Source organism: Salmo salar, chromosome ssa18 (assembly GCF_905237065.1).
Source record: "Salmo salar chromosome ssa18, Ssal_v3.1, whole genome shotgun sequence".
Lineage (NCBI taxonomy): Eukaryota > Metazoa > Chordata > Actinopteri > Salmoniformes > Salmonidae > Salmo > Salmo salar.
In genome coordinates this window covers 5785017-5843514 of record NC_059459.1, presented here as the reverse complement: position 1 = coordinate 5843514, position 58498 = coordinate 5785017, and the positions used below count along the sequence as shown (strand labels likewise).

The 58498-nt window shown below is 41.8% G+C and overlaps 2 protein-coding genes across 5 annotated transcripts; one reads left to right on the top strand and one right to left on the bottom strand.

The window, feature by feature from the left end:
* The first annotated feature begins 6075 nt into the window (after nt 1-6075).
* Nucleotides 6076-56739, top strand: LOC106576854 (suppressor of fused homolog). 4 transcript variants are annotated; one of them, XM_045700677.1, is made up of 13 exons: nt 6076-6355; nt 28589-28772; nt 29217-29351; nt 37893-38029; nt 45658-45800; nt 45916-46001; nt 46114-46186; nt 46343-46499; nt 49299-49401; nt 49847-49981; nt 50226-50364; nt 50433-50501; nt 54732-56739. In XM_045700677.1, the coding sequence occupies exons 2-13, from the start codon at nt 28621-28623 to the stop codon at nt 54819-54821; spliced, it is 1419 nt and encodes a 472-aa protein (XP_045556633.1). In that variant the 5' UTR covers nt 6076-6355; nt 28589-28620; the 3' UTR covers nt 54822-56739. The 4 variants fall into 4 exon arrangements, with proteins under 4 accessions (XP_045556633.1, XP_045556634.1, XP_014009807.1 ...); XM_045700678.1 differs by lacking the exon at nt 6076-6355 and adding an exon at nt 6357-6375; XM_014154332.2 differs by lacking the exon at nt 6076-6355 and having other exon boundaries at nt 28388-28772; nt 46346-46499.
* On the bottom strand, nt 13620-15342 carry LOC123728691 (uncharacterized). Its single transcript, XM_045700680.1, has one exon. The coding sequence runs from the start codon at nt 14866-14868 to the stop codon at nt 14197-14199; it is 672 nt and encodes a 223-aa protein (XP_045556636.1). The 5' UTR covers nt 14869-15342; the 3' UTR covers nt 13620-14196.
* Nucleotides 56740-58498: the final 1759 nt, after the last annotated feature.

Sequence of the window (58498 nt, the reverse complement as noted above, 5' to 3'; positions counted from 1 at the left end):
CTGACATAATCTAATGTTTTGCTTTCGCTGTAAAGCCTTTTTGAAATCGGACAATGTGGTTAGATTAATGAGAGTCTTGTCTTTAAAATGGTGTAAAATAGTCATATGTTTGAGAAATTGAAGTTATAGCATTTTTGAGGTATTTGTATTTCGCGCCACGCGATTCCACTGGCTGTTGACTAGGTGGGCTTGCCCAGGGAGGTTAAATAAAGGTTAAATAAAACATTTAAAAAAGCTAATATGGTGACAATGATGTAGGCTGTGTGTAGCAGCTTGGCTTGGACAGGTTTTTTCACCTGGTCACATACAGCATTGAAGTCCACAAGCGAAGGGAAGAGTTGAGAGGAGGAGAGCGCATAGATGTGAGAAGGAATACAACGTGGCAGCTATGAAAGTGAACTGTGTTTACGGGTGATCAGGGGTGTATTCATTCCACTGATTCTGTAGAAAAACATTTATTGAACGGAGATAAACATACCTGAAATTGTCCAATAGTTACTCTCGTTTGCAACTGTTGGATTACACCCTATATCAGCTAGATGCAGGCAAGTGTGTGCAAGGCAAAATTGTTTGGCCATGTTTTTTATTTAATCTTTATTTAACTATGCCAGTCAGTTAAGAACAAATTGTAATTTACAATGACGGTCTAGAAACAGTGGGTTAATTGCCTTGTTCAGGGGCAGAACGACAGATTCTTACCTTGTCAGTTTGGGGATTTGATTTAGCAACCTCTCGGTTACTCAGCTCGTTACCTGTATAAAAGACACCTGGGAGCCAGAAATCTTTCTGATTGAGAGGGGGTCAAATACTTATTTCCCTTATTAAAATGCAAATCAATTTATAACATTTTTGGCATGCGTTTTTCTGGATGTTTTTGTTGTTATTCTGTCTCTCACTGTTCAAATAAACCTACCATTAAAATTATAGACTGATCATTTCTTTGTCAGTGGGCAAACAAAATCAGCAGCGGATCAAATACTTTTTTCCCTCCCTGTAGCTAAATATGAGGCTAATAACTGCATTGAATCTGAAATTATTACCTGAACGTGGTAGGCTATACATTTGAAGTCGGAAGTTAACATACACTTAGGTTGGAGTCATTAAAACTCGTTTTTCAACCACTCCACAAATTTCTTGTGAACAAACTATAGTTTTGGCAAGTTGGCTAGGACATCTACTTTGTGCAAGACACAAGTAATTTTTCCAACAATTGTTTACAGGCAGATTATTTCACTTATAACTCACTGTATCACAATTCCAGTGGGTCAGAAGTTTACATACACTAAGTTGAGTGTGCCTTTAAACAGCTTCGAAAATTCCAGAAAATTATGTCATGGCTTTAGAAGCTTCTGATAGGCTAATTGACATAATATGAGTCAATTGGAGGTGTACCTGTGGACGTATTTCAAGGCCTACCTTCAAACTCAGTGCCTCTTTGCTTGACATCATGGGAAAATCAAAAGAAATCAGCCAAGACCTCAGAAAAACAATTGTAGACCTCCACAAGTCTGGTTCATCCTTGGGAGCAATTTCCAAATTCCTGAAGGTACCACGTTCATCTGTACAAACAATAGTATGCAAGCATAAACACCATGGGACCACGCAGCCGTCATACCGCTCAGAAAGGAGACGCGTTCTGTCTCCTAGAGATGAACGCACTTTGGTGGGAAAAGTGCAAATCAATCCCAGAACAACAGCAAAGGACCTTGTGAAGATGCTGGAGGAAACAGTTCCAAAATATCTATATCCACAGTAAAACAAGTCCTATATCAACATAACCTGAAAGGCCACTCAGCAAGGAAGAAGCCACTGCTCTAAAACGCAATAAAAAAGCCAGACTACGGTTTGCAACTGCACATGGGGACAAGGATCGTACTTTTTGGAGAAATGTCCCACAATGACCCCAAGCATACTTCTAAAGTTGTGGCAAAGAAGTCAGAAGTTTACATACACCTTAGCCAAATACATTTAAACTCAGTTTGTCACAATTCCTGACATTTAGTCCTAGTAAAAATTACCTGTGTTAGGCCAGTTAGGATTACCACTTTATTTTAAGAATGTGAAATGTCAGAATAATAGTAGAGAGAATGATTTATTTCAGCTTTTATTTCTTTCATCACATTCCCAGTGGGTCAGAAGTTTACATACACTCAATTAGTATTTGGTAGCATAGCCTTTAAATTGTTTAACTTGGGTCAAACGTTTCGGGTAGCCTTCCACAAGCTTCCCACAATAAGTAGAATGAATTTTGGCCCATTCCTCCTGACAGAGCTGTTGTAACTGAGTCAGGTTTGTAGGCCTCCTTGCTCGCACACGCTTTTTCAGTTCTGCCCACAAATTTTCTATAGGATTGAGGTCAGGGCTTTGTGATGGCCACTCCAATACCTTGACCTTGTTGTCCTTAAGCCATTTTGCCACAACTTTGGAAGTATGCTTGGGGTCATTGTCCATTTGGAAGACCCATTTGCAACCAAGCTTTAACTTCCTGACTGATGTCTTGAGATTTTGCTTCAATAAATCCACATAATTTTCCTCACTCATGATGCCATCTATTTTGTGAAGTGCACCAGTCCCTCCTGCAACAAAGCACCCCCACAACATGATGCTGCCACCCCCGTGCTTCACAATTGGGCTGGTGTTCTTTGTCTTGCAAGCCTCCCCCTTTTTCCTCCAAACTTAACGATGGTCATTATGGCCAAACAGTTCTATTTTGTTTCATCAGACCAGATCATATTTCTCCAAAAAGTACGATCTTTGTCCCCATGTGCAGTTGCAAACTGTAGTCTGGCTTTTTTATAGCGGTTTTGGAGCAATGGATTCTTCCTTGCTGAGTGGCCTTTCAGGTTATGTCGATATAGGACTCGTTTACTGTGGATATAGATATTTTTGTACCTGTTTCCTCCAGCATCTTCACAAGGTCCTTTGATGTTGTTCTGGGATTGATTTGCACTTTTCGCACCAAAGTATGTTCATCTCTAGGAGACAGTCTCCTTCCTGAGCGGTATGATGGCTGCGTGGTCCCATGGTGTTTATGCTTGCATATTATTGTTTGTACAGATGTAAGTTGTACATTCAGGCATTTGAAAATTGCTCCCAAGGATGAACCAGATTTGTGGAGGTCTACAATTGTTTTTCTGAGGTCTTGGCTGATTTCTTTTGATTTTCCCATGATGTCAAGTAAAGAGGCACTGAGTTTGAAGGTAGGCTTTGAAATACATCCACAGGTACACATCCAAATGACTCAAATTATGTCCCTTGGCCTATCAGAAGCTTCTAAAGCCATGACATCATTTTCCGGAATTTTCCAAGCAGTTTAAAGGAACAGTCAACTTAGTGTTTGTAAACTTCTGACCCACTGGAATTGTGATACAGTGAATTGTATGTGAAATAATCTGTCTGTTAACAATTGTTTGAAAAATGACAAAGTAGATGTCCTAATCGACTTGCCAAAACTATAGTTTGTTAACAAGACATTTGTGGAGTGGTTGAAAAACGAGTTTTAATGACTCCAACCTAAGTGTATGTAAACTTCCGCCTTCAACTGTATAATGAGATCATGTGACAGATCATGTGACACTTAGATTGCACACAGGTGGACTTTATTTAACTAATTATGTGACTTCTGAAGGTAATTGGTTGCACCAGATCTTATTTAGGGGCTTCATAGCAAAAGGGGTGAATACATATGCACGCTCCACTTTTCCTTTTTTTTTTTTAAACAAGTTATTTTTTCCATTTCACTTCACTAAGTTGGACTATTTTGTGTATGTCCTTTACATGAAATCCAAATAAAAATCTTTTTAAATTACAGGTTGTTATGCAACAAAATAGGAAAAACGCCACTTGGGATGAATACTTTTGCAAGGCACTGTATTCTATTTATTGTGGTGTTGAAGTCGGTATGTTTTGTTTATTGGTTGTGTGGTGCAAAAACCTGTTGGTGAAAAATGTTTTTTATTTTTATTATTATTATTATTTTACACCACACAACCAATAAACAAAACATGCCGACTTCAACACCACATCATATTTACAATGACGGCCTACCCCGGCCAAACCCAGATGACACTGGGCCAATTGTGCGCCACCCAATCACTGCCGGATGTGATTCAGCTGAGATTCAAACCAAAGACTGTAGGGACACCTCTTGCACTGAAATGCAGTGCCTTAGACCGCTGCACCACCCGGGAGCCCTAAGAGCAGTTCCGCGACAGGAAATCGAACCCGGGCCGCGGCGGTAGGAGCGTCGAATCCTAACCACTAGACTAGTGTTGCATATATTTAATATAATTATAAATATGGCATAAAAAAATTTGAAAATATGATTTACCCTTGCTGATCATTGTCTGCAACAGGCTCTGATCATGAAGTAATGAAACAGGCAGTGAGAGTGAGCTCGTCTGTGGTGGTTGGTGAACCCTCAATCTTCTTGCTACAGGCATCGACTGTGCCACAAACGCATGCAGAAGTAGCAAAGTCGATATCCAATTTTATAAACACAGGGTCGCCAGTAATTTTAGATCTGTCCCTAAGGAAGTTGTTAAAAAACCTCCAAATAACTTAGAATTTCCATTAATAAATCCTTCCAGGAAAACTTTCTGTGAACCATAGTAAAACGTTCAGAGAACATCCCGACAACCAAAACAGTTACATTCCCAGAACAGGCCAAATTTTCACTTCCATTCTCAGAATGTTTAAAAAACGTTCAATTTTACTATTCAGGAAACTTCTGGCTTCATTGCCAGAACTAATGGGAAACCAAAAAAATGTACATTCCCACAACTTCCAAGGAACCAAATGTGCTGACTGGGTTATTACAGTAACCCTATGAGTGGGGACCAACCAGGGTAGATTATGTAGATTAAGAGAAGTCAAGCATGCTGACATACCGGTATAGCTAGAGTGGAATCCCCTTTTTAGCTTCATCACGGAAATACTGTAACAAAGACGTTGAGAAGGGAGGGAAATACAGTAAAACCAGGGGAGAGAAAGGGGGATTTCCTAGGAAGAATAACAAACAAGGCAGAACCACCTAGCTGCTTACACCAGAGTAGCTGTCAATATAACATGATGAGGAAGAAGGATTCATGTGGGTTTTCCGGTTATCATATGTGTCATGTTTCACTTACCGATAGTTTGTGTACACATTCATCTATATACTGTCTGTCACATTCATCTTTATATGACTGATCTGTTCCACTCGTTGACACTTGTACACACTACCCCTCGAGTGCCCTGTTTCATGGGTTTCGACATGCACATAGTGGAGACAATGTTCTTTTTTAGGCTTCAGGCTTGTCTAGATTGGTCTAGATCACTGGTTCTCAAACCTGGTCCTGGGGACCCAAAGGGCTGCACATTTTTGTTTTTGCCCAAGCACTACACAGGTGATTCAAATTATCAACTCATCATGAGGCTTTGATGATTTGAATCAGGTTTGTAGTGCTAGAGCAATAATAAAAATGTGCACCCCTGTAGAATACCTTTGCGGTCTAATGGGAACCTTATTGTATGCCACCTACTTTTGAAGCATGACTGTTGTTCATTTAAAAAAGGTAAAGAAGTGCACTTCAAAACGTCACCTAATTTTCACTCAATTGCACCCACACACACAGATACCAGAGCAAGAAGTGTTTCCCTGTGCCTCATCACCTACTCTCAGCAGCTGTTCTGGGGCTGAGGGGGAATTCCTGTTTTCTTCACCATTCCAAGGCTGCACATCAATACTCTAACACTGGTTCCTCCTCTCCTACCCTTGTCTCCCCTCCTTTATTTGACAGAAGAGTTGACTACACAGTCCCTCATAGGCATCCAACATACATTTTTTTAACCTTGTCAAAGATCAGTAAAGGGAAAGAAGTGAGAGGTAAAGGTGAGAGAAAAGAGGAGACAAACAGAGGAAGCCACTGTAGACTATTAAGCCACCCACTAGCCTCTCCCCAGGGGGGGGGGCTGGTCTAATGGAGTTCCTCAGAAGCAGCTCTGTTTAATCACTGTGTGTGGGTGAGAGCCTCACTCCCACTATTTCCTCCTTACTGGGAAGTGACTGCCTGGCTTATCATTCAGAGAAAGAGAGAAAAGCAGAAGGAGGGGAGAGAGAGCGGGAGGCTTGTGTGGAGGGGAGTGTATTTAAGCGAGTCTCAACTCTGAATGTCAGGCAGTGAGTGGTGTGACTGGGATAGGGAAGACAGTGAGGACCTGTCTGGACAGTACAGGTAGATGTCGGTGGAGGCTGGTGGAGAGAGAAATGCAGATGGATTTCCAGCAGGATTTCAGACCGAAACAGAATATCCTCAATGGTGTTTTAACTGGAGATATCAGATGCCAAAATGGGAGCTATACCACTATTTGTTGGGTGAGGGCCATATCACTATTGTGAGTTTCATTTCATTATTAGCAAGAACATTGTTTCTAGGAAAGCCACAATGCAGAATTTCTGAGATGTACCTAATTAATGGGACAGTGTTTATGTAAGTATTTGAGTAGCAAACGTCTTCATCTGTGTAAGTATAATTTCTTTATTGGAATAAGAGATTACGTGGGGCTGTTTCAATGCAATATTAGGAAGCTGCCCTTAATGTTTTTGCTGAAGTACTGACATTTCCACAGAAGAATGTTGTTGGTTGTGAGGTAGCCTAGCAGTTAGAGTGTTGGGTCACTAAACAAAGGTTGCTCGTTTTAATCCCCAAGGTGAAAAATCTGTCAACGTGCCCTTGAGCAAGACCCTTAACCCTAATTTGCTCCAGGGGTGCCGTACTACTATGGTTGACCCTGTAAAACTGCACCTATCCGTGTATGTGACAATAGAACTTTTGTTTTTTGTTATCACTCTCTGAACATTCTGAGAACATGACTTTAAATAGAACCATGAAGAAAACTGCAGAAATGTTTATGCTGAAGTACTGACATTCCCACAGAAGAACGTTGTTTCATAACGTTCTTGGAACAATTTGATAACATTACTTTAAATAGAACCATGAGGAAACTGAAGTTCCCACCCAAGAAACATATGGTTCTCAGAACGTTATGTGCTAGCTGGGTATCCTGCACCATTCCCAGAAAGTTGTGGGAAGGTTGTACACAAAATTACCCTAGGACAACCACACTCTCACCAAACATATGGTTCTCAGAACATTATGTGCTAGCTAGTCTGTCTGGGTTATAGATGCTAGAGGTTGATCAGAGATTAGAGACTGTGTTGGACTTTGCCTGGTAGCCAGATCTGTCTATGCTTTAGTTAACCCCATATGTGTGTGATTCCTATCTTTACATTTACTTTTTTTAATAACAAAATTCCCTAGTAAGTGACCGAATGGGTTTAACTGTGTTTGCCCAAAGAGCTAAAGCCTAGGCATTAGCTCTGGGAGCTAACACAAGTCTCAAGGCCTCAGACAAGGTTAATCATAATGTGAACATGGTTCACTGAACCATCTCCACTACACTGGGACTCTCTAGCCAGTTCCTCTGTAAATCGTCTATTTCTTTATTCCAGTTAAATACCAGCCAGTTCAACCGGTTGTTGCTCAGTTCAACTGACTGGCAGGAAGACTGGAGTTTCCTGAGCATATATTACCTAGCTAGCACATAACATTCTGAGAACCATATAAATTCTTAGAGCTTGGTGAGAGCATGGTTGTCCATGGTTGACCAGCATGGTTGTCCATGGTTGTCCTGGTTTTGGAACATTCTAAGCACAAACATGTTTTTTCTTGGTATTTATTACTTTAACAGAAAGTTTCCTAAAAGTTCCAAGATGGTTACATTTCATTTCAATTTTGGTAATGTTCTAAGAATGTTCTCCCAACTGATTTTACATTGGGAATGTTATAAAATAGTTTAGAGAACATTAAAAAAAGTTTTCTGTGGGTACTTTAGCGTAATGTTTCCTACAGGTTTCCTCATGGTTCTATTTAAAGTCATGTTCTGAAATTGTTCCAAGAACGTTAAGAAACGACGTTCTTCTGTGTGAAATTGTGTACTTTAGCAAAACAATTCCTACAGGTTTTTTGTAATGGTTCTATTTAGCTAATTTTCCCCCAACATAGGACACCCCTAACTTCGGACACTCACTAGCGATTGGAGGATTAAATCACCTCGAGCTCAACATTTAAAGGGCCTAGAAAATAACGGTATGTTTTGCGACTAAAGACACCCCTCTAGCTAGCTGACCACCGATTTTCTTTGCAGTTTATGTAAGTTAGGTTTTGAAAGTTTTCAAAAAAGTTATACATATACACATTTTTGAGACGTGTTGTATATTTAAACATTTGACTGCGTGACAGACCACACACACACCATTTAATATCCAACTTTTGACCTAAATTATTCATACTCATTTATATTAGTTAGTATTAAACTGTTATCTACTTTAATCAGTAAAACAAATAATGAGACATTATTTGGTTACAACAGTGAATTTAAGAGTCTACAGGAGGGTGCACCGGGCTACGCAATGAAAAGTTGACAGGCAAGTTTTTTGTTTTTTTACCGGAAGGCTAGCCAACTTGTCAACTAGTAAACACTTCGGATATGAGGTTGCTGTCTCTTTTTTTTAAACAAAATTTAACGGATTTATGTTGTAATTGAACAAAATAGTAAGGTGGTCAACAACTGGGGACCGTATGCCGATAATACAGGACATATTTTTTTTGCTAAACTGCTTATCAAAAAGCTGATAGTAGTAGTATTTCCACTGAAATGTCAAACATGCTAATTGCTAACCCATTAGCTAACATTTTTACAACACCAATAATCACAAAACAATGATGGCTTGATCACAAGATAACACTGTTGAAGGTAATATATTTCTTAAACCCTGTTGAATATGACGACAATACGGGGTGCTACGCTAAAGTAATGTTCTCAAATTATCCCGAGAAAGTTAAAAAAACCACTGTAAAACTTAAGTAACGTTCAGAGAACATTCAAAGAATGTTATTTAAAAACATACATTCCGTTCACAGAGCTTTAAGAAAACTTTCCATCAAAACCACAAGAAAATGTTTGTAACGTTCAAAGAACGTTCTAAGAGTGTTATTTTAAACACATATACATTTCGTTCTCAGCGTCAACAAAACTCTCTCTCTCTCTCTCTCTCTATCTTGTTAAGTATGTTCAGGTGTGGTAGCCACACCTGTTTTTAATGAGTGCTTGTTTCCTTTGAAATGGGGTCTGTTTCAATAGACTAAAATGAACAGCTTTGTATGCGTAAAAAAAAACATGGTATGATCGCTCCATCCTGGTGGCGCAGTGAACTAATTCCATGGATAGAGGACAGATGATCATAGATTTGAATCTCACTGCTACCGTGTCATAATGAAAAAATACATGTATTTGCTTGATTAATGCCTAAGGAAATGCATTTCTATGTGTCCTATCTGTGCTTGGAGATCCAAAACAAACTAGCAGTGTTACTAAACATCTTATTGAAACACACACAAGTTTTAAGGAAGTTATTAAAAAAACTCAAAATAACAAACTTTTTTCCCACAGCCAATTGATACCAAAAACATATGTTCCCACAACTTCCAAGGAACCAAATGTGCTAGCTGGTTGAGTTGTGTTCTTCCTCACAATGTTCTCTGTGTGTGTGTGTGTGTGTGTGTGTGCCCACTCAGGAATACACTATAAACCACCAGGAGATAATGCTGAAGGTTCCTCAAACCGTACTCACACTGGCAATATTGACTCTAGTTATTTGAATGGGTTATATTCCTGCAATTTAAATTGTTCAGATTACAATGAGTGGCAAACCATGTATTTCTATTATTGAGGATTTAAATATATACTAAGCGACTTAGAACAGATATGATTTCCTTTCTTTATCTGAACGTTTCACCTTCCTGAATACTCCCTGGTTTGTGTGAAACTGTTGTATGTGACGGGTCATCTCTCGGCTTGACCAGTGCCGTGTTTGTGCGTGCGTGCGTCCGTGTGTGCGTGCAACTGACCAGTACCTCTCAGTGCGATCTGAATCAGGCCCTGCATCACCCCACCACAAAATATTTCCTTTCCTCCCCGCCAACTGCCATCAGAGAAGTTGTGAAACACTTCCAGGAATCTTGTATGCTGCAGATGGATCCTTTAAACATTCTTTAGCAAGGTTAAGCGTAGGCGTAACTCTTAGGCACAGATCTAGAATCATGAACTTCATACCCCTCTAATAAACAGGCTCATGGTTCAGTCTTAAATGAAGATGGAACATGCTCAACCATATAGCGTTGTACTCTTAGGAGGAAGAGGTGCTGGTATCTACTATCACCATCTTCTCGTCGCCATCTTAGTGACTTTTTCTAGAAATAGGGAAGGTCACCGCAGGGCAAAGCTGGGGGTGATAAGAGGTTGAGCAATGTCTCCACTGGTCTACTGCTTGTCGTTCCCCTGGCTTTTATCAGTCTGTCTCATTCTGAATAGGAGCCTGGGCAGTTCTGTTTACTGAGGTTTTAAAAGACGTGTCAACATGGTAGAGAGGTAGACACAGAAGTGTCTATGCTATTGAGACTAGGAAACTATGGTATTGATACAATTTTCACTACACTATTGTTCAATACCTGGGTCAAAATAGTTTTTGATAATATTAGTTGTCTTTAAAATACTTAAGGTATGCTTGATTGAAATTGCCTGATGGGACCAATTGAACAAGAGTACCTAATTTCTTTGAAAAAAAAACCAAATACTATTTTGAGCCAGGAATTACAGAAAGCAATTTGAATGGATTGGAAAGGTGCTAAAGCCTAAATGGAGAGAGAAGACACAGTATGGGAGGAGAGTGAGAGGTGTTGTGCCCTGAGAACTGAATTCCATAGATGGTGGCTACAGGAGATGTCATCTATGGGCTCAGTTCTTCTGGCAAGGCACTGCTTATCAGCATAATAAGACATCATCTATACTTTCATATGAGGAATATGGATTATCTGGATTTCTACAGCAAACTTGTGGTTTCAAATAAAATCATTATTGTGTCCTTCTGTAGATTACATTTATCCAGCATGTTACAGTTCAGCATTGTGTGTTGTAATAAACTGTTAAAGTCTGTAATTGGGGTATGTATTTTGTATGTATACATATCATGTAAATGAATAAACTTTTCCTATTCAGAAAATACACTTTATGTAAATATTAATGAGACAATCTCATCAAAATTAATGTTTATTTACACTGTGATGAAGATTATAAATGACAGTCAGATATCCATGTTTTGTAAAATCATATGTGACACTTATTTATAGAGAAACAGGATGTGTGCTCAAGCACATAGATATTACTGGAAATTGTGCAGTACAAGGAACATTCTAAAGTGAAGTAATAGAATGCAGCATACCCAACCCACACACCCTGGCCACAGCTATGTCTTATCACTCTATACTGCGAGAGGTGACTCAGACCCAAAGCCTGTTCCATAGAACCTGGAGTCATGGAGATGACAGAGAGAAGAGCAGGGTCCATAAACGTCAATGACTGGTAGGACAGACAGAAACAGAATGACTAGTCATACTAGTCAGAGTTACTAGTTATTGACCTGAATGAGAATGTCCATTCTAGTAATTATATTTCTATGCTGATGGACAAAGTCTACTGTGACAAGAGTGATGAGATACAAGAGATTGGACCGGGTTTAATACAATATGACACAGGGTTATAGTATAAGAGATGAGAAATTACTAATATGATAGACAATGGATAGAACATCAGCATGTTATGAGAGAAGTTTTAACTGCATGACATGGGTTTTTCAGTAAGAGATAAGAGGCAAATGACAGGAGTTTATAACAAGAGTGGGAAAGCACTTTCCTTAAGCAAACTTGCTAATGTTAATGCTAATGTTACAGGAACCTTGATACTGAAAATCATAGTAGTTGTAACGGTTGTCGTCTGGAATGGAGGACCAAGGCGCAGCGGGTTGAGTGCTCATAATTAACTTTAATGAGAAAAACACTAAACAAAACGATGGACGACGAATACAGACTTGAAGGCACAGACAGCAATTCAAGAAACAACCTCCCACAATTTACAAACACACCCTAATATATCCTGTTGGGGCTACAGGTTAGCAATGAACCCCGAGCCGGGATTGCTAACAAGGCTGGAAATTCAAAACATCAAAAATCTAATAATTTCAATTTCTCAAACAATCAACTATTTTACACAATTTAAATGATAAACATCTCCTTAATCTAACCACATTGTTCGATTTTCAAAGAGGCTTTACGGCAAAAGCATAAAGTTAGATTATGTTAGGACAGTACATAGCCACAAAAGTACAAACATCCATTTTCAATTCAAGGTCAGGCATCACCAAAAGCAGAAACCAGCTTGAATTATGCACTAACTTTTGTCAATCTCCATCAGATGACACTCCTAGGACATTATGTTATACAATACATGCATTTTTTGTTCCATCAAGTTCATATTTATATCCAAAAACAGCATTTTACAGTAGCGTGAAATTCAGATTTTTTTCTTCTCTGAAATGCTTCCGGTGAACATAACAAAATTACTATTCGAAAACATTGGTAAATTATAATATTGTCATTCAAAGAATAATATATCATCATCTCGTAATTGCTACCGAATGGCCAGATCTCAAAATAACTTTACTGGGAAATCACATTTTGCAATAAACGGGGTGCTATGCTAAGAACAACAGGCTATGCTATACAGTTAGCATCATCTAAAATCGATAATAACATTGTAAATACCCCCTTACCTTTGATTATCTCCATCAGAAGGCAGGATCCCAGGTCCGGAAGGCATTCCAGGTCCGGAACAAATGTGGTTTCTTTTGACAAAGTTCATAATTTATGTCCAAATAACACCAAGTACTTAGCGTTCATTATGCTCCCACAAAACGTGGTGTGGGGCTGGTAAAATCACGCCGAAAAGCTAAAAAAAAACCTAGTAAATAATCTATTTATGTTCGTTCAAACATGTCAAATGTTGTTTAGCATTAATCTTTTGGTCCATTTTTAACGTTAAACATCAGTAATATTTTCACACAACCTATCCTATGTCTAGATAAAAAATGATGACAAACTCACGTCTCTCAGATTTATGCGCAGGCGCAAAAAAATGAAGTGATGACATGTCAACTTCCTTGGATTCTAATTTGCTCTCTGTTTATCATAGACGCTTCAAACAACTTTATAACGATCGTTGACATCTAGTGGAAGCCGTAGGTGTTGCGAAATGAATCCTTTCTCACTATGGTATCTATAAAACAATGACACTAAATAGTACAGTCACAAAATCCAAATTTTTTTTGATCTATTTTTCACAGGTTTTTGCCTGCAATATGAGTTTTGTTATACTTACAGACACCATTCAAACTGTTTTAGAAAATTCAGAGTGTTTTCTATCCGAATGTGTTAATAATATGCATATCCTAGCTTCTGAGTTGGTGTAGGAGGCAGTTAAAAATGGGCACATATTTTTTTCAAAATGTCTCAATACTGCCCCCGAGCCCCAACAGGATATAGGACTCTCAATCAAAGGCAACTAGACAACACCTGCCTTCAATTGAGAGTCCACACCCCAATTAACTAAACATAGAAACAGACTAACTAGAAAAAACATAGAAATAGACTAACATATAGCAGTGACCAAAAACCCTGGGAAATAATCAATCAAACACCCCACTACATAAACCATCACCCCGACACACATAAACAAAATACCCTCTGCCACGTCCTGACCAAAATACAATAGCAAATAATCTTATTACTGGTCAGGACGTGACAGTAGTACACGGTAGCACACCACCTAATGAAAATACTAGACCAGAATGACTCCAGCATTGTAGTTGCCTGAGGTAGCTCCATATAATGAGATGGAGAATATTAACAAATACGTTTAATACAAAGCAGTCAAATGCTACTTATCTGGAGTTTGCGCTTTAATTATGTGTTTCTTATCTCTTACTTTTTGTTGTTGTTGTATTTTCTTAAAACTGCATTGTTGGTTAAGGGCTTGTAAGTAAGCATTTCACTGTAAGGTCTACACCTGTTGTATTCAGCATGTGACAAATCAAATTTGATGTAGAATATTTATCAATAGCATTTCTACTATTAACATTTACTAATATACAGCGACTACTATATAACAGTTATACTTTTGTTCAATGCTTATGGGAAAAATTATCACATTATGTAAATACATTTTCATATGTCAACTAAGTTATTAGCCATACCTCCATTACAATCATCTCATCTTTCTCCTCCTCTTCTCTACTACCTCACTCATGCTATCCCCCTCAGGACTCTCCTGCTGCCTCACTATCCTCCTCTCCACTCTGTACTCTTGTTCCCCAACATGGGTGTCCCCTCGCACCATGTACTCCCCTCCCTGGTAGGTGATACTAACATCCGTCCGGGGATAGGTACCGTACACTCTCCGCAGGTCCTCCCTCACAAACTCAGGCAGCTCCCTGCGGGGGCCATACACCCTCTCCAGCCTGCCCCAGCGAAGCTCTCCTCTCAGGGTGAAGCCCTCGGGCCAGGTCCCTCCCTGGTTCTGGAACCTCTGGGGCCTGGTTAGAGTAGGGGCCACAGGAGCCACTGGAGCAGAAAGATTGGCATACAGGTGCTGGTGGTAGTTCCAGTAAGGGTTAGACATAAGTCTATAGTTACACCAGGGCAGAGGAGAAGGTTGATGATAGTGGTGGAACGCACTGGGATCAGATCCCTGGAATCCCCTAGTGCTCCTGGAGAGCAAGTTTAAGGGGAATTGATACTGGATGGGGATAAATGGAGGGTAGAGACTGTAGATGTTGGGCCACTGCATCGGTGGGGTGATGACGGTGGGATACATAGATCTGTAAAAGTGGTGTGTAGGTGCAGGTCGAGGTGATGTGTAAAAGTAGTGAGAGTTCATGTTCTAAGAGACAGATGGTGTGGAGAGAATGGTAGATGGTCCCCTGGCCTCAGAGGCAGGTTGGGGTTGTCTTCATCCACACAGGGATCTCACTCTGCTGAAATTAACAGCAAATACAAAACAAAGAGGTGAAAGTACTCACATTAAAGGTATATGAAAGCACTTTCACAATTCAACAATGTAGCTACCTCCCATTTCCAGTAAAGCTAAACTCTGAAAAAAGAAACACAGAAAGGCTGAGTTTGTCAGAAAATCTAGAAAGTTGTGAAAAGACTGTGGACAACTTGCACAAGAAGACAAAAGTAAATCAACAATGTGTTCCTCACCTGATTGAATATGAAGTGATAAACTCGCAATGCCATTGTTGTTTGGTGTTCGTTTGTCAGAAAATGAAATGCACTTCAATTAAGTACCTGGTTAAATAAAGGTGAAATAAAAAATAAATAAATACAAGTATAGAAAGTGTCTGCCATACCTCCCCTACATTCAGACATAACTTGTGGCAGAGAAGCCTGTCACCTGACTCTTTGTTACAGTATCTAGGCTGCAGTTAACAACAGTTATGTAAATAGATCCTGATAAGATGGTGACTATATCTTATCTCAATGAACTACGTTATACTCAATGGGTAAATAATAAGTCAGTGTCGTTGTCAGGTCATAAAATCTAAACACCAAATTGTTTTTTAGGACAGCCTACCATTGACTGTGGCACCTTTGAGTTCCCTTGCTGTTCCTCCTATACTACTTGGAGCTCAAACAGTAGTGAGCACCATAGGCCTAGTAAAATGTGTGTTTGCATAGAGCCCCACAGTGGATGTGTCATAATACCCATAAAATCTAGCGGTCAATCTCAGAAATTGTTCCAATCATCTTTCCATCATTCATTTTTCACATAGTGAATTTTACAAACACTTCAAATTAAGTATATGTTTGGTGTAGGCTTACCTTGGCGTGATGTTTTGTTAACCATGTAACAAGGTGAGTTTTATAAGGGCACAAGGCGAGACCCAAATGCGGACACAGGAGGCAGATGGTTGAGTACCGATATTTATTGTACCAAAAAGGGTAGGCAAAAGGCAGGTCGGGGACAGGCGAGTTCATAAACCAGGTCAGAGTCCAAACAGTACCAGGGGATAGTCAGGCTCGAGGTCAGGACAGGCAGGGGTTCAGTGAACAGGTCCGACTCCAAACAGTACAAGGGGATAGGCAGGCTCGAGGTCAGAACAGGCAGAGTGGTCAGGCAGGCGGATTCGGCGTCAGGACAGGCAAGGATCAAAACCAGTAGGGCTAGGAAAAAACTGAGACTGGGAAAAAAATAGGAGCTAGGAGAAATGTTGGTTGACTTTGCAAAACTTGACGAACTGGCACAGAGAGACAGGAAACACAGGGATAAATCCACCAGGGACTAATGAGGAAAACAGGAGACACCTGGAGGTGGGTGGAGACAATCACAAAGACAGTTGAAACAGATAAGGGCTTGACACCACCTGGCATCCTTCCTGGGTGCATACCTGGCTGACCTGGATGTCGGCAGTGAAAGTTGACGATGAGGGCCGGGTCCAGGATGGGAACCCAGGGAACCCAGCACTTCTTCTCCGGGCCGTAACCCTCCCAGTCAACCAGGTACTGGAAACCACTGCCCCGTGGTCGAACACCCAGGAGTCGTTTCACCGTGTATGCCGGATGGCCATCGATGATAACACGGGGGGGGGGCTGGAGACAGAAGACAAAGGGCTGTGAGACACAGGCTTAATCCTAGACACGTGGAAATTCGGGTGAATATGACGGGTACGGGGTAACACAAGAGGGACAGCAGTGGAACTAAGGACCCTAGAGATGGGGAAAGAACCAATAAAATGGGGGGACAGTTTGCGGGACTCCACCCGAAGGGGCAGGTCCTGAGTGGAAAGCCATACCCTCTGCCCAATGCGGTAGCGGGGAGCTGGAGTCAGGAGGCGGTCCGCTTGTCAACGATACCTGGCGTTGGTCTTGAGAAGTGCCGCCCGAGCTCTTCTCCAGGTATGTTGACAGTGGCGTACAAACATCTGGGCCGAGGGTACGTTGACCTCCTGCTCTTGTTCTGGGAAGAGCGGAGGTTGATACCCCATAGAGCACTCAAAAGGGGAGAGTCCTGTGGCTGAACAGGGAAGGGTGTTCCGGGCATACCTCACCCAGACTAGTTGTCAGTTCCAAGTAGTGGGGTTGGTTGAGACCAGGCATCTTAGGGTGGTTTCTAGGTCCTGGTTAGCTCGCTCCGACTGGCTGTTGGATTGGGGATGGAATCCGGAGGACAGGCTGGCCGACGATCCAATAAGGGTGCAGAACGCCTTCCAGAACTGAGACGAGAACTGAGGACCCCAGTCGGAGACCATGTCCACCGGGAGTCCATGGATCCGGAAAACGTTTTGCACCATAAGCTGGGCCGTCTCCTTTAGAGGTCGACCGATTAATCGGAATGGCTGATTAATTAGGGCCGATTTCAAGTTTTCATAACAATCGGAAATCTGTATTTTTGGACGCCGATTTTTATTTTTTTATTTTTGTTTTACACCTTTATTTTACTAGGCAAGTCAGTTAAGAACACATTCTTCTTTTCAATGACGGCCTAGGAACGGTGGGTTAACTGCCTTGTTCAGGGGCAGAACGACAGATTTTTACCTTGTCAGCTCGGGGATTCAATCTTACAACCTTACGGTCAACTAGTCCAATGCTCTAACCACCTGCTTTACATTGCACTCCACGAGGAGCCAGCCTGTTAGGCGAATGCAGTAAGAAGCCAAGGTTGCTAGCTAGCATTAAACTTATCTTATAAAAAACAATCAATCAATCATAATCACTAGTTAACTACACATGGTTGATGATATTACTAGTTTATCTAGCCTGTCCTGCGTTGCATATAATCGCTTAGGTACACGTTGCTCCAATGTGTACCTAACCATAAACATCAATGCCTTTCTTAAAATCAATACACAAGTATATATTTTTAAACCTGCATATTTAGTTAATATTGCCTGCTAACATGAATTTCTTTTAACTAGGGAAAATGTGTCACTTCTCTTGCAACAGAGTCAGGGTATATGCAGCAGTTTGGGCCGCCTGGCTCGTTGCGAACTGTGAAGACTATTTCTTCAAAGACAGCCGACTTCGCCAAACGAGGGATGATTTAACAAAAGCGCATTTGCGAAAAAAGCACAATCGTTGCACGACTGTACCTAACCATAAACATCAATGCCTTTCTTAAAATCATTACAGAGAAGTATATATTTTTAAACCTGCATATTTAGCTAAAAGAAATCCAGGTTAGCAGACAATATTAACCAGGTGAAATTGTGTCACTTCTCTTGCGTTCATTGCACGCAGAGTCAGTGTATATGCAACAGTTTGGGCCGCCTGGCTCGTTGCGAACTAATTTGCCAGAATTTTACGTAATTATGATATAACATTGAAGGTTGTGCAATGTAACAGGAATATTTAAACGATGCCACCCGTTAGATAAAATATGGAATGGTTCCGTATTTCACTGAAAGGAAAAACGTTTTGTTTTCGAGATGATAGTTTCCGGATTAGACCATATTAATGACCTACGGCTCGTATTTCTGTGTGTTATTATGTTATAATTAAGTCTATGATTTGATAGAGCAGTCTGACTGAGCGGTGGTAGGCAGCAGCAGGCTCGTAAGCATTCATTCAAACAGCACTTTCGTGCGTTTTGCCAGCAGCTCTTCGCTGTGCTTCAAGCATTGCGCTGTTTATGACTTCAAGCCTATCAACTCCCAAGATTAGGCTGGTGTAACCAATGTGAAATGGCTAGCTAGTTAGCAGGGTGCGCGCTAATAGCGTTTCAAATGTCACTCGCGCTGAGACTTGGAGTAGTTGTTCCCCTTGCTCTGCATGGGTAACGCTGGTTCGAGGGTGGCTGTTGTCGATGTGTTCCTGGTTCGAGCCGAGGTAGGAGCGAGGAGAGGGATGGAAGTTATACTGTTACACTGGCAATACTAAAGTGCCTATAAGAACATCCAATAGTCAAAGGTATATGAAATACAAATGGTATAGAGAGAAATAGTCCTATAATTCCTATAATAACTACAACCTAAAACTTCTTACCTGTGAATATTGAAGACTCATGTTAAAAGGAACCACCAGCTTTCATATGTTCTCATGTTCTGAGCAAGGAACTTAAACGTTAGCTTTCTTACATGGCACATATTGCACTTTTACTTTCTTTTCCAACACTTTGTTTTTGCATTATTTAAACCAAATCGAACATGTTTCATTATTTATTTGAGGCTAAATTGATTTTATTGATGTATTATATTAAGTTAAAATAAGTGTTCATTCAGTACTGTTGTAATTGTCATTATTACAATTAAATGGGGGGGAAAAAATTCGGCTGATTAATCGGTATCGGCTTTTTTGGTCCTCCAATAATCGGTATCGGTATCGGCGTTGAAAAATCATAATCGATCGACCTCTAGTCTCCTTGGCAGAGGGTAGTTTGATGAGAGGGATGCAATGGGCGGCCTTGAAGAACCGGTCCACTACCATCAGAATGACAGTGTTGCCATCAGACGGAGGGAGCCAAGTGACAAAGTCCAGAGATATATGGGACCAGGGACAATGAGGGACAGGTAGTGGCTGAAGGAGGCCAGAAGGAGCTTGCGGTGGAGTCTTGTTCTGAGCACACACTGTGCACGTGGCGACAAAGACAGAGATATCAGGAACCATTGTGGGCCACCAGAAACGTTGTCGGAGGAAGGCTACGGTATGACGTGAACCTGGATGATAGGTCAGCCTGGAGGCATGAGCCCATTCCGGGACCCAGGACCGGACTGAGTTAAGGACAAACAACCGATTAACTGGGCCCCCTTCAGGTTCAGGCTGGGAACGTATTGCCTTGCGGACCATAGTTTCAATACCCCAATCCACTGAAGCCGCAAGGCATAAGGAAGGGAGAATGATTTTGGAGACAGAGGGTGTGGCAGAGGACCTGTATAGGTGGGAGAGGGCGTAAGGCTTCACATTTTTGGACCCTGGGCGGTAGGAAATGGTGAAATTGAATCTTGTAAACAATAAAGCCCACTAGGCCTGCCTGGAATTAAGGCACTTGGCTGTACGGAGATATTAAAAAAATGCATGGTCGGTCCAAACCAAGAATGGCTTTTCTGCTCCTTCCAGCCAGTGCCTCCACTCTTCCAGTGCCATCTTGACCGCCAGGAGTTCTTGGTTGCCTACGCGTAGTTCCTCTCTGTTGGATTGAGACGATGGGACATGAAGGCACAGGGATGGAGCCTCTGGTCCTGGGCAGATCGCTGGGACAGGATAGCCCCCACTCCAACATCAGAAGCATCAACCTCTACCACAAATTGACGGGACGGATCCGGATGGACGAGGATCGGTGCTGTGGTGAACTGATGCGTCAGGTCCACGAAGGCTCTGTCGACCGCTGGAGACCATGTTAACGGTACCTTGGGAGAGGTGAGTGCAGAGAGGGGGGGCCACCAGGGTGCTGTAGCCCCGAATGAAACGGTGGTAGAAGTTAGCGAACCCCAGGAAACGTTGTAACTGCACCCTGGACGTAGGTTGAGGCCACTCTACCAATGCTTTCACTTTTTCAGGATCCATTTGGACATTTCCATCAGCGATGACATATCCCAGAAAGGAGATTGTAGAGCGGTGGAACTCACACTTCTCGGCTTTCATGAACAATTGGTTCTCCAAGAGGCACTGAAGGACATGTCTGACATGAAGAATGTGTTCTTGGGCAGACCGGGAAAAAAACTGGATGTCGTCGAGGTAGATGAACACGAAACGGTTTAGCATGTCCCAAAGCACAGCGTTTACCAGAGCCTGGAAGACAGCAGGGACAGCAGAGTCCGAACGGCATAACCTGGTACTCATAATGTCCACTGGCTGTGTTAAAGGCTGTCTTCCATTCATCTCCTTCGCGTATCCGATCCAGGTGGTAGGCAGGGAACGAAGGGAACGAAGCCCTTCCAAAAGGTCCAGCAGTAGCTCCTCATGCCTCTCAATGGTGGCTCCCTGCAGGGAGACAGAGTGATGGAGCTGGTCCCAGTCTGCTGGGTCTGTCATGGCCAGTTCGTACTATAAGGGCACAAGGTGAGACACAAATGCAGACACAGGAGGCAGATGGTTGAGCTCCTATATTTATTATACCAAAATGGGTAGGCCGGGGCAGGCGAGAGTTCATAAACCAGGTCAGAGTCCAAACAGTACCAGGGAATAGGCAGGTTCAATGTCAAGACAGGCAGGGGTTCAGTGAACAGGTCCGACTCCAAACAGTACAAGGGGATAGGCAGGCTCGAGGTCAGAACAGGCAGAGTGGTCAGGCAGGCGAATTCGGCGTCAGGACAGGCAAGCGTCAAAACCAGTAGGGCTAGGAAAAAACTGATACTGGGAAAAATAGGAGCTAGGAGAAACGCTAGTTGACTTTGCAAAACAAGACAAACTGGCACAGAGAGACAGGAAACACAGGTATAAATACACCAGGGACTAATGGGGAAAACAGGAGACACCTGGAGGTGGGTGGAGACAATCACAAAGACGTGAAACAGATCAGGGCGTGACAAGTTTAATCAATCTATTCACCTCAATTTACTCTTGTTGTGGAAATTCTTACACAGGGACACTCGAAGTCAATCTTAAATGAATCATTGTTCATTTTCAGCTTGCTGGAGAGGTTCCAACAAACTTGATGCACCATAGTGAACGTCTGTCAGGAGCGCTAACTGAGAAGTCCCATTTAGTTCCCTTATATACTGGTTACAGACACATTACATAGGCATAGTTCATAGCGTTGTTTCCGGCATGTGTCTGGCACCGTCTCCTATCTTAATTTAAAGAACATATTCTGGGCATTCTGCCATAGTCTAAAGGAGGAGAACATGCACCCCCCCCCCCCCAATTTCTATTGAAGTAAGGGAAATCAACACATAAAACCAGACACTTCATAATTTCAAACCCATTCTGGGTTGTACAATCCAATTAGTATGGTAATACTATCATTATAGGTTATACTTCTATTCATGGGAGTGAATTTATCAAAGACTGGAGACATGTTATCCTCTACCTGTAGATCCATCGGCGGTGTTGGACAGACAGAACTGGTTGGGGCATTCATTCACCTCTTTCACACGTGAGCTAGTCCCCTGACAGCTCTCATTCACTCAATACTTTATAGCTCAATTTCAATCCTCTTATTATCCACATTTCAATCAACTTATTATCCATATTTCAATCTTGTTTTCCACATTTCAATCAGCTTAATATCCACATTTCACTCAATCTTAATATCCAATCAGCCTACTATTCAAATTTCGATCTTATTTTCCAAATTTCAATCTCAATAGTAATAATTTCAATCCATTTATTATTCAAATTTCAATCAGCCAAATTTCAATCAGCTTCATATGTCATATCTCACAATCACACAGCTTTCACATCCACATGCACTTAGTACTATTCCCAAACACACTCAGTAATCTCCCTCATTACCCCATGTGCATCTTCAAAGATTCTTGTCATTATTTGCTATGCACCATATGTATCTTGCTATAAATATAAATAACACACCGTATTCAAATACACCTTGTGTTATTTGTAGTGGCTGCAGGCCACGATGATGTTTTTTATAAATGCCACCAGACAGCTGTCAGCGGGGCTTCCCATGGTACCGTTACGTCCTCGCTCAAGTCTTCATAAAACTTGTGAATAGCCTTCTCTCTATAAGACTATGAGTACCTTTTTATACATTACTCGCCTTGATTTTAGTTTTTATCTTATTTTACATTTTTTATACAGATTCATTTAAATTGACTTACTGAAATCAGTTGCCATCCCTCAATTGTTTGCGGATGATGTGTCTCCTCCTGGGCAGATCACAGAAAGGGTCTGGTCTGGGCAGGTCTCGTCGTCTTTTAGTCAGACGGGAATTTCCCTCACGCTTGAATAAAATGCACCACCGGTTTTCCTTGCAGACGCTCACTTGAAAGCTCCGCAGGCAGAATCAATGATCCTGTTCGTTGATGCCAAATTGTTGTGGAAATTCTTACACAGCGACATTCCAAGTCAATCTTAAATGAATTATTGTTTATTGTCAGCGCGCTGGAGAGGTTCCAACAAACTTGAAACACCATACTGAATGTTTGTCAGAATCTTTAACCGGGCAGTCCTGTTTAGTTCCCTTATATACTGGTTGCAGACACATTACATAGGCATAGTTCATAGCGTTAGCAGAGCAGTAGATCAAAGAATTGGCCTAGATACTTGGCCTTGATAGTTGCCTCATTTTGTATCACATTCTAATGCTAAAACTGGAGGGGGACAAAAATGTCATTTTAGAATGTGGAGTGGGGGGGACATGTCACCCCCGTCCCCAGTGAAAGTTGCGCCCCTGTCTATTTCAAACATGGCATTTTTCAAGGATGAGCATAAGAGCATTAAAATGGGAGAAGACCTCTACAGTAAGTCTGGCCTTGTGGAGAAGTGCAGCTATAGTGAGGGGCAACTTACTGGTTTGAGGGCCAGCATGAGGGATAATGTTTATCCTGTGTCAGTAAGTGTCGCTATTAAGTTCATTTGAACATCTTCACAATACAATGTGTTCTATACAGCTTCTACTAGGAAAGAGCCACTTACTCAATTATATAATCATTAATCAGAATACTCCGGATACCAGACTTAAATGAGTGATAACTCAGTTCTATAATGTTGTTATTGATGAGAATGAATCTAAATCTAATCTAATGACATTATGAATCTAATCTATTGACATTCAGAATTGACTTTGTTTAGACATCCAGCCTGTATTGTAGTTTCATGACCAGAGACAAATCTTCAAAGGCAAAGAACTGATTTACTCAGAGTGGTACATGCATTTAACACAGTCTTGATTTATAGGATCCTTCCCACTACAGTATATGATTGATATGTCAAGTGATACAATCCCAAGTAATCAATGAGAAGTTTATGGAAAAACTGCACTCATCCTCATGTCAAAATGACAGTTTATTAAATATTCTACAACACGTAATGTCATCGATCTAATCAAACCTTATTTATATAGCACATTTCTTACAACAAATTAATTTCAAGGTGTTCAAAGTCATGCATTGAAGGCATGTGGCACTTAACATCCTTCCACTTGGCAGGTCTCTATAGGTGACCAGTGGATTCTCTCTACCACTTGCAAATGCATCTGTGGAGCTCATAAGTGTGGCCATGCAGCCTATTTTGACGGCTCACAATATCGGCCGTACCAAAGTGGAATGTGAATGGAGGAAGCCAGCCGTGGCCAACCAGGGGCCGTCTGTGGAGGACCTGTACCCGGGAGAAGACTACAACCCTCTGTCCCAAGAGCCCACAGAGGAGCATCTTCAGTGGCTAAGGAACCGTCTCCAGGCCAGGTTCAGTGGAATGGCATGTCTCTTTGAACCTGAGGCAGAACAATCACTACCCTCCCTGTCATCCCTGTCTGTACTGGACATTATTTTAAAAAACAAGGGCACCTGGGGCTTGCAGGGATCCTGGCTGGCATGGAGCTGTCGGTGGAGCGACAGGAAGCGATATGGCAGGCAACCCCAACTGGCACACCATGAGGAGAGAGAGGTTGACAGTCGGGCAATTATGGAGCAGTGGTTAGGGCCAAGTGCGTTACTCTGTCGCTGCTAAAAGAGGGTCCTCAGATCACAGTTCTTAGATGGGGTGTTGTCTGTAAAGTTGGGCACATATAACAAAGAGGATGGCATGAAGGAAGGTATCCTGCACCTTGAGCGATGACGTCAAAGCTTGTGATAGGATGTGTAGTTCTGTATGATAGCCACATTGTGGCTAATTAGCTTTTCATTTTGGGAGGGTAATTACAGGCGAATATATTGATAAAAGTTACCTAGTCCGAGAGAGATTTACGCAATTATCGAAACGTCACACCAGGGTAAGCCTACACGAAACACTGACCTTACATTAAGTAGTTCTAAAATCCCCTGTGGAAAAAATGTATGGTGGAAAATCTATTGGAAACATTTCCGGGTTTTACCGCTAGACTTTATGGGTATTATGACTCATACTGTGGTACTCAATTGCACACTAGGCAGACTTTTGCAACCCTGCCCAAACATACTACTGTGACAAATTTGATATTTCATTTTGCTTGTGACAAGCATTGATTGCAGTGAGAGGTCAGATGGGTTGCTTGCAAGTTTCCAGCATCATACCACACTGCATCCCACTGCTGACATGCCTGTGAAGCTACAGGGTCGGTCCTGGTCAGTCCCTGGCTGGGAGACCAAATGCTGTTGGAAGTGGTGTTGAAGGGGAAGTACGGGCCACGCTTCCCTCTGGTCTAAGGAAATCATAATGCCACAGGGCAGTGAAGGGCATATTAGCCTGCGTAGGGTGCTGTCTTTTAGATGGGGCGTTAAAACGGCTGTCGTGACTCTCTGTAGTCACTAAAGGAAATCCCAGATGGCATCCCTAGCCATGTCCTCAGAGCATGCGCAGACCAGCTAGCTGGTGTGTTTACAGATTTATTCAATCTCTCCCTATCCCAGTCTACTGTCCCCACATGTTTCAAGATGGCCACCATTGTTCCTGTACCCAGGAAAGCAAAGGAAACTGAACTAAATGACTATCGCTTCGTAGCACTCACTTCTGTCATCATGAAGTGCTTTCAGAGACTAGTCAAGGACCATATCACCTCTACCCTAAACCCACTTAAATTTGCTTTACGCCCCAATAGATCCACAGATGATGCAATAGCCATGGCACTGCACACTGCCCTCTCCAGAGGGTGACAAGTAATGACACTAGTAATTTTTCCAACAATTGTTTACAGACAGATTATTTCACTTATAATGCACTGTACCACAATTCCAGTGGGTCAGAAGTTTACATACACTAAGTTGACTGTGCCTTTGAACAGCTTGGACAATTGCAGAAAATTATGTCATAGATTTAGAAGCTTCTGAAATGATGTCAATTAGCCTTTGAGTCAATTGGAAGTGTACCTGTGGATGTATTTCAAGGCCTACCTTCAAACTCCCTGCCTCTTTGCTTGAAATCATGGGAAAATCTAAAGAAATCAGCCAAGACCTCAGAAAAACAATTGTAGATCTCCACAAGTCTGGTTCATCCTTGGGAGCAATTTCCAAATGCCTGAAGGTACCACGTTCATCTGTACAAACAATAGTACGCAAGTATAAACACCATGGGACCACGCAGCCGTCATACCGCTCAGGAAGGAGACGCGTTCTGTTTCCTAGAGAAGAACGTACTTTGGTGCGTAAAGTGCAAATCAATCACAGAACAACAGCAAAGGACCTTGTGAAGATGCTGGAGGAAACAGGTACAAAAGTATCTATATCCACAGTAAAACGAGTCCTATATCAACATAACCTGAAAGACTGCTCAGCAAGGAAGAAGCCACTGCTCCAAAACCTCCTTAAAAATGGCAGACTACGGTTTGCAACTGCACATGGGGACAAAGATCATACTTTTTGGAGAAATGTCCTCTGGTCTGATGAAACAAAAATAGAACTGTTTAGCCATAATGACCATCTTTATGTTTGGACGAAAAAGGGGGAGGCTTGCAAGCCGAAGAACACCATCCCAACTGTGAAGCACGGGGGTGGCAGCATCATGTTGTGGGGGTGCTTTGCTGCAGGAGGGACTGGTGCACTTCACAAAATAGATGGCATCATGAGATAGGAAAAGTATGTGGATATATTGAAGCAACATTTCAAGACATCAGTGTCACGAACCGGCTCGAAGTTCGTAACAAAATGGATACAACGTGGAAACAAGGAATAACAAAATATATTTATTAGACAAACTAGTAGTAAACTAAATACAATTAAAAATGGTGTGTGTAATCAGTAATCAGTAGTGTAAGTGAGTTTGCATGCATAAATGTGATAACGCGGGGTGTTGAAAGGTGCCAAAGCAACCAAACAAACAAACAAACAAACAAACAAACAAACAAACAAACAAACCACAACAAAATCTATGAAGGTGTCTGCATGGAGAGAATCTCCTCCATGAATGGGGAAGTGGTGTATTTATCCTGGGACACACCCGGGCCTGGTGTGTCCCATGTCGCTGACGACCTCCCGGCTCCGCCCACCGGCATCCTAATAAGGAAAACGAGAGCAAAGAGAAAGAATTCAGCAGACAGAGTGGGAGGGTCGTCACATCAGTCAGGAAGTTAAAGCTAGGTCGCGAATGGGTCTTCCACAAGGACAATGACCCCCAAGCGTACTTCCAAAGTTGTGGCAAAATGGCAATAAAGGACAACAAAGTCAAGGTATTGGAGTGGCCATCACAAAGCCATGACCTCAATCCCATAGAATATTTGTGGGCATAACTGAAAAAGCATGTGCAAGCAAGGAGGCCTACAAACCTGACTCAGTTACACCAGCTCTGTCAGGAGGAATGGGCCAAAATTCACCCAACTTACTGTGGGAAGCTTGTGGAAGGCTACCCAAAACATTTGACCCAAGTTAAACAATTTAAAGGCAATGCTACCAAATACTAATTGAGTGTATGTAAACTTCTGACCCACTGGGAATGTGATGAAAGAAATAAAAGCTGAAATTAATTATTCTCTCTTACTATTCTCCTGACATTTCACTTCCTTAAAATAAAGTGGGGATCCTAACTGACCTAAGACAAGTAATTTTTACTAGGATTAAATGTCAGGAATTGTGAAAAACTGAGTTTAAATGTATTTGGCTAAGGTGTATGTAAACTTCCGACTTCAACTGTATACACTGTATTCTATACTATTCTACTGTATCTTAGTCTATGCCGCTCTGACATTGCTCGTCCATATATTTATATATTCTTAATTACATTCCTTTACTTAGATTTGTGTGTATTGGGGATATGTTGTGAAATTGTTAGATATTACTGTGCTGTCGGAGCTAGAAACACAAGCATTTCGCTACACCCGCAATAACATATGTGACCAATAAAATTTGATTGGATTTGAATATCCTATGACACTTATCCTAAAAAGAGTAGAGGTGTTAACCCTGGGGTCCTGGCTAAATTACCAATCTGGCACTCATGCCATCATGGCCACCTATTCAACTCCAGTTTCCAATTGGCTTATTCATCACTTCTCCTCCCACCTGTAACTCTTCCACAAGTCTTTGCTTTCAAAGATAATACTTATTTTTTCAGTCAATTTACCTGGTAAAATAAGGGTACATTGTAAATAACTCTGTATTGGAAACAAATATCATATGTGGCATAGGTGAGAAAATAACTGCAACTGAATACACACACACACAATATGATGAATTTCAATACGATCAAAAACTGGGGAAAGTTTTTCAATCCATATCTTGCTCTTGTACATGTTCTAACATAATGATTGACAATTAATTAGCCAAACACAACTCTGTATTTGGAACCGCCTACGAAAAACTGGCGCTTTGATTGGATTGAGCAAATGTCACTCAAGCCGTTCCTCCATTTCTTTCCACAGCTCCAACCAATGAGGAAAAGTTTTCGTAGGTGGAACGAGCAACAAGTCAGGCAGTTGAGTAGGGCAAGGAATAGGGGGCCCGATAGTAAAAAAATATATATTGGAAGCAATTTCAACAAAAACAAAAAATACAGGGACTGTTTCATCAACCAACAGTTAACCAAGGGATCCTTCCTTATCTTCGCGAAGAAAGTAATTTCTGTCGCACTTTCAGGTATTACCACATTTTTGAAGAAGCAGTGAGGGATGGACGAGGTGCGGCCTAACAACGGACCAGCAGTAGCCCCTGGGCTGGCGTCAATCTTCCCCCCGGGTCTGCAGGCAATCTACGGGGAATGCAGGCGCCTCTACCCCGACCAGGCCAACCCCTTACAAGTTACAGCCATTGTCAAATACTGGTGAGGAGATGGCTAACGACGTCTTATTATGGATACATTTCTTTGCAAACAAAGTCGGATTCCTCGAAAGCTAGCTAGGCTAACTTGGATTGCAATGTTGTTAGTTTAGTTAGCTAACATAATATATGTTGAAAACGCTATGGTTAGTTACCTAGCTTGCTAGCCATAGAAAACATATGATTTGATGTGATTGCTCTTTATTGTTGACTAAATTACCAGTGAGGAGTTGGGCTGGAGAAATGTAACATTAACCACTAAACGCCTACAGAGTTTGTAAACAAACAATGGTGTGTAAATCGCCTCATATTTTGGGTTGTGAGTGCAACTATTAGATAGTTGGCCTAAGCTTATTAGATATTACATTTAATAATCAATGGTTATATAATTTATTTAAAATGGGAGTAAATATTGCAGATCGCACTTATCAGTAGTGTGTCTCTACAGGTTAGGGGGTCCTGATCCATTGGACTACATCAGTATGTACCGTAACGTGGGCTGTGCAGCGCAGGATGTACAGGAGCACTGGCACTACATCAGCTTCGGACTCAGTGACCTGTATGGAGACAACAGAGTACATGAGTAAGTATAGTACTTCAGGTTAATGCGCCATCAGACCAGGTTACTAAGAACACACACGTGGTTTGTGCAGCTGTTGTTAACTCATTTTCACTCCTTTGTATCATCCTGCAGAATCAACATTGAGACACTAACACACTCCACTTGTATTTTTCTTGTTCCTCTAAAGCAGTTATGTCAAGCCAACAGCTTTCACCCCCGTTTGTAGTGTTCCTGATTAGACTTGCCAGCGCTGAACATATTATTTTCAGTTATATAAATTACACAATTTTCCCCAGGTCTAGAAAGAGCTCAGGGAAGTGGAAATTTTTATAAAACCAGACAGGAAGAGGCGAACTTTAGGCTACATTGGTGAATTTGCGAGACATACAAGACGAGATACAGATTACCAAGACATAGGCGTACCACGGTTCTTTCTGCCTGCCCCCTCCTCTTTCTCCCTTGTACTGGCAGCATCACATTAGTGGAAACCAAGACCGTTCTCTGGGCAGGCCTGATTATCGGGGACAATTTTAGCTAACCGTAACCTAATTCTCCTAACCTGCTACAAAAAGGCAATTATGCTACTCAAAACTGGGAGACCTGTCCTCAGAATAGTTTTGGTTTCCAGTAATGCAATACAGCCTCACGCTGGCCCACCTGCTCTTTCTCTTCGCTAATGATGCCGAGTGTGTGTTCAGTTTTCGGTCTGTTGCGTTTTAGAATTTCCTAGCCTATTCATTGATGATAGGCCCTGCTTTACTGAAGTTGCAAGACATTAAAAGCCAAGAAAGAAACGAATTTGCGTAATACATAACATAAAAATCTGACTAAGATTGAGATATCTGTTTTTTGCTTGGGGCTGTGTCTCAATCCACTGCATCCGCCAATGGCAGCTTATCGCATCTGCGGTGCAAGGTGGCCGAGCTACGGCTAATAGGCCCATGATATACTATGGTTAGGCCCACAAACTACTATGACCACTCCATGGAGAGATGAGACTCTCACAAACACGATGGTGTTCTCCGTTTTGCTCTACGATCCCCACAAGTGTCACGGAATCATTGGTATGACTTTTAAAACAATCTCCCCCTCCGGGCTTAGACTCTTAAGTATTGATTGCTAGGCATACAAATAAGATTATTTCTTAATATGTTTGAAACAAGGTCTAGTTGTAGCTGCAACCGGACTAGATCGTGAACGACTCTTGGCGGAATGCATTGCTTGACTGCCGTGAGGGTGAAAAGTAGTCTGACGACTCGTACCGTCGTTCGCTACATACTGCTGCAGAGAAGAAAGTAACGTCTGTGGCATAGCATTTGGCCAGAGCCTGGGTAACCAGACAAGGTGATAATCAGTCGTTCTCGAACTGTAGCCCCACAAACAGTGAGTTTGAGTTTGTTAAGCAGAGGCTGTGTACAGTGCCTTCGGAAAGTATTCAGACCCCTTGACTTTTTCAAAATGTTGTTACTTTACAGCCTTATTCTAAAATGTGCCTTAACCTCTTTACATCTAGACGTTCCGCTAGCGGAACACCTGCTCCATTATCCTCTCTGGGCTAGGCGGGACGAATTCGTCCCACCTACGTAACAGGCACTGGCAGCCTGTGGCGCGATTTTCAAAACCTTAAAAATCCTATTACTTCAATTTCTCAAACATATGACTATTTTACAGCTATTTAAAGACAAGACTCTCGTTAATCTAACCACACTGTCCGATTTCAGAAAGGCTTTACAACGAAAGCAAAATATTAGATTGTCAGCAGAGTACCAAGCCAGAAATAATCAGACACCCATTTTTCAAGCCAGCATATAATGTCACCAAAACCCAGAAGACAGCTAAATGCAGCACTCACCTTTGATGATCTTCATCAGATGACAACCCTAGGACATTATGTTATACAATACATGCATGTTTTGTTCAATCAAGTTCATATTTATATCAAAAACCAGCTTTTTACATTAGCATGTGACGTTCAGAACTAGCATACCCCCCGCAAACTTCCGGGGAATTCGCTAACATTTTACTAAATTACTCACGATAAACGTTCACAAAAAGCATAACAATTATTTTAAGAATTATAGATACAGAACTCCTCTATGCACTCGATATGTCCGATTTTAAAATAGCTTTTTGGTGAAAGCACATTTTGCAATATTCTAAGTACATAGCCCAGGCATTATGGGCTAGCTATTTAGACACCCGGCAAGTTTAGCACTCACCAATATCAGCTTTACTATTATAAAAGTTTCATTACCTTTTGTTGTCTTCGTCAGAATGCACTCCCAGGACTGCTACTTCAATAACAAATGTTGGTTTGGTCCAAAATAATCCATCGTTATATCCGAATAGCGGCGTTTTGTTCGTGCGTCCCAGACACTATCTGAAATGGTAAATCAGGGTCGCGCGCATGGCGCAATTCGTGACAAAAAAATCTAAATATTCCATTACCGTACTTCGAAGCATGTCAACCGCTGTTTAAAATCCATTTTTATGCCATTTTTCTTGTAAAAAAGCGATAATATTCCGACCAGGAATCTCCTTTTAGCTAAACTGAGGAAAGTAAACAAAGCTTTCGGTCGATGCGGGCACGAGCCTGAGTCTCACAGTACTGTAACCAGCCACTACCCAAACGCGCTACTTTGTTTCAGCCAGAGCCTGCAAAGCCACGATTCAGCTTTTTACCGCCTTCTGAGACCCTATGGCAGCCGTAGGAAGTGTCACGGGACAGCTAAGATCCTCACTCTTCAATAAACAGAGACAAGAAGAACGACACCTTGTTAGACAGGCCACTTCCTGCCTGAAACCTTGTCAGGTTTTTGCCTGCCAAATGAGTTATGTTATACTCACAGACACCATTCAAACAGTTTTAGAAACTTTGGAGTGTTTTCTATCCATATGTAATAAGTATATGCATATTCTAGTTACTGGGTAGGAGTGGTAACCAGATTCAATCGGGTATGTTTTTTATCCAGCCGTGAAAATACTGCCCCCTAGCCATTACAGGTTAAACAAGTTTATGAAAGTTCACATGTTCCAGAAGGCATTTCTGCCAAAAAACGCATTTTGCTAAAACAAAGTTTACCTTCAAATGGCACTCCTGTGAAGTAGTGACGCGCGACATACACCTAGGTTCCTGAAACAAGTCACATTTTGTTACGTTACAGCTTTATTCAAAAATGTATTTTCCTCAGCAATCTACACAGAATACCCCATAATGACAAAGTGAAAAAAGGTTTTTAGAAGTGTTTGCAAATGTATTAAAAATAAATAACATGACAGACTGCTTGGAGTTTGCCAAAAGGCACCTAAAGACTCGCAGACCATGAGAAACAAGATTCCATCCAACCTGACAGAGCTTTGAGGATCTGCAGAGAAGAATGGGAGAAACTCCCCAAATACAGGTGTAACAAGCTTGTAGATCATATCCAAGAAGACCCGATGCTGTAATCACTGCCGAAGGTGCTTCAACAAAGTACTGAGCAAAGGGTCTGAATACTTAGGTAAATGTGATATTTCAGTTTTTTACATGTGCAAAAATGTCTAAAAACCTGGTTTTGCATTGTCATTGTGAGGAATGTGCAATGCTATTGATCCAGCTGTAGGTGTCATTGCGGCCAGCGCTAGTAGGTCAAACCCATATCTCAGTCGGTGAAACAAATGACTAAAATCAGGGTTCGCACTAGAGGTCGACCGATTAATCGGAATGGCCGATTAATTAGGGCAGATTTCAAGGTTTCATAACAATCGGTAATCGGCATTTTTGGACACCGATCATGGCCGATTACATTGCACTCCACGAGGAGACTGCGTGGCAGGCTGACTACCTGTTATGCGAGTGCAGCAGAAGGTAAGGCGCTAGCTAGCATTAAACATATCTTATAAAAAACAATCAATCTTAACATAATCACTAGTTAACTACACATGGTTAATGATATTACTAGTTTAACTAGCTTGTCCTGCGTTGCATATAATCGATGCGGTGCCTGTTAATTTATCATTGAATCATAGCCTACTTCGCCAAACGGGCGATTTAACAAGCACATTTGCGAAAAAAGCACTGTCGTTGCACCAATGTGTACCTAACCATAAACATCAACGCCTTTCTTAAAATCAATACACAAGTATATATTTTTAAACCTGCATATTTAGTTAATATTGCCTGCTAACATGAATTTATTTCAACTAGGGAAGTTGTCACTTCTCTTGCGTTCTGTGCGACAGAGTTAGGATATATGCAGCAGTTTGGGCCGCCTGGCTCGTTGTGAACTGTGTGAAGACCATTTCTTTTGGGCCTCCTGGCTCATTGCGAACTAATTTGCCAGAATTTTACATAATTATGATATAACATTGAAGGTTGTGCAATGTAACAGCAATATTTAGACTTATGGATGCCACCCGTTAGATAAAATATGGAACGGTTCCGTATTTCACTGAAAGAATAAACGTTTAGTTTTCGAAATGATAGTTTCCGGATTTGACCATATTAATGACCTACGGTTCGTATTTCTATGTGTTATTATGTTATAATTAAGTCTATGATTTGATAGAGCAGTCTGACTGAGCGGTGGTAGGCAGCAGCAGGCTCATAAGCATTCATTCAAACAGCACTTTCGTGCGTTTGCCAGCAGCTCTTCGCTGTGCTTCAAGCATTGAGCTGTTTATGACTTCAAGCCTATCAACTCCCGAGATTAGGCTAGTGTAACCGATGTGAAATGGTTAGCGGGGTGCGCGCTAATAGCGTTTCAATCGGTGACGTCACTCGCACTGAGACCTTGAAGTATTTGTTCCCCTTGCTCTGCAAGGGCCGCGGCTTTCGTGGAGCGATGGGTAACGATGCTTCGATGGTGGCTGTTGTCGATGTATTCCTGGTTCGAGCCCAGGTAGGGGCGAGGAGAGGGACGGAAGCTATACTGTTACACTGGCAATACTAAAGTGCCTATAAGAACATCCAATAGTCAAAGGTATATGAAATACAAATGGTATAGAGAGAAATAGTCCTATAATAACTACAACCTAAAACTTCTTACCTGGGAATATTGAAGACTCATGTTAAAAGCAACCACCAGCTTTTATATGTTCTCATGTTCTGAGCAAGGAACTTAAACGTTAGCTTTTTTACATGGCACATATTGCACTTTTACTTCTCCAACACTTAGTTTTTGCATTATTTAAACCAAATTGAACATGTTTCATTATTTATTTGAGGCTAAATTGATTTTATTGATGTATTATATTAAGTTAAAATAAGTGTTCATTCAGTATTGTTGTAATTGTCATTATTACAAATAAATAAAACAAAAATCATAATCGGTCGACCTCTAGTTCACACAAGGTGCTTAAATTCTGAAATTCATGTATTGGAGTACCTTGAAAATCTGACATTTTTTTTCAAGTTGGTTCTTGAAAACTACTTTAATTAAAATGGAGAACAGAAAATTATCAAATGTTAATATGAAAAATAATAGAAATGTATTGGTCTTGCAAATTAATTTCCAGGCAAACAACCAAGTTTTATTTCCTCACTTTTTTTGCACGCTGGCAGCCAGGTGAGCTCGCTTATTCCACCCACACTGCCACTCAGCCAGGCAGGTACAGAACTGACTGATTAGGCGCCGCCAAACGACACATTGATAGCTAGATTGTACATTCAATCCTGCCTGGCAGGAAATGTATGTTTATTAATGGGTTTTGCCAGACCCAAACAGGGATTTAGTGGAGAGTAAATGCCATATATGCACCTTTTTATTTGTGAATTAGTTTACGCACCTTTTTATTTAGTTAATTATCATTTACCCACTTATTGTTGCGTTCCCAGCGTTGATCAACGCTCAGAAGGCTTCTTGATCTGAGTTCTAATCACGTTTACCTCTGTGAATGAGTGGAATCATGAATGATTCATGTATCCTCATTATGTTTGCCCACTACCCCTGATTTTTCTTGTTAGCATTGCATTCATTCACCACTCTGCCCAATGGAAAACTCCACCCACGACATAGGCCAAGATGTGAAACGAACTACCTTAGCCCAGACCTACAGTGGCAAGTAGTAGAGAGATCCCTCGACTCCTACCGTTTCAACAGACATCCCCCAAACAAAAACCCCTGACTCTAGGGGAATGAGTGTATAACTGGTAAATAGTCGCTGATATTTCAGTCAGATGTCTAGCTAGCTAGCCAGCTCAAGGGCTCTGGCTATTAGCCAGGTAGCTAGCTATAACTAGCTGGCTAGAAAGATGACATTCAAAGCTAAAGTTGAACGGAGCGTGACCTCAGCAGGAGCAGTTGGCTGAAATTAAGCTAGCTAGCTAAACTCAGCAAAAAAAAGAAACGTCCCTTTTTCAGGACCCTGTCTTTCAAAGATGATTCGTAAAAATCCAAATAACTTCACAGATCTTCATTGTAAAGGGTTTAAACACTGTTTCCCATGCTTGTTCAATGAACGATAAACAATTAATGAACATGCACCTGTGGAACGGTTGTTAAAACACTAACAGCTTACAGACGGTATGCAATTAAGGTCACAGTTATGAAAACTTAGGACACTAAAGAGGCCTTTCTACTGACTCTGAAAAACACCAAAAGAAAGATGCCCAGGGTCCCTGCACATCTGCGTGAACGTGCCTTTGGCATACTGCAAGAAGGCATGAGGACAGAAGATGTGGCCAGGGCAATAAATTGCAATGTCCGTACTGTGAGACGCCTAAGACAGCGCTACAGGGAGACAGGACGGACAGCTGATCGTCCTCGCAGTGGCAGACCACATGTAACAACACCTGCACAGGATCGGTATATCTGAATATTACACCTGCGGGACAGGTACAGGATGGCAACAACAACTGCCCGACTTACTCCAGGAACGCACAATCCTTCCATCAGTGCTCAGACTGTCCGCAATAGGCTGAGAGAGGCTGGACTGAGGGCTTGTAGGCCAGTTGTAAGGCAGGTCCTCACCAGACATCACAGGCAACAATGTTGCCTATGGGCACAAACCCACCGTCGCTGGACCTGACAGGACTGGCAAAAAGAGCTCTTCACTGACGAGTCGCGGTTTTGTCTCAACAGGGGTGATGGTCGGATTTGCGTTTATCGTCGAATGAATGAGCGTTACACCGAGGCCTGTACTCTGGAGCGGGATCGAGATGGAGGGTCAATCATGGTCTGGGGCGGTGTGTCACAGCATCATCAGACTGAGCTTGTTGTCATTGCGGGCAATCTCAACGCTGTGCGTTACAGGGAAGACCTCCTCCTCCCTCACGTGGTACCCTTCCTGCAGGCTCATCCTGACATGACCCTCCAGCATGACAATGCCACCAGCCATACTGCTCGTTCTGTGCGTGATTTCCTGCAAGACAGGAATGTCAGGCCAGCAAAGAGCCCAGATCTCAATCCCATTGAGCACGTCTGGGACCTGTTGGATCGGAGGGCTAGGGCAATTCCCCCCAGAAATGTCTGGGAACTTGCAGGTGCCTTGGTGGAAGATGGCAAATCTGGTGCAGTACATGAGGAGGAGATGCACTGCAGTACTTAATGCAGCTGGTGGCCACCACAGAGAGACTAGGTTAGTAGTACAGTGGTACCCAAACTTGAGGCCCCAGAGAGAATCTTTCATCTTTTCAAACACATTAGTAACTTGTTTCTCTTCAAATGGGTATAGAATACAATATTTTAAAGTCAACTAAGGGCCTGTTACACTGTCAGAATTCACTACCATGTCATTGTGTTGGGACAGCCTGTGGGACTTAACATTTTGTGAAATATAAAGACAATTTATATATAAAGACAATTAAAAATGATTCATGTACACTGAACAAAAATATAAACGCAACATGCAACAATTTCAAAGATTTTACTGAGTTACAGTTCATATCAGGAAATCAGTGAATTTCATCATTACTGACTTATCACTCATGTATGTAGTAAATAAGTAGTGAAACAAGTATTATTGAGTAGATGAATAGTGCTTATTTTTTTATTAGGTTGTGGTGATATAGTGCCTTCTGGTGGCGACTAGAAACAATTGCATAATAGGAACTATTAAATATTGATGGTCCTTGAAATTAAATATTAGTGCTTGAAAAAGTCCTACGAACCCTGTAAAATGCACATGACTAGAGTTGATGCGCAAGGAATCAATTATTTTGGAGTAGACTCTTCACCACTACGTTACCATCGTTAACAGTTGGAAAAATGACAGAGGAAGGTGAATACTTTGAGAAGTTAAATGAGAAGGAAATGCAAACTTTGCGCGGTGGAATTGACGTACAGTAACGGTAGTACAGGTGCAATGTGAATTCATGTGTAATTTTACGAATGTTATTCTAGTTTAAACGTTAAGAGCTTTTTTTTCATTTGTCACATCCCCTAGTGGAGTAATGGAATTAAGCTAAAGGGAAGGCTAATCTGTATTGGGTTTGTGTTGTCATGGGTTGTGTTGACTCATGGTCAAATAAGGACGGCCCAGGGCTTGGTTTTTTGAGCGGAAGACACACACATGTACACCAGAAGAGAGAGGTGGGTTAGACAGCTTGAATTAAGTGTGTGTATTCTATATGTGTATTGTCAGGTTTACAGGTCAGGAAGGCCCCAGTGGCTTTGGATTTGAGCTGACGTTCAGGCTGAAGAGAGAGGTGGGAGAGACTGCACCCCCTACCTGGCCGGCTGAACTCATGCAGGGCCTGGCCCGCTACGTCTTCCAATCAGGTAAGAACCAAGGCTCTGTGTGTGTGTGTCTAGTGTGGAAGGGATTTAGTAATTAGAGTAAGGTTAGGAGATGGTAGTTATCTACCAATTATAAGCCAGGCGCTCGGACCGTTTTGTTACTCTCCACCACACACAGCACAGAGGGCTCCGCTACCTCCATATTGAGATAATGGTGCATGTCAATATTTGTAACCTTCTGTCACTCTACATCAGCGACGTTTCGCTAAGGAGAGCACTCCAGCTTCAAATTGGCTCTTTCAACCCCTTGCTTCTCCACCGCAACTTCCTCATGTAGCCTGTAAAAGAGAATGTGTTCTCAGTCAGCTTACCTGGTAGAATAACGACTAAATAGAAGTAAATGTCAGACATTTCACCTTTAATGACCTTTAATGCAGGCAAACTTAAATCCATTTTACCTCATTTCTATCAGCATGTCACGTGCAACCAGAGGGGGAAAAAACTCTAGACCACCTTTACTCCACACACAGAGATGCATACAAAGCTCTCCCCCGCCCTCCATTTGGCAAATCTGACCATAATTCTATCCTCCTGATTCTTGCTTACAAGCAAAACTAAAGCAGGAAGTACCAGTGACTCGCTCAATACGGAAGTGGTCAGATGACATGGATGCTACGCTACAGGACTGTTTTGCTAGCACAGACTGGAATATGTTCCGTTATTCATCCAATGGCATTGAGGAGTATACCACCTCAGTCATCGGCTTCATCAATAAGTGCATTGACGATGTCGTCCCCACAGTGATCGTATGTACATGCCCCAACTAAGACGAACCATCAAACAGGCAAAGTGTCAATACAGGATTAAGATTGAATCCTACTACACCGGCTCTGATGCTCGTCGGATGTGGCAGAGCTTGAAAACTATTACGGTCCAGAAAGGGAAACCCAGCCATGAGCTGCCCAGTGACGCAAGCCTACCAGACGAGCTAAACGCCTTTTATGCTCGCTTCGAGGCAAGCAACACTGAAGCATGCATGAGAGCGCCAGCTCTTCCGGACGACTGTGTCATAACGCTCTCGGTAGCCGATATGAGCAAGACTTTTAAACAGGTCAACATTCACAAAGCTGCGGGGCCAGACGGAATACCAGGACGTGTACTCAAAGCATGGACGGACCAACTGGGAACTGTCTTCTGACATTTTCAACCTCTCCCTGACCGAGTCTGTAATACCTACATGTTTCAAGCAGACCACTATAGTCCCTGTGCCCAAGGAAGCGAAGGTAACCTGCCTAGCCATGAAGTGCTTTGAAAGGCTGGTCATGGCTCACATCAACAGCATCATCCCGGATACCCTAGACTAGGGCTGGGCGATATGGACCAAAAGTCATATCCCGATATATTTAGGCTGAATATCGACATAAGATATATATCCCGATATTTTTTTCCGCTAAGTGAGAGCAAATGTTCAGTCAAAGTCAAAGCCAGATATGACATGTCTCAAGTAGTTTTATTGAAACCGGCTATTTCAGTGAACAGTTGAAAAATCAAATGAATAAATAATAAACAGGGCTCTTCACCTGGTTCAGATTAAATGCTCAGCTGTTCAAATAACAATAACATGTAAACAAACACTGTATAACAACAGGAGTACCTTTTTTTTAAAATCAAAGCTCCATAAGGTGCCTGACTTCAGTGTACATTTGTGGCAGTGCTTCTCGTGCAAAGTAGTTGCGACTGGGAAGCTCATATCTCGGGTCCATAGTTTTCAGTAGCTTTTTGAATCCGACTTGTTCCACAGTTGCAACAGGGACCATATCTTTAGCAATGTGATAGGACACCGCTTTAGTTATAGTACACCACTTGCCAATTTTCTTTTCATTAGGCACACTGCGGGAAAATGAAGTTTGCAGTGAGCTTTGTTTCGGGGCTGGAGCTTTTTCGGGTTGTCGACGGCTTGCGGCTGGGGCTTCTGCAGCGCGCAGTTTCACACACTCTTCGTATTGCAGTTTGTGCCACTTTTAGGTGGTGAAAAAGATTTGTAGTGCTTCCACCCCTGGCTGTAACTTTTTTATGGCACTGCCTACATATAACGTGATTTTGTTGCTCATCTGATACTTTGAATCCGAACCATCTCCAAATTACTGAGCCAATGCTTTTTCTTTTACTAACCAATTCCTCCTCAAAACGCTCCGCAGACGCTGTTGCTTCCTCCATGTTTGTTGAAGTGTCTGTTCCTGCCCCTCCCCCCTCTGTGCATGAAAGAGGAGGGGCGGGGAGCAGCACAGAGAGCTCCGGGTCTGCAGCTTGCTTGGAGCAAGGATCAAAGCGCAAATTTGAACTATATCGATATATGCCAAATGGTCTAATTTCATATCACATTTAAAATATATCGATATATTTTTTATATCGATATATCGCCCTACCCTAGACGCACTCCAATTCGCATACTGCCCCAACAGATCCACAGAAGACGCAATCTCAATCGCACTCCACACTGCCCTTTCCCACCTCGACAAACGGAACACCTATGTGAGAATGCTGTTCATTGACTACAGCTCAGCGTTCAACACCATAGTGCCCATAAAGCTCATCACTAAGTTAAGGACCCTGGGACTAAACACCTCCCTCTGCAACTGGATCCTGGACTTCCTGACGGGCTGCCCCAGGTGGTAAGGGTAGGCAACAACATGTCTGCCACGCTGATCCTCAACACTGGTGCCCCTCCAGGCGTGTGTGCTTAGTCCCCTCCTGTACTCCTTGTTCACCCACGACTGCTTTGCCAAACACGACTCCAACACCATCACTAAGTTTGCTGACGACGCAAAAGTGGTAGTCGTGATCACCGGCAACAATGAGACAGCCTATAGGGAGGAAGTCAGAGACCTGCCAGTGTGGTGCTAAGACCACAACCTCTCCCTCAATGTGAGCAAGGAAAACGAGCTGATTGTGGACTACAGGAAAAGGCGGGCCAAACAGGCCCCCATTAACATCGACGGGGCTGTAGTGGAGCGGTCAAGATTTTCAAGTTCCTTGGTGTCCACATCACCAACAAACTATCATGGTCCAAACACACCAAGACAGCCGTGAAGAGGGCACGACAATACCTTTTCCCCCTCAGGAGACTGAAAAGATATGGCATGGGTGCCCAGATCCTCAAAAAGTTGCACTATCGAGAGCATCCTGACCGGTTGCATCACCGCCTGGTATGGCAACTGCTCGGCATCTGACCATAAGGCGCTATAGTGGGTAGTGCGTAGGGACCAGTACATCACTGGGCCAAGCTTCCTGTCATCTACTACTACATGTGGCTGAGGCCACATCGCATTGAAACAACTTGTTCCTGCAAAGATGTTGGGAAATGCAAGATGTCTGGCAGCTAAAATGGCGAATATTCTCTGTTTCTTGGAATACCACCTGCAACTACACACCTATGTTTATTAGAGTTTCTTTCTTACGAATCATGAGCGAAGAAATGATCACCAAGTAAAGGTTAGTTGAAAAATTGCTTCCAGTGCATTGTACTAGAAAAGGTGTAACGGTGTATGTTAGCATTCACATATCACTGTTAAGGTCCTCTGGGCTCTGGGGAAACTCAGGAAGTCTAATTTCCATTTCTCTCTCTGATGGGGGGAAGTGTGTTTAAACTTCGTCATACTTGACAAATTTCCTCTCATCTTAATAGTATTTTCTTTACATCTGTGAAAAATAAGTTTCCCTCTTTTCTCCCAGACCTTTCTTGGTGTGTTGTGTGCTCCACTTCGCTAAGTCTTTCAAATCACTTAACCATGCGCAATGATTACTTTGTGGGGATTCCTCTGGCAGGATCTCTTGCTTACTCTCACTGCTTCTTTCTCTTCTAATTTTTTTCCCCTCATCAAGCTACACACAATACCCCATAATGACAAAGCAAAAACTGGTTAGAAATTTTTGCAAATGTATTCAAAATCTACTGGAATATCACATTTACATAAGTATTCAGACACTTTTCTCAGTACTTTGTTGAAGCACCTTTGGCAGCGATTACAGCCTCGAGTCTTCTTGGGTATGATGTTACGGTATGAAGCTTGGCACAACTGTATTTGGGGAGTTTCTTCCATTCTTCTCTGGAGATCCTCTCAAGCTCTGTCAAGTTGGATGGGGAGCATCGCTGCACAGCTTTTTTCAGGTCTCTCCAGAGATGTCTGATTGGGTTCAAATCCGGGCTCTGGCATTCAGGACTGTGTGCTTAGGGTCGTTGTCTTGTTGGAAGGTGAACATTCACCCCAGTCTGAGGTCCTGAGCACTCTGGAGCAGGTTTTCATCAAGGGATCTCTCTGTACTTTGCTCCGTTCATCTTTGCCTCGATCCCGTCTGGTCTCCCAGTCCCTGTCACTGAAAACATCCCCACAGCATGATGCTGGCACCAACACGCTTCACCGTAGGGATGGTGTCAGTTTTCCTCCATATGTGACGCTTGACATTCAGGCCAACAATTTCAATCTTGGGTTCCTCAGACCAGCGACTCTTATTTCTCATGGTCTGAGAGTCGTTTAGGTGCCTTTTGGCAAACTCCAAGCGGGCTGTCATGTGCCTTTTACTGAGGAGTTGCTTCCATCTGGCCACACTACCATAAAAGCCTGATTGGTGGAGTGCCGCAGAAATGGTTCTCTCATCTCCACAGACGAACTCAAGAGCTCTGTAAGAGTGACCATCAGGTTCTTGATCACCTCCCTGACCAAGGCCCTTGTCCACCGATTGCTCAGTTTGGCCGGGCGGCCAGCTCTAGGAAGAGTCTTGGTGGTTCCAAACATCTTCCATTTAAGAATGGAGGCCACTGTGTTCTTGGGGGTCCTTGAATGCTGCAGACATTTTTTTGATACATTATCCAGTTGTAGAAACATCTCAAGGATGATCAATGGAAACAGGATGCACCTGAGCTCAATTTCGAGTCTCATAGAAAAGGGTCTGAATACTTATGTAAATAAGGTATTTTTGTTTTTTTGCAAACATTTCTAAAAACTTGTTTTTGCTTTCTCATTATGCAGTATTGTATGTAGATTGATGAGGGGGAAAAATTATTTAATACATTTGAGAATGCGGCTGTAATGTAACACAGAGGCAACTTTTATTTGATCAAAATACGTTTTTTGGCAGATGCCATCTGGAACGTGAAGTTTCATGAAGTTTCATGTGCCTTAATAACAAATGTGTATGTCATCTGTAAATACAAATAAAATTGTTAAATTATGAGCCTAGTTGGCTTAGCCATGGGAAAAGTCAACAACCTTCCCGCTAGCCATGATTGGCTGAGATGAGTGGGCTGGACATGCCGAGAGATGAGTTTGGATTGGTCTGCCATGTAGCACGCTTTTGTCTATAACATGAGCTGGTCGGTATGTGTAGGTACAATTTTTTGGAAAGATATCACATAGTACAACTGCATAAGGGTTGCTCTCCACTTTTAGGAGGACCGAGTTTTGAAATCCGTGGAATTAGAGTATGATAGCTAATTCTGGTGTTTGATTGTCGAAAAGACAACAGAGCGAAAAAGTGTTTCATACAACAGCCTTCTAAGGTCAACCATGGCATCCGTGATAGAGAGGGAGAAGTGTCCTTCCATGTTTACAGGAAAGATAGTCTAGCTAGCTACATTTTCAGCTATTACACATTTCAAATTTTGGCAAAGACGTTTACAAGTTAGTGTACTGTTAGCTAGCTAGCTAACATTAGCTTGCTAGCTAACGTTATGTGTATGATCTGTGTAGTAATATTATTCGTATCTCAGAGCCATTTGCATTGCTAGTTATAGCCTAATGTTAGCTAGCTAACATTGAACCTTGTTGGTTAGCTACCTGCAGATTCATGCAGGGTAGTAACCTTATGAGTTGGGATTATCAAATCAAATTTATTTATATAGCCCTTCTTACATCAGCTGATATCTCGAAGTGCTGTACAGAAACCCAGCCTAAAACCCCAAACGGCAAGCAATGCAGGTGTAGAAGCACGGTGGCTAGGAAAAACTCCCTAGAAAGGCCAAAACCTAGGAAGAAACCTAGAGGAACCAGGCTATGAGGCGTGGCCAGTCCTCTTCTGGCTGTGCCGGGTGGAGATTATAACAGAACATGGCCAAGATGTTCAAATGTTCATAAATGACCAGCATGGTCAAATAATAATAATCACAGTAGTTGTCGAGGGTGCAACAGGTCAGCACCTCAGGAGTAAATGTCAGTTGGCTTTTCATAGCCGATCATTGAGAGTATCTCTACAGCTCCTGCTGTCTCTAGAGAGTTGAAAACAGCAGGTCTGGGACAGGTAGCACGTCTGGTGAACAGGTCAGGGTTCCATAGCCGCAGGCAGAACAGTTGAAACTGGAGCAGCAGCACGGCCAGGTGGGCTGGGGACAGCAAGGAGTCATCATGCCAGGTTGTCCTGAGGCATGGTCCTAGGGCTCAGGTCCTCCGGAAGAGAGAATTAGAGAGCGCATACTTAAATTCACACAGGACACCGGATATGACAGGAGAAATACTCCAGATATAACAGACTGACCCTAGCCCCCGACACAAACTACTGCAGCATAAATACTGTGCTGCTGGCAACGTAGTTCATTGTTTAGCGAGCTAGCTAAATATCTAAACAAAGGACTCCACTATGCAAGTAACCATTTCAATAGAAAGTTCATGATGTCACTGCAACAACTGTCGATAGACGTAGCCAGAGTGAATTTACCAGCTATCTACTCCGATTTCAGAGCACTGAGTGTGGCAGAGTGCAGAATAACTTTAGAATTTATGAACGTTCAACACCCGTTGAATATGACCAGTGTCAGTAAAAGTTGAAAAAAAAGTATAATTAAATTGTTGCCAGCAGCACAGTTGCAGTCACCAACACTCTGGATAACATGAAAACAGCCTAACCAGCTCTGCTAGTGCGAGTAAAATGGTCAGAGTTAGCTGTTCTGGCAGCAGCTAGCAAGCTAGCCAACTTTAGCCAGTTAGCTTGGGTGCTTGACTACTGCTGTTAGGTCTGAACGCTCCGAGAGTGAAGCGCTCTGAATTTACGAACGGACAATCTGACAACGCTCTTAGTTTTCGAACGCCCAGAGCACACTCTGGCGCTACAAATAAAATTTACGAACACACCCGTAGTATAAACCAGCCTTTAGTCTTGAAATCTTTGGTTGTTTAGGAAATACTTAGCGATGGGTGGAGCTAAAGCTTAAGAGGGTGTGAACGATACTCAATGGGTGTAGACAAAGAAGAGCTCTCCAGTAAGCGTACCAAAACATTCAAGGGCCATTTTCTGGAAAGTGAGGTTACAAGTTTATCAACTTAAATAGCAGAATTACTTTCCCATTGTTCCTCAAATGTAGTGTATGATATACCATGTTCTAGCTCTGAGTCTCTACTTTTATCTAATGTAAAAAACACAATTTTAAAATGTTCCTACATAAGACCGAATCGAGCCGGTCAGTCACAAATCTGGAAAAAGTAAAGGGGTCTGAATACTTTCCGAATGCACTGTATACATACACTCCCCTTTTTCCTCACTTTTTCTCCTATCATTCTTACCATCACTCTTTTCTTTGTCTGATGATCCTTTCTCGTTTGCTGTTAGGCTAGTGATGAGAAAACTGTAACATATTTTCCAATATATCACAGAGTGGTCTTTCACATCCATCTTTCCTGTAGAAAACACATTTTGCAGTGGAGACCACATATCGTGGCACAGTCCCCTGGACAACAGTGAGTCTCGTATCCAACACATGCTGCTCACTGAGGACCCCCAGATATCGCCGGTCCACACACCCTTCGGCCTGGTCAACTTCCTGCAGGTGAGCTAATCTAGCCCCAGGCTCTACGGCCTACTCCCTCAGAGTCTATAATAGCCTTCTGTGTGTGTCCTTTTACCCTCTTTCTTTTTGTGTGTTAACTCCCTCTCCTCTGTAGATTGTGGGTGTGTGTACAGAAGAGTTGCAGGCGGCCCAACAGTGGAACGGCCAGGGAATACTGGAGCTTCTCCGAGGGGTCCATGTGTGAGTTTGAAATATGAGACACCTCCCTGCCAGACTACCAGTCTTATTTCATATTAACCCAGTGTGACCGAGTCCATGATTCTCTTTTCTCCACCATGCTGTCTGTGTTCAGTGCCGGAGGACCCTGGTTGATAACTGACATGAGGAGAGGAGAGACCATGTTTGACATCGACCCGCATTTACAAGTAAGGCTTTGATTAGTTACTTTGTGTATTAATTCAAATTGTATTTTCATTCAAACAGCGCCACCTGCTGGTTCAGTCCCCACAATGTGTTTGAGTGTGCGTTAATGTGTGTGTGGGCTAGTGTTAAGGTTTGCGTGTGTGTTTGCTCATCCTAAGCAGGAGCGTGTGGACCAGGGTATAGAGACAGAGGGATCCAACTTGAGTGGCGTGAGCGCAAAGTGTGTGTGGGACGACCTCAGCCGGCCTTCCGAGGATGAAGAGGACAGCCGCTCCATCTGTATAGGATCTCAGCCACGAAGACTGTCGGAGAAAGGTATAACACACACACACACACACCTAACTTATATCCCTAGACAATTCTAATGGGCCATCATAGATCTGACCTGGGTTGTGTTCAATAGGCACCAACTTTTTTTTCTTTTTTTTTTGAAACGGGGAGGGACTATCTGGACTTCTCCAATAAGAACGGCTCATATTTGTTTTCTGTTGCAAAACTATATGCATACATACATACATACATACATACATACATACATACATACAGTTGAAGTCGGAAGTTTACATACACCTTAGCCAAATACATTTAAACTCAATTTTTCACAATTCCTGACATTTAGTCCTAGTAAGAATTCCCTTTCTTAGGTCAGTTAGGATCACCACTTTATTTTAAGAATGTGAAATGTCAGAATAATAGTAGAGTGATTTATTTCCGCTTTTATTTCTTTCATCACATTCCCAGTGGGTCAAAAGTTTACATACACTCAATTAGTATTTGGTAGCATTGCCTTTAAATTGTTTAACTTGGGTCAAATGTTTTGGGTAGCCTTCCACAAGCTTCCCACAGTAAGTAGAATGAATTTTGGCCTATTCCTCCTGACAGAGCTGGTGTAACTGAGTCAGGTTTGTAGGCCTCCTTGCTCACACACGCTTTTTCAGTTCTGCCCACACATTTTCCATAGGATTGAGGTCAGGGCTTTGTGATGGCCACCCTAATACCTTTATTTTGTTGTCCTTAAGCCATTTTGCCACAACTTTGGAAGTATGCTTGAGGTCATTGTCCATTTAGAAGACCCATTTGCGACCAAGCTTTAACTTCCTGACTGATATCTTGAGATGTTGCTTCAATATATCCACATAATTGTCCTTCCTCATGATGCCATCTATTTTGTGAAGTGCACCAGTCCCTCCTGCAGCAAAGCACCCCCACAGCATGATGCTGCCACCCCCGTGCTTCACGGTTGCGATGGTGTTCTTCGGCTTGCAAGCCTCCCCCTTTTTCCTCCAAACATAACAATGGTCATTATGGCCAAACAGTTCTATTTTTGTTTTATCAGACCAGAGGACATTTCTCCAAAAAGTACGATCTTTGTCCCCATGTGCAGTTGCAAACCGTAGTCTGGCTTTTTTATGGCGGTTTTGGAGCGGTGGCTTCTTCCTTGTGGAGCAGCCTTTCAGGTTATATCGATATAGGACTCGTTTACTGTGGGATAGATACTTTTGTACCTGTTTCCTCCAGCATCTTCACAAGGTCCTTTGTTCTGGGATTGATTTGCACTTTTCGCACCAAAGTACGTTCATCTCTAGGAGACAGAACGCGTCTCCTTCCTGAGTGGTATGACGGCTGCGTGGTCCCATGGTGTTTATACTTGCGTACTATTGTTTGTACAGATGAACGTGATACCTTCAGCCGTTTGGAAATTGCTCTCAAGGATGAACCAGACCTGTGGAGGTCTACCATTTTTTTTCCTGAGGTCTTGGCTGATTTCTTTTGATTTTCCCATGATGTCAAGCAAACAGGCACTGAGTTTGAAGGCAGGCCTTGAAATACATCCACAGGTACACCTCCAATTGACTCAAATGATGTCAATTAGCCTATCAGAAGCTTCTAAAGCCATGACAACATTTTCTGGAATTTTCCAAGCTGTTTAAAGGCACAGTCAACTTAGTGTATGTAAACTTCTGACCCACTGGAATTGTGACACAGTGAATTATAAGTGAAATAATCTGTCTGTTAACAAGAAATTTGTGGAGTGTTTGAAAAACGAGTTTTAATGACTCCAACCTAAGTGCATGTAAACTTCCAACTTCAACTGTATGTACATACATACATACATACATACATACATGCATGCATGCATGCATGCATGCATAAAGTGCCAGTCAAACGTTTGGACACACCTACTCATTAAATGTTTTTTATTTTTACTATTTTCTACTTTGTAGAATAGTAGTGAAAAAAATTCAAAAGGCACTCGCACATCTGAGCAATCTTTTTGCAGGTGCATGGCAACAGTTGAACAAGATGAAGGAAAAGGTTTCCTTTTTCCTTCATCTAGAATAATAGTGAAGACATCAAAACTATGAAATGACACATATGGAATCATGTAGTAACCAAAAAAGTGTTAAGTCAAAAAATATTTGAAGTAGCCACTCTTTTCCTTGATGACAGCTTTGCACACTCTTGGCATTCTCTCAACCAATTTCACCTGGAATGCTTTTCCAACAATCTTGAAGGATTTCCAACATATACTGAGCACTTGTTGGTTGCTTTTCCTTCACTCTGCGGGCCAACTCATCCCAAACCATCTCAATTGGTCAAATAGCCCTTACACAGCCTGGAGGTGTGTTGGGTCATTGTCCTGTTGAAAAACAAATGATAGGATGGCATATCACTGCAGAGTGCTGTGGAAGCTATGCTGGTTAAGTGTGCCTTAAATTCTAAATAAATCACTGACAGTGTCACAGCAAAGAACCCCCACACCATCACTCTTCCATGCTTCACGGTGGGAACCACACATGCAGAGATCATCCATTCACCTACTCTGCGTCTCACAAAGACACGGCAGCTGGAACCAAAAATCTCAAATTTGCACTCATCAGACCAAAGGACAGATTTCCACCGGTCTAATGTCCATTGCTTGTCTTTCTTGGCCCAAGCAAGTCTGTTCTTCTTTTTATTGGTGTCCTTTAGTAGTGGTTTCTTTGCAGCAAATCTATTGGGCACTACCCAGATAAGTGTAAGCAATATTGTGATTTAAGTCCTTACGGAGTGATTTTGTGTCCTAATGTTACTGTATGTCTAAAAACTAACCCAATGGTTTGTCCACTGCAGATACAGAGCAGATCAGAGAAGCCCTGAGGAAAGGACTGGAGTTCAACACTAAAGCAGCACTACCCCCTATCAACTCACAGAAACAAGGACACGACAGGCCTCAGTGAGTACATACCCACACAGTGCAGCTGCTATTTACTCACTTTCCCACTCGAAATGTTCATTCTGAGTCAGCATTCAGGCACACACACTCCACTCATGTTTTTCTCTTTCCTCTCAAGCGGTGATGTCACATCAACAGCTTTCACCCCCTCCTTTGTATTGTTCTCTAGAGTAGACTATACACCTGCATACGCCTCCCCTTAACCCATCCAGAGACCATGCCATGAGACCCAAGTGTGTACACAGTATTGGGACATTGAACAACACAAGATAGGTGTATGAAATTGTATGTGGTACAATTCTCCCCCTGGTTTCTCCGTACATGTCCAGTTCCATAGCAAAGTCATTCACACACTTTATAGGGAGCTACACACCACCATCGGACTTGTTTCCCCTGAACATAAGTGGTCATTTAAATCTCTTTCTGACTCCCCTTCTTTCTCTAGAAGTCGTAAGGACAGTCTGGAGAGTGAGAGTTCAGCGGCCATCATTCCTCACGAGCTAGTTCGTACCAGACAACTGGAAAGTGTTCATCTGAAATTCAACCAGGAGTCAGGAACACTGCTGCCCCTCTGTCTCAGGTACACACACACACACACTGGAGTTGGGGGTGAGCCTGGGTCTTCCCACATACATACAGATTACATAAAACAAGACCAGGGTCATCTGAGCCCTTTGTGTATGAAAGCGGGAGAGATTGGGAGTGGCGTGTGAGAGAGAGACGGAGGGTGAGAAGAAGCAGGCTCTCCAATCCAGCAAACTTCTTACATACTGTATGTATTCAGTGATTTAATGATTATTGTGCTCGTCATCTTCTATGCTTAGGGGTCGTTTGCTCCATGGTAGACACTTCACCTATAAGAGTATTAATGGAGACACAGCCATCACCTTCGTATCCACTGGAGTAGAGGGGGCCTTTGCTACTGAGGAACACCCGTACGCCGCACATGGACCCTGGCTACAGGTAAACACACAAACTGCTTCAAGTGCATACTTGCTGCATGTACTTATGTTACCATATCTCCTTCTCAGATATTGCTGACTGAAGAGTTTGTTGAACAGATGCTTGGAGACCTATCGGAGCTCAACACTCGAGAGGAGGTGAGGGAAACGCCTTTTACCATTCTTTACAGGGGTAATATAAAGAATGGAGTGGCTGTGGATTTGAGTTCTCTGGAACCCTCTTCCCGACAGCTGAAGGTACGAAGCTTCTGTGCATGTGTGGGATTCTCTACTTTACGCACACTCTGCTCTACTCGTTCGGCTGCTCAGAGAACAGGCTAATGTGATGAATTGAGAATGGTGTTTGTTTAATAAAGTTAGATCAAAGCTGAATCAATGTCTACGAGATCAACGATAGTATTCTACACAAGAGAATATAATACAATATAACATTATTGTAAGACAAAAACACCACGTTTTCTTAGGAGATTTATGGATTGTGCGAGTGGTTGCATTTTTCTATAATGTGGCCAAAATTCAACTGTGCACTACTGTTGGCAAAATACAGTACCTTCAGAAAATATTCATACCCCTTGACTTATTCCACATTTTGTTGTTACAGCCTGAATTCAAAATGTATTACATTGATTTTATTGTTCCACCTATCTACACACAATAACCTATAATGACACAGTGAAAATGTGCGTTTAGAAACTGTAGCAAATGTATTGAAAATGAAATATCTAATTTACATAAGTATTCAGTCAATACTTCGTAGAGGCACCTTTTGCATTGATTACAGCTGTGGGTCTTTCTGGTAAGTCTCTAAGAGCTTTCCACACCTGGATTGTGCAACATTTGCCAATTTTTTGTAAAAATTATTTTCAAAAATCTTGAAGCTCTGTCGAATTGTTTGTTGATCATAGCTAGAAATACATTTTCAGGTCTTGCCATAGATTTTCAAACAGTTTTAGTCAAAACTGTATTGTGGCCACTCAGGAATATTCACTGTCTTCTTGGTAAGCAACTTGAGTGTAGATTTGGCTTTGTGTTTTAGGTTATTGTCCTGCTGAAAGGTGAATTGATCTCCTGGTGACTTGTGGAAAACAGACTGAACCATGTTTTCCTCTGTGCTTAGCTCCATTCGGTTTCTTTTTTTTATCCTGAAAACTCCCCAGTCCTTAACGTGATACAGCCACCACTATGCTTGAAAATATGGAATGTGGTACTCAGTTATGTGTTGTATTGGATTTGCACCAAACATAACACTTAATGTTCAGGACAAAAAGTCAATTTCTTTGCCACATTTTCTTGTTGTTGCAGTATTACTTTAGTGCCTTGTTGCGAACAGGATGCATGTTTTGGAATATTTGTGTTCTGTACAGGCTTCCTTCTTTTCACTCTGTCATTTAGGTTAGTATTGTGGAGTAACTACAATGTTGTTGATCCATCCTCAGTTTTCTCCTATCACAGCCAATAAAATGTTTTAAAGTCACCATTGGCCTCATGGTGAAATCCCTGTGCGGTGTCCTTCCTCTCAGGCAACTGAGTTAGGAAGGACGCCTTTACCTTTGTAGTGACTGGATGGTTTATCATTACACCCAAAGTGTAATTAACAGAATTAATTACACCAAAGTGTAATCAACACCAAGGGATATTCAATGTCTGCTTTTTTTTCCCTCTTTTTTTTTTTTACCCATCTACCGATAGGTGCCCTTTGCAAGACATTGGAAAATCTCCCTGGTCTTTGTGGTTGAATCTGTGTTTGAAATTCACTGCTAGACTGAGGGACGGTAACAATTATCTGTATGTGTGGGGTACAGAGATGAGGTAGTCATTCTAAGATCATATTAAACACTACTGCACACAGAATGAGTCTATGAAACGTATTATGTGACTTGTTAAGCACATTTTTACTCGTGAACTTATTTCGGCTTGGCATAACAAAGGTTGAATAATTATTGACTCAAGACATTTAAGTTTTTTTATTAATTTGTGACCATTTCTGAAAACATAATTCCACTTTGACATTATGGGGTATTGTGTGTAGGCCAGTGACAAAAAAAATGAGGCTGTAACACAACAAATATTGAAAAAACTCAAGGGTTGTGAATACTTTCTGAAGGCACTGTATGTGCTTTGATTGAAACAACACACAGGTATTCTACAGTTTAACACCATCACTGTACATACAGTGCATTCGGAAAGTATTCAGACGCCTTGACTTTTTCCACATTTTATGTCACCGCCTTCGACAAATTGATTAAATTATACATTTTTACTCATCAATCTACACACAATATCCCATAATGACAAAGCGAAAACAGGTTTTCAGAATTTTAGAAAATGTATCACAATTAATAAACTGCCTTATTTACCTAAGTATTCAGACCATTTGCTATTAGACTTGAAATTGAGCTCAGGTGCATCCTGTTTCCATTGATAATCCTTGACGTTGTACTATTTTCTACATTGTAGAATAAAAGTGAAGACATCAAAACTATGAAGTAACACATATGGAATCATGTAGTAACCAAAAGTGATACACATCAAAATATATTTTATATATGAGATTCTTCAAATAGTCACCCTTTGCCTTGATGACAGCTTGCACACTCTTGGCATTCTCTCAACCAGCTTCACCTGGAATGCTTTTCCAACAGTCTTGAAGGAGTTTCCACATATGCTGAGCACTTGTTGGCTGCTTTTCCTTCACTCTGTGGTCCAACTCACACCAAACCATCTCAATTGGGTTGAGGTCAGGTGATTGTGGAGGCCAGGTCATCTGATACAGCACTCCATCACTCTTTCTTGGTCAAATAGCCCTTACACAGCCTGGAGGTGTGTTGGGTCATGGCGGGATGGCGTATCACTTCAGAATGCTGTGGTAGCCATGCTGGTTAAGTGTGCCTTGAATTCTAAATAAATCACTGACAGTGTCACCAGCAAAGCACCCCCACACCATCACTCCTCCATGCTTCACGGTGGGAACCACATGTGCAGAGATCATCTGTTCATCTACTCTGCGTCTCACAAAGACATGGCGATTGGAACCAAAAATCTCAAATTTGGACTCATCAGACCAAAGGACAGATTTCCACCGGTCTAATGTCCATTGCTTGTGTTTCTTGGCCCAAGCAAATCTGTTCTTCTTTTTATTGGTGTCTGTTAGTAGTGGTTTCTTTGCAGAAAATCGACCATGAAGGCCTGACTCACACTGTCTCCTCTGAACAGTAGATGTTGATGTGTCTGTTACTTGAACTCTTAAGTATTTATTTGGGCTGTAATGTCTGAGGCTGGTAACTAATGAACTTATCCTCTGCAGCAGAGGTAACTCTGGGTCTTCCTTTCCTATGGCGGTCCTCATGAGAGCCAGTTTCCTCATAGCACTTGATGGTTTTTGCTACTGCACTTGAAGAAACTTGCAAAGTTATTGAAATTTACCAGATTGACTTAAGGAAATAAATTCCACAAATTAACTTTTAACAAGGCACACCTGTTAATTGAAATGCATTCCAGATGACTACCTTATGAAACTGGTTGAAAGAATGCCAAGAGTGTGCCAAGCTGTCATCAAGGCAAAGGGTGGCTACTTTGAAGAATCTCAAATATGAAGTATTTTGATTTGTTTTACACTTTTTTTCTTGCTTACTACATGATTCCATATGTGTTAATTTATAGTTTTGATATTTTCACTATTCTACAGTGTAGAAAATAGTAAAAATAAAGAAAAAACCTGGAATGAGTAGGTGTGTCCAAACTTTTGACTGGTACTGTATATACATTTGCAAACATTCCTAGGAACCTGTTTTTGCTTTGTTGTTATGGGGTATTGTGTTCAGGTTGGGGGGGAAACGATTTAATATATTTTAGAAAAAGGCTGTAACATAACTAAATGTTGAAAAAGTCAAGGTCCTGAATTCTTTCCGAATGCACTATAAATTCAAATCAACACTCATATAAATGCATATTTCCATGAAACTGATTGAGGTCAAAAGTTTGGTATGCAGATGCTGCATGGACGTTTCGCCGGTAAAACTTGAAGAATTATCACTCACGATTGACGGTGAGAAATGTGAAGGGAGGGTGACCATGAAAATGTGTGCCTAAAGTAGAGGTAAAGAAATGCATGCGCCGAATGTGATTAGGATCTCTGGGGAAGGCTTCCGGGGGGGACTACCTATGGATCTGCATCCACGGCCTATAAAGAAGCTGTTCTGTAATATTACGGTTGCAAAATTACAGAAGTTCCTCGATTTTTCTGAAATCCTGGTTTGAGAATTACCGTAATAAGCAGGGAAGGAAAAACCCTGCAAAGTTTCTGGAATTTTAACTTTGTTCTGCATCTGTCATTAAATGTTTTTCCCCTGTTTTGATTCCTCCTTCCAGACCAAGTTACCGAAGGAATATAGCTGGCCAGAGAAGAAACTGAAGATCTCGGTCCTGCCTGACTCTGTGTTTGACAACCCTCTGCAGTGAGACTGGGATCCACTCCTCTTTTCAGAATACTCTGGACCTCCTTACAGTCAGTTCCCATGGATGGACCTGCTCACCCAGCCTTTAAATGGGTCATGTTCATTAGGACAAATTGTAGCAAAGTGTTTTGCAACAGAATATGAAAACACATTTTTATTTTTTATTTTTTTTATTGGACAAGTTCAGATTGTAACACACACACATGTTTCGGACATTTATCTCTCATTTTGTGCCTACTGAACACAACCATGCTCTTTTCCAGGGGCTCTGGTCTGCCTTGTATACCCAGGGTGAGAGAATCTGACCCAGCTACTGCAGGATGTCTATCACATCTTCCTTTGACTGTAGACTGTTACTGCCTTCTCTGACCTACCCACCTTTTTTCTACTGGGTTTTTCAAACCTTTAGAAACATCTGGAAATGTTCTGGAAACTGTTTCTCCAAATAGCTGCCTTGTTAGATGAGACGTGATTGCCATGCCTTGTGAATGGGTCAAATGTATAGTTATAATGAGACATCCACTAGACTCGATAAGTTTGTAACACAAGCAAAGATGCAGGGTCAGTTGATTTAGTTCAAACATATGTTTTTTTTTTTTTGTGGAATCTTGTTTATTTCAATGTTTTCATGAATGTCGCTAATTATAACTGGTGAGGTAAAAATAAGGAAAAACTATACCAAATCTATTCTTTTTTTAATTATTGATCATCTCTCTTTGCCATTATCATTCACCTGATGAGATCTTATTTTTATTTTGTCTGGGCAAGAAAAGTTTGACCCCTGGCAAAGGGTGCCATTTTGGATGCCGACTCTGTGAAAATCAATCAAACCACATAATTCTCTCATTCTATTGTGTGTGTCTGTCAAATATTTGTTCAAATCTTAGTTCTCCCTCTTTGCCTAGAGAGCCCAATTATTTTATAGAGTAAGATTTTTTGTGTGTATTTTCCCTTCATTTGATTTTGGATCAAGATTACCCTATTATGTAACTTGCTCATGAAATGTATCTCTAAAGCTCTGCAATGACTCAACTACTATCAGTGGAAAGATTGTGTTTGTAAGAGTTTTTATAAGGGCTGAGAGAGAGTGAAACGTGGGAGAGCGTTTCAGAGAACGTTCCATGTGGCCACACAAAGTTTAGTATAACTTTCTCACTGATTAACAGTGTTGATTATTGTGTTTCTTGTCCTTAATTGAATCAGAGTTGTTGATAGAACTCACACTAATTCCCCCATCTCTGTGTTTGTTTTTAGGAGGTCAATAGAACTTGTCAAACCCTTGGTCGACTCCACGGTTCTGATCAATACTTTCTTGGGAACTCATTCTTTAGTTTTGATACCAAAGCCAAAACTTATGATACTTTGTCCTTTATCACTGTCACAATGCGTGTCCTCAACTGTTACATTAATGTATTGTGTTCTCATAGATTGACGCTCGCTGCCGTTTGTCTACCAAGGCCTTAGTGTTTAGACTCCATGTATTGTCTAGACTATCCACTGCCTACTGCTCCTGTATTTTAATGTACATCGGTTTCAATCAAGGACCTCGGTCTTCATAGACTTACAGCATCCCAGATATCTCTAATGCCGTGACTGCATTCCATAGCTAGATAGTCAAGAACAGGAGCTAAGTAACTCTTTCTTCTCTTTCTACAGTGGCCTCCTGTTCACAATATGTATTTTACTATGTCTTTCTGTTTTTATTCCCGAGTGAAAATGTAAAAGAGCTTTTATTAGGGCATTTTTGAAAGGTGAGTTTTGTAATACTGTTATTTTATAATGAGTGAATGAATTACTTAACAGCCTGTTTCTATGTAATCACAAGTGCATTAAACATAAATGTACATTAAAGTCAGTGGTTTTTGGTCTAATGGTCTATTGACATACTGAAGTGTAAATAAATGAAAGACATGCTTCGGTGACTACGAAGTATTATTTTTTTTTTATATGAGTGAGCCAGCAATATGTGCATGATGCATCCACTAGAGCGAGAGAGGGAGGAATAATGTGGTGCACATATCTACACGTGATGAAGTATGCAATGTTCGGTAACCGCTTTTGGGCACTACTTTCTGAACGACTGGCTGAAAAATATCCAAAAGTACCGGCGAATCTCTTTTAATTGTTTCCATATATTGAATATATAATTAGATATGTAGAAAGGTGTATTGAATGTTTTGGTATTGTTTTGACATGGGAGATTCTCAATTGGGCAAAAGTTCATCCTCTTGTCGACGACTCCGTCCTCCTTTACTTTGTGACCGGGAAACCAATAAGTGGTCTAGGAGGGTGTCAATTGGCTAGTAGGTGAATGGAGGAGTGTCCTCCTTGCCTCTTCCCATCGAGGAAGCACAAGCGAGTCCTTCGTGGAAGAGTTTTGAGATCCGCCACGCCGTTTGAATCAGCTCCTGTTTTGTCCGAGGAGAAAAGCATGCATATATTTAAAATAAGTAGCATATAGTTTTTATCTATAACATTTCTAGCACAACTAGCTACATTTTGTTTACTACTTTACACATTTATTTTGGGATTCCACCCCTGTAAATGTCACTTGCATGATGACCCGCTAGTGAAGGAGAGTAATTTCATACAAGCGCATTTGTTTCTACATTTCCTCTCCTCGCTCCCTCTCCTCGATTACCTTTGAACTTTTTCCAGAGGATGGAGGAATTTGAGAAAAACCAATTGAGAATCTACCAATGATTTCCTCTGTAGTATTCTCACCTTCAAGAGACGCTCTGATACATGCATTCGCAGTGGTAGGCCTACATAGGACAAAGACTGAAGCAGAACGATAACTTTCATATGATTCCACCCCCCTGGGTATCATAATGAGAATCTCGGATGAGTTGCCCCAGAGCCATATATTTGCTGATATTTTGCGGATGAGTTGTTATTTTAAAGGGTAACTCCCAACCCCAATTTCAGACTTTGCCCAACACCTTCAAAAAAAAAAAATCATGCATTCAGGTGAGAAGTTGTCGGTGGGGGTAAATGGCACATCAAATACCAGCTGTTCCACTGTTCAGTACTGCTGCTCCTCCAGCCACGGACACGCTGTCTGCGACATGGAGGTCAGGCACAACGACCTACGGGTAAGTCAGCAAGAGGTGGAAAAAGTTGTGGTAAGCGGCAAGGAAGCAGGACTAGGCCTGTAGAAGTTGAAACTAACCATTGGTCAAGGGTCAGATACTGTATATCATCCCCCTGATGGATAAGGTTAGGATTAGGGATATAGTCTGATCCTAGAACTGTGTGGTTTGAGGCAAGCAGGCAGTCTACCTCTGTCTCTCCAGGTTTAAAAATCAAATCCATTTTTTGTTGTTTTTGCTTTGTACTCCAGCACTTTGGATTTGAAATGATACAATGACTGAGGTTAATGTGCAGACTGTCAGTTTTAATTTGAGGGTATTTTCATCCATATCGGGTGAACCATTTAGAAATTACACGACTTCTTGAACAGTCCCCCCATTTTAGGAGACCAAAGGTATTGGGACAAATTCACTTACGTGTGAATTTGGATAGTCTCAAATGAATTGTGAATAATGAGTGAGAAAGTTAGACGCACAAATAGCATACCCCCAAGACATGCTAACTTCTCACCATTACAATAACAGAGGTGGTTAGCATTTTTTGGGGGTATGATATTTATGCCTCTAACTTTCTCACTCATCATTAGTC

What these genes read in the sequence shown, in the direction of transcription:
- LOC123728691 (XM_045700680.1), bottom strand. Translation starts at nt 14,868, where the DNA reads ATGAACTCTCACTACTTTTACACATCACCTCGACCTGCACCTACACAC.
- LOC106576854 (XM_045700677.1), top strand. Translation starts at nt 28,621, where the DNA reads ATGGACGAGGTGCGGCCTAACAACGGACCAGCAGTAGCCCCTGGGCTG. An exon ending in ACAGCCATTGTCAAATACTG is followed by an intron (nt 28,773 to 29,216) that starts GTGAGGAGATGG and finishes GTGTCTCTACAG; the next exon opens with GTTAGGGGGTCCTGATCCAT. An exon ending in ACATCGACCCGCATTTACAA is followed by an intron (nt 46,187 to 46,342) that starts GTAAGGCTTTGA and finishes GCTCATCCTAAG; the next exon opens with CAGGAGCGTGTGGACCAGGG.